General features: G+C 46.1%; 3 protein-coding genes and 1 long non-coding RNA gene across 5 annotated transcripts; all 4 read right to left on the bottom strand.

Moving 5' to 3' along the window:
- Positions 1–10644: 10644 nt before the first annotated feature.
- Positions 10645–18389, bottom strand: LOC124107819 (uncharacterized). The gene is made up of 4 exons (XM_046466013.2): positions 18078–18389; positions 12856–13002; positions 12511–12642; positions 10645–11204 (listed from the first exon to the last, which is right to left on the bottom strand). Exons 1-4 carry the CDS (start codon positions 18161–18163, stop codon positions 10871–10873), a joined length of 699 nt encoding a protein of 232 aa, XP_046321969.1. The 5' UTR covers positions 18164–18389; the 3' UTR covers positions 10645–10870.
- A 12806-nt stretch (positions 18390–31195) lies between these two features.
- LOC124107977 (sulfotransferase 2A1) lies at positions 31196–41996 on the bottom strand. Of its 2 annotated transcripts, none has more exons than XM_046466344.1 (6): positions 41794–41996; positions 40535–40743; positions 38896–39043; positions 35581–35675; positions 33721–33898; positions 31196–31827 (listed from the first exon to the last, which is right to left on the bottom strand). In XM_046466344.1, the coding sequence occupies exons 1-6, from the start codon at positions 41927–41929 to the stop codon at positions 31715–31717; spliced, it is 879 nt and encodes a 292-aa protein (XP_046322300.1). In that variant the 5' UTR covers positions 41930–41996; the 3' UTR covers positions 31196–31714. The 2 variants fall into 2 exon arrangements, with proteins under 2 accessions (XP_046322300.1, XP_046322301.1); XM_046466345.1 differs by having other exon boundaries at positions 38917–39043.
- A 4819-nt stretch (positions 41997–46815) lies between these two features.
- On the bottom strand, positions 46816–51646 carry LOC124107976 (uncharacterized). The gene is made up of 2 exons (XR_006856572.1): positions 50991–51646; positions 46816–47167 (listed from the first exon to the last, which is right to left on the bottom strand). It is a non-coding gene; the product is annotated as an uncharacterized LOC124107976 (long non-coding RNA).
- A 2858-nt stretch (positions 51647–54504) lies between these two features.
- LOC124107818 (binder of sperm protein homolog 1-like) lies at positions 54505–63665 on the bottom strand. The gene is made up of 3 exons (XM_046466012.2): positions 63587–63665; positions 55110–55241; positions 54505–54746 (listed from the first exon to the last, which is right to left on the bottom strand). Exons 1-3 carry the CDS (start codon positions 63663–63665, stop codon positions 54607–54609), a joined length of 351 nt encoding a protein of 116 aa, XP_046321968.1. The 3' UTR covers positions 54505–54606.
- Between the last annotated feature and the right edge of the window lie 7222 nt (positions 63666–70887).

Below are 70887 nucleotides of genomic sequence, written 5' to 3'. Positions count from 1 at the left end.
CTAATTGTTGTTTGACCAGGTCATGGGCTGCTTGTATCTTTTCTTTAGTCAGGGGCCACTGAGGAACCCATACTGGTCTTTCTGATTTCCAAGTAATTTTGATTGTCTCAGTGGCCCTTTCTTAAAATCCAACCCATGTCTGTCCATTCCTTGATCTATTTGTATTGGTGCTGCTATACCTTGTTCTTGTTTTTCTAATCTTTTTCCTTTCCTAAAACCTTGTCTAGTCATAATAGTGGGTGCATTTTGGTTGATGTTATTTGTTAATGTCAAACCTAATTGATCTAGGACATCTCTTCTCCATAAATTTACGGGAAGATGATCCAAAACATATGGCTGTATAGTTCCTTCACATCCTGCAGGATCCTTCCAATCTAATACCATCACACTTCTATGGGGATTAGTCGCCACTCCTAGGCCTCGAAGCGTTTGAGTGGCTTGTTGTAAAGGCCAATGCTCTGGCCATTCTTGACAAGAAATGATACTAAGATCTGCACCTGTGTCCAGTAGCCCATTGAAATCCTTGCCTTGAGTAGTTAATTTTAGCATGGGGCGAGAATCTAAATTTAAAGAAAGCATAGCCCAATCTATACCTGTGGAGCCACATCCTTTGGAACCTCTTTCTACAGAATGACTAGAAAATTTGTCATGTAAACTGGGTAGTATTTATAACTGTGCAATCCTATATCCTGGTGAAATTACTGAGATACCCCTTGGAGAACTAGCTATAATTTTTATCTCTCCTTCATAATCAGGATCAATTACCCCAGGACTTATCATAAGTCCTTTTAGAGTAGAAGAACTGTGTCCTAATAATAAACCCACTGTTCCTTTGGGAAGAGGTCCTTTTACCCCTGTGGGAATCACTTGAACTCCCATCTCTGGAGTTAGTACTGCTCTGGCAGAGGCGCAGCTGTCCAATCCTGTGCTCCCTCTGGTTTGTCTGATAATGGAGTTAACGGATAATGTGTCCTGGGCACTACCCTGATGGTGTTGCTGGGTTCCTTCAATGCCCCGTATATTTGTGGTTGTGGGCCCCAGGGCATTGGGCCCCCTTGTCCATTTTTTGGCAATGGAGTAGCCTCTGCAGTAGCCCGAGAACGGCATTCATTAGCCCAATGTTTTCCTCTACAACATCGTGGGCAAACACCTGGTATTCTTCTTTTTTGATCATACCCAGTTCTGTTACTTGTTTTAAACCCTCCTCCTATGGGCCAATTCCTTCTAAAATGTCCTGCTTGACCACAATTATAACATGTTTTTTTCCTGGCACCTAAAGCCTGTTGTACTGCAGCTGCCAAGACTTGCCCCTGCATCACTGGTTCATAAATATCTCTGCTTAACTTAATATATGCGTTTAAGTTTTTATATTTCCAAGGTCTAATAGCCTCCCTACACCATCTATTGGCTACTTCGTAGGCTAATTGTTTTATTAATGGCATTGCTTGTTCTACATCCCCAAAGACTCTGCTTGCTGTTTATATAAGCCTATCCACAGACTCAGTGTAAGGTTCATTAGCTCCTTGTATAACCTTAGAAAATTGACCTTGCAAATCTCCCTGTCCTTGTAAAGTCTTCCATGCCTTAACCGCAGCTGAAGCGATTTGTAAGTATATGGCAGGATCATATCCTGCTTGTTGCTGCTGACCCTCATAAGGTCCCTCTCCTAGCAACATTTCTAGATTTTTCTGAGGATAACTGGCTGCTGCATTTCGCCTGGCAGTCTCCACACAGATCTCCTGATTAGCAACCTTCCACAACAGATATTGTCCTCCACTTAGCACAGCTTTTCACACGCTAGCCCAATCTATTGGTGTTCAGTTTAAATTTGAAATGGATTCCACCATGCTTACAGTAAAAGGGGCTTGAGGACCCTAGGCTGCTACAGCTTCTTTCAACTCTTTTACAGTTTTGAAATCCAAAACCTGGTGGTATCGCTACCCTCTCTCATTCTCAAATACAGGGCATGCTAATCTGCAAGCATATTTCTGGGAATATCTGTGAGGTGTTTCTGGAAACCTTGGCATTTGAGCAGTTGGCTGAGTGGAGAAGACCTGTCCTTGATGTGGATGGGGACCAGCCGGTCAGCTGAGGCCACAGAGAACAACCCACAGAGGAAGATAACCCCTTGCTTTCTCCATCTCGTGGAGCTGGGCACCCTCCTTGAACTGCCCTGGGGCGTCAGAACTTCATGCTCTCCGCCTTTGGACTCAAGAACTTGCACCATCTCCTCCCAGGTGTCAGGACGCTGGCCTTGGACTGAGGGTTGCGCTGTGAGATTCAGTGGATCTGAGTCCTTTGGATTAGGACTGAGCCCGGCTGGCAGCTTGCAGAAGGCCCGTTGTGGGAATTCTCCATAGTTAGGTGAACAAATTCCTCTAGGGACCCCTCTCTCATATATCTATATGTGTGTGTGTGTGTGTGTGTGTGTGACTTTTCACTACTGGGACTAAAGGATCTGACTAGAACAATTGTCAGGGAGGAAAAGTTTATTTGAGGGCTCAGGTTTTCCGAGGTCTTAGTCCACAGAAGGCCGGCTCCCTCCCCAGGGCTCGAGCTGAGGCAGAACATCATGGCAGAGCAGGGGCAGAGGAACCAGCTCATGTGCAGATCAGGAAGCAGAGAGAGACTCCACTTGCCAGATACAGATGTACCCAAAGCCAAGCCCCAATTCCCTCCTCCTCCAGCCGCACCCGACGGCTTCAGTTACCTCTCAGTTGATCCCTATCAGGGGTTAGGTCACAGATTGGGCTAAGGCTCTTGTAGTCCAATCATTTCTTCCATGCACCTTCTTGCACATGAGCCTCTGGGGGACACCTCACATCCAAACCATCACTGCGTGTGTCTGTCCCATTGTTTCTGTCCTTCCGGAGAACCTTGTCTAACTTGTTACCAAGGGCATCTTGCTGATGTGGCTGCATCTGTCAATATTCACTGTATTTCAAGTTAAAACTCAGGACCAATTAAAGCCAGGATTGCCACAAGAACACATCAGCCCCCAAGGATGATATCATCACATGTCAAGTAGCACCAGGGACACTCCCCTCAGGCCCAGGAAAGAGCAAAAGTGAGAAGGACAAACAAGCCCTCGTGGGACTGTGACAACCGTGTAGACCTAATGGACCTCAGGGAAAAACATCCCTCCACGGACCCTGGACCCCACCTGGAAAACTCCCGACAGGGAGAACCATTATCAGGTGGTGGGACCTACCTCCCATCAAGGGTCCACTCTGAACACCTGCATTTCTACAAGGCCCAGCACTTCCTGTGGGGACCCTTCAAAGCCTTTGTGCCAGGACAGCAAGAGGGCGGAGTGGGAGAGGAGGCCCGTGCCCTTGCTCCGCTCTTTGGAATTAGAAAAACAGGATTAGGGGCTTCATAACGAAGCGTCTGGAGAAAAATTGAAAGCCAATAACTGTCAGAGATTCAGAGACGCCGAGAGATTGCGGCAACGTGAAGGGAGGATATAAAGAAATGCTCCTGAGGCCGGCAGTGGCAGAGGTGTCCTGTCACCACGGAGGGAAGGGACAACCCAGAGGGCAATGGAAACACTGGACATGTTGGGCCTGCAAGCTCCTGTGGGGGGAGATCTGCGCCCAGCTGATGTGCAGACGCTCAGTGAGCTGGGGATCCACGTGTGCCCCAGGGGAGGAACTGAGCAGGAGACCCCGTGGGAACCCGAGAGGCCCAGCAAGTACTGCTCTGGCCTCAGGGAGTGCTAACTGCGTGGCCTAAAGGGCCCCAGTCAGATCCCAGTCCCACAAGACACAGGGAACAGAGGACCCAGGAGGTTCATGACAGCGCCAAGAGGAGAATGCTACCTGCTGTCCCTTGGAGCCCCCTGGTGCAAGCCACCAGGGAAGAAGGGTCAGGGAAACAGATCAGGTGGTGTGGTGGCCTGGATGACAGGAGAGGGCACCCCATGTTCTTTTGAGATCTCTGGAGGGAACAACCAGCTGAAATCATATTGTCCTCAGGGAAGTTGATCCCATGGAGTGATTACATTCAGGAACGGAGACTGGGAAATTCATATTTGGTAGGGGAGCAGGGGTCGGGGAACCTGCCATGCAGCATGCACCCAGAGAGGTCTGTCACCATGCCCTGACCAGAGAGCCCCCAAGAAGCTAGAACCACAAATGCTAGCTGAGATTGGCACCTCCTCAGCCTGGTCTGCAGGATTGGATCACTCTGGAATAGATACACAAAACACAGGTCCAAAGTTCTGTTTTTGCTTGTCTCCAGCAGGTACAACTTCCCAAACAGATCTATGCACCACCACCAGCCAGGAAGAGCCAGCAATCTAAGACACCGGGACCAAACCCAATAGAAGGTTCTTCCAGTTCCATCACCCTGAGCTGGTGAGCAGGAAACTGGAGAGCCATTTCAACCAGCGACATTCCCGTCAGCTCCAGCTCACAGAGAGGTGCAAATTACAAAAGGAGTTGGGTTCAATATCCCCCAGCCCTAGGTGGACCTCAGAGGCACATAACCCAAGAAGCAAGGGACAGAGCACGACCTGGAAGGGTACAAATACTCTATTTAGCTCCCTCTGTGGAAAAATTCAAGCCTTTTAATTTAAGAATTTTCATTTCTCTTTCTCTTTCTTTTTGATGATTAATATTTTTGGACGATGCTCTGGCTACAGGTGCTGAGTGACTCAGGGTACACGTGCACACATTTCTGGGGTTTTCTTCATTTTCATCATTGATTTTCCTTATACATTTCATTGCATTCTTTTTAAGAGGTACTGGTTGGTTTCCTGAGTGTTTTTAAGGGTCTCTTTCTGTTTCATGTCGGGGGTGGTTCCTGGTGCTGTTTTCTCTGCTGGGTCTCCTCTCGCCCTCTAGTACAAAACAGCTTGTTCTCTTGCTGACACTCCCTCACCTCCTCCCTCTTAGCCCCTTCATGAGCTACCTTGCTTCCATTTTCTCTCCTCTCACCTCTTGAATAGTCCCACCTCACACCCCAACTTCTTTACTCTTAATGAACTACAGTTTTAAACATCCTTTCCATCCATGCAGATCGCCCCTTTGGTGGATGGAATGAGGTGGTTCAGGGAAACCACACCCTCATGGCAACTCCCCAAGGGTCACTCTGAAGAGCAATTGAGCACCTGCAAGAGATTCCGCAAAGCTGAGAACACTGAGGATGCTTTGCCTGAAACAGGTTGTTTGAGCCACAGGAAAAGGAGCCGAGGTGACACCAGGGGAGGGACAGAGAACTGAGACCAATTAAATCGTGACAAAATCTGGTGATCCCCGAGTCATCTCTTCCACGCCTAGTCAGGGCAGGAGAAGAGACTGGCGCTTTCCACTCTCCCCCAGGGCACAGGGTCTGTCGGTGAGTCAGAGCTGCCAGTCAGAGAGTCAGTGAGACCTGCAGTGGAACTCCGCATCCAGACTTCCCTAGGAGTCTAAGCATTTGGGGTCAGGGCCGAGAATAAACAGTAACTGAAACCCCCAGAAATCACTCTATTTAAAAAGCCTCAGCAAGATGGGGAGGGATATTGGGAAATCATATTGTTGTGCAGTGTGCACGTGCAAATAGGTCCCAGCCCATCCCTCCATATGTACGGTGAGGCCCCCATAAAAAGTGAGAAAAAACTCAGCAAGAAAAATGAATAAACTGGCTCCCAGAACATGGTGGAAGGGAAAGAATACGCCTCCTCCTCTCCATAGGCCAGAGTCATATCCGTGGGACAACAGCTGGCCAGAGCCCAGATATGGTAGAACAGGTGAGAGAGAAGAGGGGCAGAAGGAAGAGAGGAAAGGGGGGAGACAGAGGTGAAGTCCAGCTCCTTATGTGGATAATCATATCCAAAGGGACTCGAACACTATGGAAAATATAATGCTCTAATAAAAACAATTTGACATTTCTTCTTATGTAATTTCTGCACATGTTCAAGAAAATATCTTCCATTTACACCCAGATTGGTGGATTGCTGGAGACCATTGTTGATAAGCTTTCTTTTAAGAAGCAATTGGCATAAAGTGTTGTTCTGAAGTGACTACAAAAAATGAGGACTAGTGGCTCCCATTAATGTGGTGTTAGAACTGTGCACAGCAATGAGTTCAGATCACGTGAAATATTGACACCAGGACATTGCCCAACCCGAGACACACGGTAAAGAGAAAGGAGCTCACTAAAAAGTCCCTTATGTAATATTAGATGAGGTGATCATCCCAGAAGATGAGTAGAATAGTTACAGTATGAAAAAAAACCAAGGGGAAAAGCCACCCCAGATAGCTCACAACAGAACCGACCCCTTTACCACAACAGGGAAGGGAATGCCAAGGGATTCAAAAAGTTGATAATTAAAATTTTCCATGAACTACAAGAAGATCTAAGGAACTGACTCAGAAAGAATATCCAGGAAATCAAAGAACACTCAGATAAAGAAATAGAGGTTCTGGAAAAGAAGCAAACAGGAATCCTGGAAATGAAAGTCTCAATAAATTAAATTGAAAATTAAGTTGAAAGCATCACCCATAGATGAAACTACTTTGAAGATGGGTACTCAGGCCTTCAAGAGAAATTCTACAATCTCAAAAACAAAGCTGAGGATAAATAAAAGGTGTTAAGAGGTCATGACCAGAATATTCAAGAAATATGGGACAAAATTAAGATACCAAGTCTAAGAATCATTGGCATAGAAAAAGGCATTGAATTACAAACTAAAGGAATGCACAATGTTTTTAATGAAATAATAACAGAAAAATTTCTAAACCTTGAGAACAACATGGAAACTCAAACACAAAAGGCACATTTAAATAAACAAGATGCAAACGTTCCTCTGCAACACACACTATGATGAAAACGCCTGACACACAGAGCAAGGATGGAATGATAGTTGTGAGAGAAAAAGCTGGTTACATTTAGAAGTAAACTAATAGAGTTCTACTGATTTTTTAGTCCAGATACTGTAAGTTAGGAGACCTGTAATAATATACACAAATCCTAAATGATAACAGAGGCCAACCAAGATTTCTGTATGCAGCAAAGCAAGCCTTCAGAATTTAAGATGAAATAAAAACTTCTCATGGTAAGCAGAGACTAAAAACAACAAAAAAACAACAAAGACATGACCACTAAACCAGCACTACAGTGCACACTCAATGAAATAGTTCATGCAGAAGAAGTGAAAATAAACATGAGAGCCAGTGCAGGATGAATTTCACTGGATGAGTTGTCAACTACAGAAGAAGCAAGTCTGAATTAAGAATTAGAAACCAATTAAAACATCAGGAAATAAAAATCAGAGCCACTGGATCTGGCAAGGGGTCAACATGGGTTCCTTGTGCAGAGGAACTGATCACAGGGATTGGCCAAAGCAGAGACACTAGGTGTGACCTGCTCTCATCACCCAGGTCTGAAATTTTGTCAGCTTGGGCAAAAGTGCTCAAAAAACAAGTGGTCAGACTTAGTTCCAGTCCAGATGTTCTGATTTATAGCCAGGATCGCTGCTTGTGGATTCTGTGCAGGATGGTTTGGGAGAGAAGGGCAGTCAGGACACACTTTCCAGACAGGTAGAAGGGGAAATGCACATGGTGTCCAGGCAGGAGAAGGCCTCACCAATGACCCAGGGGTCACTCTGCTGTCTTGACAGAGCAGGGAGGAGGTCTCCATCTTAAGACCTCTCCCTAGATCTGATCTGTGTCTACTTCATGTTTTCCAGGCATCTCTGGGGACTGGAAGAATCACCTCACAGTGGCCCAAGCTGAAGCCTTTGATAAAGTTTACCAGGAGAAGATGGCGGGTTTCCCCAAAGAGCTGTTCCCATGGGAGTAACCTCTAACAGGTCCAGGATCTTCCATGGACACTGTGATGGTTTTCCTGTCCTGGGACATGCTCAGGATTGAGGGGTTCTTCACATAAAAATCATGTCTGTAGGAAAAGAGGGTGGGGAGGATAGGATAACATAAAGAACCAATGAAATATAAGAAAATTAAGGAGCAAAAAGAATTCTAGTTGGTTAGAGGAGGAGAATGGAGGGGGAGGGGCATGTGGGGAAGGGGGATCAGGAAGGGAAATAAACTTCCACACATGGGTGGGTTTCTCTGCATGAGCCCAACTCCTATGTGAACCTACAAAGCTCTGACAGAATATATAACCTGTTTCTTCATTCTGAGCCTGTATTTTGCTTCTCTCATCACTTGCTTGTAAAAATGACTGGAATTTCCCTATTCCCTTTGTCAAATCTTGGCATTTAAAAAAATCATGTATAATTTTATACAGACAGAAGTCCACCAATATAAGATGAATATCACCCAGAATTGCTTCTCATTCTTAAAACAAGAAATACAATGTAGCAGCACCTAGGGTTCCTTTTCTTTACGTGCATCTCCAGATTGTGTTGTGATGAGGACCTGGAGGAGTGTGATTTCCAGACTAGTTTATTCTCCTTCCTGGTGGTGTTTACATCATAAATAACAATTGCTCTGTCTGGGACTTTTAAAATTTACATTAATGGTGAAAGGAACAATATATTCTGTGCTCTCATTTCTACTCAGCATTTAACACATGGTTTTATCTGAGCTGAGGTGTAATGAGTGGTTAGGAATTGACTGAGACTTGGGACACAGTTTCCTGTTCTCCTATAAGTGACCTTGGATTTCTCCCTCACCAAATTCCCCATATTTAAAGCACTATTTGGCAAGCGTCACACAAAACAAAGGTACGAGTTTTCCTAGGATACATTTAGAACTGAACTGGACTGTTCACTCATTGGCCTCTGGTAGATATTATGAAATTTTTCTCTATAGTCTTGTAATTAAGATAAAGTCCAAATAAACTCTACCTCTGACTGCTTTTAGTTCACTGTACAGTTCACTAAATTTGGAGGTCATGCAATGGAGCTATGTAGTATTAGTCTCCTGCATTTACTCCTCAGCCTACACTCAAAGGACTTAAAATCAGCATAAGTTAGTGACAAGCCACATCAATGTTCAAGGTCACCATTACAGAGACCCAGGATTTCTATCAAACCAAATGCAATGTAAACACAATAAGTGTATTTTATTTATGTTTTTTTCATGAGCAATTTGTAAATCCCACCCTCCACCTGTGAACACAAAGCAGTGGTAAGGGTTATCTCACTGCCCACCAACAAGGCTTTTCACACTGTTATCAGTGCAGCAGAGCTGGGCAACTGGACATCTCAGGGATCATTTCCAGCAAGGCCTAAACTTGGCTCTCAAGTCTGCAGAACCAGAAGTTCAAATGGGAAGAACTAACTGGGGGAAAACACACAGTCATGAAGGTTAGCCATAGAAAAGACGTTGGAAATCATTCTCGCCTACTCTCTGGCAGGCATGAACATCAGACATTACTTATGAGGATCACAGAGCAGGTCACGGGCACTAGGCTCATGGGCAGCAACAGTCATTCTTCTTCACAGCTGCTCAGCTGCCCTGTTTGGGCCTGAAGGCTCTCTCCACATAGAGTCCCAAATTCCTCACACCAAATCTCTGAGGAAGGCCTGGCCTGTGAATTCATCCAATGGCGGTTGGTGATGTGCCCATTTTCAGGGAGTGTCTTGTTTGACTGGAGGTAGATGGTTAAAGCCAAGTCCCCCCATCCTAGAGTATGCAGTGCAGATGAGGAGAAAGATAATAACCCCACATTCACAGAAATGAATGTCAACGTAGATCAGGATCAAATGTAGAGTGTGGAGTCAGGCAGAGACGCCCACTGTGGAGTATCACGTCACGGTGAGGGGAGAGACAGAGTCGTCAGAGTCCCCATTTTAGATAGTGATAAGAAGGGCCCTCTGAGCCGGTGACAGGGCTTTCCTTGACATGAGGAATGGAGAGAGGGAGAGAGAAGGATCTGCCATCTTTCAGGAACAGTTGTGGCAGACAGAGCCCAAATGAAAGTGACCTGAAATGGAGACAAGTTCAGGCTGTTTGAGGAATGGCAGGAAGGCCACCTGGGTTGTATGAGGGTGGCTTCTCCTCAGCTCTGGAGGTAATTTGAGAGGGAGGCCCACTCAAAAATTCAAATACACGGAGTTTCAGGAATTCCTGTGTGTTATATGTTCAGTTGTTCAACCCTCAAAGTCAATAAGTACTCAGCCAGAGGTTGGGGTTCAGGCCTGGGTCCTAGCTACTATATGACTGAGGCAGGTGGATTGCCCCTATGACCTCACCTCCATTTTCTCACATCTGTAAAGACCCAATTTCCACAAAAGGTCACAGTCCAAGTACTGGAGGTTGTGACATCAGGACCTTCTGGCAGGACACAGTTCAACTCCTGAGCCCTACTTTAGGAAAGGCAGGGTGTGACAAACAATGGTAATGTCCCTCAACATTGGGTCCACGCCAGATGCTGCCTGGGGTCTTGAGACTCCTGTCACCCTCTCCAGGATTCAGGTGCCAGGTGTGATAAGGGGCACAGGCATGAAGGGCCCACCAGGGTCCTGGGCTTCATCACTGAGGGAGAGATGAGGAGGGGAGGGAGGAGGGAGGAGGCCAGAGGAGCAGAGGGGACAGCTGGGGACACAGTCCACCTGAAGAAGAGTGGGGGAAGGGATTTGCTGGTGGGTAAGTGGGACAGGGCCCAGGGCGGGGATGAAGGGAGCCCAGGTGGACAGGGAGGCTGTGCTGTGACAGCAGACCAGGAGCCACATGGTCACACAGCGTCACTCAGCAAGCTTTATTAGGCACCTGTGTCCTCATAGCTGAATTGGCCCCGAGGATCTAGCCCATGACAGGGGCCCATTCCTCCTTCCCTGGGGTCACCCGCCCACGGGGGCTGCAGCAGCCAGGTGAAATGACAAGGGAGAGTTAGGTGGCTTTGGTCTCCATCACCACATCCATTTTGGCCACATGAACATTGGACACGGTGGCTCTGATGCTCAGGGAGCCATCCTTCAGCTCCAGGGCCCCCTGAGGGTCTGCAGGATGCACTTCACCACCTTGGGATCCGGGGCCTCCTTCTCCAAGATGCCATCAAAGACCTGCTCCAGGCCGTCCTGGGCCAGCGGCCCCCTGAGCACGGCCAGGGCAAACTGGATGCGATGGAGGGTGTAGCTGAAGGGGACGGAGAACAGCAGGGCCAGGTGCTCGTCTGGGCCCTGGTAGGCCAGCAGGCCCGCCGTGCCCTGGAAGCTGGAGGCTGTCTTTGTGAAGGAGCAGTGGACAGTGGACTTCGGGGGAAGCACAGGTGGTGGTCTCACGTGGGCCTGGCCACTCCGACAGCAGAGCCTGGGAGAGGAGTTGGGGCCCCATGTGTCTGCAGGCAGTGTTGTGCACTGCACGAGAGGGACTCATGGCTTGGGAGAGACGCTCGTCCACTAGGTACCTGGATTGCCCCAGCCCCACCACCTACCGTGGAGCTCCTGTCGGCTACATTGATTTGTCCAACATTATGAACGCTAAGCACACGTGTGCAGAACTCGGCCTACAGCTAACTCTTCCCCTGCGTCACACGCCATGGCACCCGCCAGAGTGCACAGGATGGAGCTCTGTCCATGTCTCCAATCCCATGTCACTCAGGGCTTCTCCCACACCCTCCCTGACCCAGCCTTCATCCTGTTCCTTAAACAGAACAAAGTCACTCCTGCCAGGACCATGGCTACCTGCTCAGCATCCAGGCCCAGGCCACAGGCTCTCCCTCTGGGGCCTTCCCAGAGCACCACCCCCTTTCCTAGGACCCTCGTGTCACTCCCAACACACACTGAGCCCTGTGTCTTCACAGCTTGGACCTCTCTCCACACCCACCCTGCAGATCCTTGGCTCCCATGTGTGGGTCAAGTGTCCACCCCTGAAATGCTTGCTGCCGTACAGGTATGCAGTAGGCACCCAATAAATGTTTATGGAATGAGTGAATGGACACCGTGATGAGCAGGGCTGTGGGGCCTGACCCCCAGGGCTATAGGCCCAGTTACAAGGACAGAGGATCCACAAGCAAGAACAAGCCCTGAGCAGGACATGAGAGAACTCTGGGGTGGTGGGAAGGCCGGGGACAGCAGAGCGGGTGACAGGGAGACCTCTCAGGTTGGGGTGAGACCAGCTCCTGGCAGGACAGAGACTCGACCTGAGATGAAAGATGGACAGCCAGGAGGGACGGGAGCTGTGGCCTGTAAACAACCTGCCCGAAAGAGGGGAGGGCCACTGGGCGGCTGAGTCCAGCCACCGTCCTATGCTCTTCGTGAAGTCTGTGATTTATTGGTTTGTACCCACACACTAGAGCCATTGGGTGGGTCCTGTCGTGAACTGAATTGTGACCACCCCCCCGGCAGCCCCCAGATTCGCATGCTGAAGTCCAACCCTGGTGCCTCTGAACGGGACCTTATCTGTACAGAAGCTTTAAGACGTGACTCATCTAAAGTGAGGTCTGTAGGGTGGGGGTGCCCTGTGTCCTCAGAGGAAGAGATCAGCATGCACACAGAGGGGGACCACCCTGTGAGGACACAGAAGACGGCCACCTGCAAGCCAGAAGAGTCTTCAGGGGACACCAGCCCTGCAGACACCTGAATGACCTTCAGGGAGGAGACAGGAAGGGACTTACATGGGATCCTTGAACGTCACACCTGTCCTGTTGGTGATCTGGATGCCCACAGTACGGGAGCCTCGGACGTCTACCACTGTGTCCTCCAGAGAACACTCCTCTTCATCCCCAGCTGGGAGCTTTGGGTCCTCGCTGAGATCCAAGCAAGAAGCTGTGACTTTCCCCCACAGGGACCTCTGAAGCCTGGGCAGCTATTAGTGAGACACAGCAGGGAGGACCCCGATGCCCCCTGAGGTTCCCACCCAGAGCCGCTGCCTTCAAACACATTTCCCTCAGTGACAGATTCAGGAGCTGCTGAGCCTCCCAAGCTCTGCTGCAACCCCACCTCCAGCCCACACAACGTACCTGAACTTGAACTTGACTTCTTGGTAGAGCCCTCCTGGGCTGGAGATGGTGAGCTCCTCTACCTCTCCTGAGCAGAGCTCCTCAGGGTCCCTGGGGCTTGAGCAGGTCTCTGTGCCAAGGGCCGACCCAGGTGCCAAGGGCAGAGAACTGACAAGACAGGGCACAGTCCTGCACCGTGGCAGCTCTGGCCCTGCACCTGCACAGCCTGTCTTGTCCTGTGCGCACTCTGTACCCCCAGGGTCCAGGGAGCAGTGCAGGGCCCTGTCCCGTGTGCTGCCTCCTGAGTGCTGCAGCTTGAGCCCCAGAGAGGCTTCACCCAAATGGTGTCACCTGCCTCCATTTCTATCCCCAACTGAGCAAAGGAACCCAGAGGTGGTAACACTCAGTGCTGGCAGAGTGGACCCAAGGGACTCAAGGCATTCATCAGGGGCCACATCAGGGTTGTCCCATGTCTGGCTGAACTGTCAGACCATCAGGGAGATCTCAGGGAACTGGTTGCCCTCAGGTCCTCTAGCCACACACAGCCTCCTCAGTCCAGGGCTCTGACTCAGTTTCCCCAGACTCCTCCTTCCAGGAGGCCCCGTGACCACAGAGCCAGCACAGAATCCACCAGCAGGACATGGACACCTCACCAGCTCCCATCACGGGGGCTCATCTGCCTCCACCCCACACTCACAGCCACCAGGGCACACGCAGTAGCACTGCCACGTCTTAAGGACCAGAAAGTGGGTTCCCAAGCTCTGCAAGGACCAGAGTCATCAGCAACGCAGCTGAAGTCATTCCATCCAGGAAAAGTGTCCCCACTAACCCCCTGAGGGCATCCACTTGCTTACTTATGCCCAATTCTCCTGGAGTTTTCTGCATGTCCCTGTCCAGTGTCTAAGCCTCTGATCAGGCAGAGCCAGGCTCTCATGGAGTCAGCGCCCACAGCTGTAGGGACACTGTCCTGAAGGAACCTTCTGCACAGCACAACTCCTGAAGTAGCTGTGATTTGACATGTCCTAAATGCCATCCAAAGAGCATACCAGGCCCTCCTTAGAGCTGCAGAAAGCACATTAGGTCACTCAAGCCCCTGATAAGTCCTACAACAAAGAGCACTGTTTAAGTGTCATGTAGCATGTTCCAAACTTGACTACAATAGCTATGATTCTCAACCAGGGGTGACTGTTGCTCCTTTGATTGTCATAAGTAGGAGGAGCTCCTGCCTCTTAAGAGCAGAGGCCAAGGGTTGAAAATCATCCTGCAGTTTCCTGTGGCCCCACAGTAGGGCATCATCCAGCCCACACGCCAGCTGTGCTGACGGGGTGGGGGTGGGGGGTCCTGGGCCACCTGAGAACCAGTGTGTGGGGAGCCCTGCACCTTGTGGATGGGGCTGGGTGTCTGGTGATCCCCAGTGGGACAACCAGAGCCTTTCCAGCCAGCTGGAGTAGGGACTCCATCGTGCAGGAGAGATGGAGAGGTGGAGGCCTGGGAGTGCTGGGCCACTACCTTCCAGTAGGTGCCTGCTGAGGGCCATTGCTAAGTAAGAATGACACATGGCAATTTATTTGTCAGCCTACCCAATGTTGCTTAGAGGAATGACTCTCCATATTGACCCAGGTCATTTGCAGTGTCATTGCATGTAAGGTGACCTTGCTCAAGGATCAGGGCAGATTGGGGTTTAGGGCGTTCCTGGTTTAGGACAATCCGGGTTTAGGGCGGTTCCAGGTTTAAGGTGTACCCTGCTGGGAATAGGGCGTATCCTGCTGCCTCAGGCACGCCTGCTCGTTGAGTTCCCATTGAGTTCTTGTGGGATTCAGAGAGTATTTTGGGATTTTGCCCAGAACATGATTGGGGCCCAGAACATGAATTCCCCCAGAACGTGTATTCCCCCAGAACGTGTTTGTAGAGTGCCGGTGTGAGTTGGGGAATAAAGAATTGCTGTTTGAATCTACAAGGCTGTGAGTGGCTCGTGATTGTGTGCCCAGCCAGACTGCAGCATTTTACAACTTTTTACTTTACCACACAGAGATTATCTCATCTAGAAACATTTCTTTCTTTTTTTTTAACCTTTATATTAAAATATATTTTCACATCTTGAATCTTTTTCTATCTCTTTTTTAACCATTAACCCTTTTTATAAATTCACATTTTGAAACAACTCTTATAAAATTTCTGATTTAGACAAATTACTCCACTTTAATAAGATGAAAGACTTTCATGTTTTTTATGATACTATAATACTATAATTGAAACCCAACTGAAACTTCTTATACTCTTTGTATATAAATTACACATGATAGAATCTTAACACTTAGTAACCTTGTTTCAGCAAAGACACAGACCAAAGCAATATTAAACCTTTTTTCCATTCACCAATTTATGAAAACACACATAATGTCAAGTAAAGAGTACTTGATTTTATATTTAGTGGTTGATATTTTAAAACTTTAGCTTTGTAAATTAATCAGATGTCTGTAAAAACCAAGATCTTAGACAAATGTAGTAAACAGAACTAGCCATCTCTTTCTTGTTGAAGAAAAATCCTTCTACAGGATACCATGATGGTCTCATTGATATACTTAATAACTCGTCTTTAAAAAGCCATGGGCTACATTTTTGTATTGTATCAACATATGTCCTAACTGTTCTTGGTCTTACTGGGGTGCCTCCTTCCTCTAATAATTTCTCTTCCTTGGGGGCAAACAACTTCAGTCCTTGAGTCAACCATTTTCCCCAGTTTGCCTGAGAAAGTTCTAGGAACAGGCAGCTGGGAATAAAAACAAAATAAGTCAAAACAAGAACACATTGTTTTTTGAATTGGTCACCCATTCTTTCGCTCTTCCTCAGGGGCGAGCAATTTCACTTACCTCCAAGCTTTAGACGTTCCCCGCACGGACCACCAAAATGCCGCAGTCTGGCTGGGCACACAATCACGAGCCACTCACAGCCTTGTAGATTCAAACAGCAATTCTTTATTCCCCAACTCACACCAACACTCTACACACGTTCTGGGGGAATTCACATTCTGGGCCCCAATCACGTTCTGGGCAAAATCCCAAAATACTCTCTGAATCCCGCAAGAACTCAATGGGAACTCAACGAGCAGGCGTGCCTGAGGCAGCAGGATATGCTCGATTCCCAGCAGGGTACACCTTAAACCTGGAACCACCCTAAACCCGGATTGTCCTAAACCGGGAACGCCCTAAAACCCGATCTGCCCTGATCCTTGAGCAAGATCACCTTACATGCAATGACACTGCAAATGACCTGGGTCAATATGGAGAGTCATTCCTCTAAGCAACATTAGGTAGGCTGACAAATAAATTGCCATGTGTCATTCTTACTTAGCAATGGCCCTCAGCAGGTGCCCACCACAGAGAGGCCACAGCTGCAGAAGACAGGAGGTGCCAGTGAGGGGCAGGGACACTGCTGGATATGCTGTGCCATCTGCATTCCCAGATCCCCAGAGCAGGCTTGCATTGCCCTGGGGCCTGGGGCTCCTGATTCTGTGAGATGCACCCACACTTTCCAATCAGCTCCCTTGTCTCTTCAATGGTCTGAGATCAGCTTTTTTGAACCAGGTAAAGAGCTCAGCCTTTCTAATGCTCTGAACGTCTCTGAATGACTCAAAGGAGTCACCATCATGGAATTTTGAGGAAAATGCTTGAGAATTAACTGAGAATGATTAAGGACGCCGGCCGTTAACTGATACTTCTGTGTGTCCCTCAGGCTTTACCTACTGACCCTGGAGAGGGGCAGAGCCACTTCCCTACCTTCTCCAGACGGGAGAACTGAGGCCAGAGAGGAACCTGAGGACCTGGAGCTTCCCACCTTGCCTCCCTACGGAGGGACGGAAAGACAGTCTCCTGGGCTCTGTGTGTCCTCTGCTCATCCAGCCTCAGGCCACACAGGAGCCAGGGTGGTCCTCTGAAGACTCCTTGCTCACAACTGGGGCTTCCTGGTACCTTGAGAAGAAAATTCCAACTCCTCCCTGGGTTTCCTCCTCTGGGCCCTGCCTACTTCTCTGTGGCTGCATAGAGACTCCCACAGATGTCCACGTCTGAATCTCTGGAGTGTGAGTATGTCACCTTCATGGCAAAGGACCTTTTCAGGTGTGGTCAAGTTAAGACTCCTCAGGTGGGTAGATGGCCCTGGTCCTGGATTATCAGGGTGGGCCTAATGCCACCACACAGGTCCTTCTTAAAAGGGACAAGAGGAGAAGGTGGAAGCAAGAGGTCAAGGCAGAGGCCACAAGCCAAGGAATGCAGACACTGAATGTCCCAGAAACTGAAAAGGCAATGAGGGAACCTCTCCCAGACCCCTCAGAAGGAATCAGCCTGGCCAACACTTTGGATTTAGCCCCCAAGACTCACTTCAGATTTCTGACTTCCAGAACTGCGAGATGACAAAGCTGAGGTTTTAAAGTTACTAAGCTGGTGGTCACTTGTTACAGCAGCAAGAGGACACTGATACTGATGCCTCATCTCCTCCACCTCTCTCTCTCAGACTCTTCTCCCGCCTCCCTCCACCTCAACTCTACATATGCAGCACCCTTGCTCCAGGGATCTCCACCTCCCCCTCCCCAAGGAGAAAGTGTGAAAGTTGATCCTTCACTTCATTCAGAAACCTTCTCTGATATGACCCTTCAAGTAGCTCGACCTGGTTCTCTCAGTGAACCCCGAGTTGTCTGTCAAATTGTGTCCCCCCAAGTTCCTGTGCTGAGGTCCGACCCCAGCACATCACACTGTGCCCTTCTTTGAGATTCATGTTTAGAGCGGCAGAGTGGAGTGACCTTGCGAGTGAGCTCTAACCCACACAACTAGTTTCGTTACGAAAAGGGGAAATTGTCCCAGAAGACCCAGAGAAGGAAGAGCATGTCAAAGGACACAGGGGGAAGACAGCCATCCCTTCCCAGCCCAGGAGGGAGACCTGGACAACCTCCCCACGCCCCCAGGAGGAGCCAGCCCCGCCCACCGCTGGGCTTGGATTTCTGGCCTCTGGACAGACAGACAGTAAATTCCTGTGTTTAAGCTCCCCAGGAAGCCAGCCACTCTTCATCCCTCCCCCTAGCCCATTCTCTCCTTGACGGTGCTCACGGTCTCTCTCCATCACAGAGGCAAGTCCCGAGGGACACGGGCCTCTCTTAACCACTGCAGTCCTCACGCCAGACACAGAGAAAGTCTCCAGCACGTGTTCACCGAGCAAAAGCCAAGGGGAGGGCAGGGTGGCCTGACCCCTACCTGGCCACGTTCTTCACCTCGCTGAGGATCTTCGTCTTGTTCATGCCAACGTTCTTCTTGGACACCTCCAGGAGCTGCGTCACCATGTCCCTGCTGTAGCTGTCGGCCCCCTGGAATGTGCCGTACCTGTCTCTCCATGACGGGATGTCATCTGAAGGAAATCACCCAGGTAGGAACAATGAACTCTGGAATTGTGTCCCCTGACTCCAGGTTTGGCTAATGTCCATGGTGGCCAAATCCAGCCGGCTCCCTACTTGACTTTACAAACAAAGACGGGTTGGCACTTGATGTTATGAAACTTCTCTATATTTTAGTATCTGGGTCCCCTGCCTGCAGAAGCTCCACATGAGGACAGATTTGTGTTCTTTTCTGTTCATCCACGTCACCTTGAAGAGCAGCTGACACTGCCTGGGTGACGAGCCAATATTTGCTAAGTGAAGAAGGCAGGATGCCCCTTACCTGCGAGTGAGCCTCTCACTGGAGGGCAGAGTGGAGAGGCCCAGAGGCCACTAGAGCCCGGCGTGGGAAGTGGCACCCCGGCCCTGCAGGACTCCCACCCTGCATGCCCCCTGCTCACCTGAGCCTGGATGATGTGTAGGGTGCCCAGGAGGCAGAGGGTGCACAGGAAGCAGGTCAGAAATGCCCCCAAGAGAGGAGGCAGCATGCAAACCACCCAAGGCTGAGACAGAGAGTAGGGCACCCTCCAGAAGCCCTGGGGGTGGGCAAGATGCAGGAATGACCAACAGTCAGCGCATGGGTATTCGTCTGGCTGAAGGCAGAGAGGAACTGAATCAGGCATTTTTGCTGGGGCACGTGTGCTCTGGACAGACAGAACACTGGGCCCATCAAGACCAAAGAGCTACCTTTTATAAAAGGGGAAACTGTTTTCTGAGTTTTGTTTCATTACTAGTATTGCCAAGAAATTCTAGAGAGTTTTGGCAATCACGTGACCCTGTGAGTGCTCAGTAGTTATGGAGTGGTGACATGTGTCTAAAGCACTGTGAACACTTATTATGTGTCGCAAGTTACATCATCCACCAGTCCCATGAGTTGAATGAGGGAGTGTGGACACCACCCAGGTGACAGAGTAAAATGGTGAGCTTTCTGATGGTTTAATGGTGCACTGTGGTGACACGTAATAGTTGGCTTCATTTTGACACAGTCATACCCGCATGGGATGACATTTGCTCCACTTCCGTCCCCAGTGGCTGTGATGTTCCTCCCCCACTTTTCCCTCCTCTATCCACTAGTATTTATGTACTTACGCTTTATAGGGATGCGTTAAGGTGGAGCCCACTGTGCTGTATTTATAATGCACACTGCATGGTTTTGTCCACTCCACTCTCCATTTTCTCACCTCCTTATTCTACATTCATCTTCCCTCTCTCTAACTTTATGATATCAGAGCCCCCCCCCAGTTTTCCCTCTTACATTGCTCCAGCTTTCACATATGAATGAAGATATTTAATCCTTCATTTTCTGAGCTGTCTTATTTCACTCAGCATGATGTTCTCCAGTTCCATCCATTTATCAAAGAATACTATAAGTACATTCTTCATTATGACTTAGTAATATTCCACTGTGCATATATATACACCACATTTTCTTAATCCACTCATCTGGGTTATTTCCCCAAACTTGGTTTATGTGAGTTATGCTGTTATATACACTGAGGCAGCTGTGACACTACAGTATTCTGACTTGGCATAAATGCAAAGGAGTGGGACTGCTGGGTCATATGGGATTCCATTTCTAGTCTTTGGGGTAATCTCCATAGTCCTTTCCTGAGTGATTGTACTAATTTGCAGTTCTACCCACCATGTGTGAGTGTGCCTTTTCCCCTACAACCTCCCAAGCATTTATTCTTTGTGTTCTTGATGGTTGACATTCTGAGTGGAGTGAGATGACATTTCAACGTAGTTTTGATTTCCATTTCTGTGATTGCTAGGGACTTTGAATATATATATATATATATATATATATATATATATATATATATATATATATATCTGTTGTCCACTTATATTTGCTACTCTCAGAAGTGTCTGTTCATGTCTTTTGGTAAAATGGTTACTTTTTGGGAGTGGGCCCAGGTGTCAGGAATGGTGACATTTACACATTGTACCTCTGAAGCAGTGGACCAAAGACCTAGAGTAAGACCAGAAACTTTATAACTGCTACGAAAATCAGAGTGTTAAGTCTCCAACATAGAGTCACAGGCTTCCTCCTAAGGCTCCTAAAATGTATGAAATAAAACAAATAAATAACAAATGGAAAGACATCAAATTGAAAGAGTTCTGCACAGCCAAAGAAGCCAGTATGTGAAGAAAGATGCTAAAGAATGGGAGAGAATCTTCGCCAGCTACCCTTCTGACAGAATATAGAAATAACTCAAGGAAACTAATCTCCAAAAACCCAAATACATCAGGCAATAAGTGGGCAAATGAACTAAACAGACATCTTCCAAAAGAAGAAATGCAGATGGTTAACAAATGTATCAAACCATGTTCAATCCTAGGAAATCAGGGAAATGTAAATCAAAACTGCAAATAGATTTCATCTAACTCTAATTAGAATGTCAAGAATGAAGACTGATAATAAATTCGATGAGGGTCCGGGAGAAAGGAGCACCTTTGCGCTGTTGATGGAATTATAAATCAGCACAACCACTATAGAGCTAGGAATGGAGATTCTTCAATGTTAGGAATGGAGCCACCACGTGCCCCAGCTCTGTCACAGCTTGATATTTACTCAAAAGAATTCCAGTCAGCATAGTAAACAGCAGTACATGCACCCCCTGGTTATGCCAGTGACACAATAACCAAGTTAAGGGAAACAACGTGTCAAATGATGAGAGGATACAAAATGTTGTATATATACACCAGGAAGCTTTATTCAGCAATAAAGAATTACAAAATTATGTCATTTGCAGGAAAATGAATTCAAATGGAGAACAGCTTGTTATGTGAGATAAGTAAGACTCAGAAGGTAAATGGTTGTACATTTTATCTCATATGCAGAAGCTGGAAAGGAAAAAGGAAATAGATGAGACAGTGGAGTCTTAAAAATGAACCAGGGGAGGGATGAAGGAGGGAAGGGGAAGGGGGAGGGGGTGTCCAGCAGTGAAACAGACCTGATTATGCTGTGTGCATGGTGTGTGCCACCTAGAACCCATCTCTTCCTGTGATCATCATGCACCAATAACATAGTAATGTAAAAAGGAAATGGAATCTTACTGAAGGTCATCACCCCACCAAGTGGCAGAGCTGCACTTGGTTCCCGTCTTCCATAGGAAACAACGAATCACAGCTCAGTGAAAATTGCCATTGATTCTCCCAGAGATGGAGGGAGCAGTGGGTCAGTTTTTATCTATTACAGAAGTGAAGATGTTGTTCCCAGTTTGCATTGAGAACATGGTGCAGTGAATCTGTCAATCCAGTGGAGGCATGTGAGCGTCATCCTCAGGTAGCAGGGTGGTTTGTCAATGTTAACCACAAGTGCTGAGCATGTGGTTTCATTGATGTCTTGCTAGAGCGGAGCACCCCATCCTTATGGGTATTCCTGTCAGGCCTGAAAGAATGTGGATCCCTCAGGCACTCAAGCTGCTCAGAGCTGCTAGTTACAACTGAAGGCAATTCCAACATTTCCTCCACTTTTATTAACTTTGTTGCCAAAGGAGAACCCTGATGAGAGAACAAAGGAAAAGGAAAAGCTTAGGAAAAAAAATACGAAGGACCAAGAAGGAGAAAGGCATCCAGACATGGCCCATTCCAAGGTGCCAATCTTGCAGATCCTTCTGTGCTAGCGGGCACCTTAGTTAAATGTCCCCTTTTTATCTGTGACAGGGGTTGTTTGATACCTGTGTTTCATAGATGCACAGCACAGAAGGAACGTAGGTATTCAACCTTGATGGGTGTGTGTTGATTTTTATTGTAATGTTCATGGGGACTGATTCAGGGCATCATGTGAGGCAGGCAAGAGCTCTACCCCTGTGTTACATCCCAAGCACTGAGCATTCCATATTTTGAGATGGAGTCTTACAAACTGCCCAGAGTGACCTCTAAAATGCAAACCACCTGCCTCAGTCATATAGTAGCTAGGACCCAGGCCTGAACCCCACCCTGTTGAGGGCCACAACCAAGTTAAGATGGCGCCTGGCAGTTTGCCAGGAGGAGTGGTTTGGGAGGCAACACCACTGAGCCATTAAGGTGGTAGAGATTCCTTATTGGCTGACTGCTGTATCTAGATGATACTAATTGAGTCAAGCTGTGTGTAATCAGTTAGGTATATATACCTCTGCTGTCTCGCAATAAAGCAGCTCTCTCTACCTTGAGTGCCTGCTCAGTTCCCACTGAGTTTCCCTGCAATAAAGCAGTTCCTACTTCAACCTTCAAGTTGCTTGTCACCTCCCGGTTATTTGGCTCAGCCGGACTGGGGCATTTGGTTGCCCATACGGGGAACTATAGGACGCTTCAGAGTAAGTGACAAGGTAAATAGCTCGCCCCTGAGAGGATGGGTGACCATTTCAAGAAACAGTGTGTTCTTGTTTCATTTTGTTTCATTTCATTTTTAAGCTGCCTGTCCCTAGAAATAAATAGGATGGGAGAAAAGGTGTTTGCCCCTGAGGAAGGCGTGCATGTGGTCGCGCCCGGGGGGATGGGTGCCCTGGCGGCGAGCCACGGGATGCCGTGGTATCATCCACTGTTGCACATGCCCCGTCGGAGTGGGGCTTGCACCGCAGAAGAACAGATAGTGCGAGAGGACAGATGGACATTTCAAGAAAATAGAAAAATTGATACAATGTATTTTTGTTCCATTTTTGTTTTGTTTTGTTTTGTGTTATCTTAGTGGGTTGTGTTATCTTTGATACAGAAATATGGGATCAGAAGTTAGTAAGAACCAAACCGAAAGGGTGTTAAGTAAAGAAGATGTCTTAGATATAGTAAAAAAGGAAATCTCTCGAGCTAGTCAGAGGGGAAGAAAGTTTAGAGGAGGCTGCTACTAACACCGAAAGTTTAGAGGAGGAAAGACTATCAGGGTAGAAGTTACAACAGGAGGCTGCTACTAACCCATTTCTATCACTAAAGGGTGCAAGTATTCAACCAACAGCTCCACCTATGGAGACAGCATATGCTGGGTGGCCCCAACCCCCATAGTTGATAGATGGGATCCTGAGACAGGACCTCAAAGATTAGCATGCCCTGTATTTGAGAATGAGAGAGGGCAGCGATACCACCAGGTTTTGGATTTCAAAACTGTAGAAGAGTTGAAAGAAGCTGTAGCAGCCTAGGGTCCTCAAGCCCCTTTAACTGTAAGCATGGTGGAATCCATTTCAAATTTAAACTGAACACCAATAGATTGGGCTAGCATGTGAAAAGCTGTGCTAGGTGGAGGACAATATCTGTTGTGGAAGGTTGCTAATCAGGAGATCTGTGTGGAGACTGCCAGGTGAAATGCAGCAGCCAGTTATCCTCAGAAAAATCTAGAAATGTTGCTAGGAGAGGGACCTTATGAGGGTCAGCAGCAACAAGCAGGATATGATCCTGCCATATACTTACAAATCGCTTCAGCTGCGGTTAAGGCATGGAAGACTTTACAAGGACAGGGAGATTTGCAAGGTCAATTTTCTAAGGTTATACAAGGAGCTAATGAACCTTACACTGAGTCTGTGGATAGGCTTATATAAACAGCAAGCAGAGTCTTTGGGGATGTAGAACAAGCAATGCCATTAATAAAACAATTAGCCTACGAACTAGCCAATAGATGGTGTAGGGAGGCTATTGGACCTTGGATATATAAAAACTTAAACGCATATATTAAGTTAAGCAGAGATATTTATGAACCAGTGATGCAGGGGCAAGTCTTGGCAGCTGCAGTACAACAGGCTTTAGGTGCCAGGAAAAAAACATGTTATAATTGTGGTCAAGCAGGACATTTTAGAAGGAATTGGCCCATAGGAGGAGGGTTTAAAACAAGTAACAGAACTGGGTATGATCAAAAAAGAAGAATACCAGGTGTTTGCCCACGATGTTGTAGAGGAAAACATTGGGCTAATGAATGCCGTTCTCGGGCTACTGCAGAGGCTACTCCATTGCCAAAAAATGGACAAGGGGGCCCAATGCCCTGGGGCCCACAACCACAAATATACGGGGCATTGAAGGAACCCAGCAACACCATCAGGGTAGTGCCCAGGACACATTATCCGTTAACTCCATTATCAGACAAACCAGAGGGAGCACAGGATTGGACAGCTGCGCCTCTGCCAGAGCAGTACTAACTCCAGAGATGTGAGTTCAAGTCATTCCCACAGGGGTAAAAGGACCTCTTCCCAAAGGAACAGTGGGTTTATTATTAGGACACAGTTCTTCTACTCTAAAAGGACTTATGATAAGTCCTGGGGTAATTGATCCTGATTATGAAGGAGAGATAAAAATTATAGCTAGTTCTCCAAGGGGTATCTCAGTAGTTTCACCAGGATATAGGATTGCACAGTTATAAATACTACCCAGTTTACATGACAAATTTTCTAGTCATTCTGTAGAAAGAGGTTCCAAAGGATGTGGCTCCACAGGTATAGATTGGGCTATGCTTTCTTTAAATTTAGATTCTCGCCCCATGCTAAAATTAACTACTCAAGGCAAGGATTTCAATGGGCTACTGGACACAGGTGCAGATCTTAGTATCATTTCTTGTCAAGAATGGCCAGAGCATTGGCCTTTACAACAAGCCACTCAAACGCTTCGAGGCCTAGGAGTGGCGACTAATCCCCATAGAAGTGTGATGGTATTAGATTGGAAGGATCCTGAAGGATGTGAAGGAACTATACAGCCATATGTTTTGGATCATCTTCCCGTAAATTCATGGAGAAGAGATGTCCTAGATCAATTAGGTTTGACATTAACAAATAACATCAACCAAAATGCACCCACTATTATGACTAGACAAGGTTTTAGGAAAGGAAAAAGATTAGAAAAACAAGAACAAGGTCTAGCAGCACCAATACAAATAGATCAAGGAATGGACAGACATGGGTTGGATTTTAAGAAAGGGCCACTGAGACAATCAAAATTACTTGGAAATCAGAAAGACCAGTATGGGTTCCTCAGTGGCCCCTGACTAAAGAAAAGATACAAGCAGCCCATGACCTGGTCAAACAACAATTAGTGGAGGGACATATACAACCTTCCGTATATCCCCATAATACTCCCATTTTTATTATTAAAAGGAAATCTGGCAAATGGAGATTATTGCAAGATTTAAGAGCTATTAATAACGAGATGGTTATTATGGGACCTGCTCAATCGGGGATTCCTCAACTGTCTGCTTTGCCAAAAACCTGGTATGTTTTAGATACAGATATTAAAGATTGCTTTTTTTTTCAATTCCAATTCATCCTGAGGATAGTCCACATTTTGCATTTACTATCCCTGCACTGAATCATGAAGGTCCTGATCAGAGATATGAATGGAAAGTACTCCCTCGAGGGATGGCTAACAGCCCTACTATGTGTCAAATTTATGTTAACAAAGCAATCCAGCCACTTAGAAATCAAAATCCTGAACTACAAGTATTTCATTATATGGACGATGTATTATTAGCACACAAAGATAAAAATACATTGTTAGAATGTTATGCCACACTTACAAACTTATTAAAAAATTATAACCTAGAGATAAATAGATAAAGTGCAGTTAAATTTTCCAATTAATTATTTAGGAATTCTATTATCCTCGACCATGATCTGCCCACCAAAAATTCAAATATGAGTAGATCGACTTAGAACACTTAACGACTTTCAAAAATTGTTAGGAGACATAAATTGGATAAGGTCTTATCTAGGCATACCAACAGGAGAGTTGGGACCTTTATTTGATATCCTAAAAGGTCCATCAGATCCAAATTCACCCCGCATGTTAATGCCTGAAGCAAGAGAGACATTAAAACTCATTGAAACATATATGGAAAATATGCATCTGGACAGAATTGATATAAGTTTGCCTCTGCTATTTATTGTATTACCAACTAAAAATATTCCTATGGGAGTATTTTGGCAAGAAGTTCCATTATTATGGATACATTTATCTTATTCTCCTAACACTATTCTTACTAGGTATCCTGAGGCTGTAGGACAATTAATACTCAAAGGAATAAAAGCAGCAAAGAGAGTTTTTGGAATTTCTCCTAATAAAATTATTACTCCATATACTATGGATCAGATTAATGAGTTAGCTAATGAGTTAAATACTTGGGCAATAATCATGTGCAAATCGACTTGTTCATTTGATAATCACCTACCATCCAATCCTTTGTTGTCTTTTTGGTCCTCACATCCTGTAGTTTTTCCAAAAATGACAAGAAAAACACCTATCATGAATGCTCCAATAATATTTATAGATGGGTCAAATAATGGTACAGCAGCAGTAGTTACCCCTGATCAAGCTTTTACATTTTTAGTACCCAAACAATCATCTCAAAAAGTAGAGCTTAATGCAATATTACAAGCTTTTGTGATGTTTAAAGATTCTGTATTTAATTTATTTTCTGACAGTCAATATATAGTTAATGCTATAATATCCCTTGAAGATGCTGGTAGAATTTCCCCTTCCTCTACTGTTTTCTCTTTGTTTTCCACTATACAAAGTCTAATCTGGAACAGAAAAGATCCATTCTTCATAGGACATATCAGGGCACATACAGGATTGCCTGGGGCCCTTAGTTTGGGCAATGATTTATCAGATAAAACTACACATGACATACACGTTTTTTCAATACTAGAAGAAGCTACAAATTTTCACAAAGCCTACCATGTTAATGCTAATACATTACAAAAGCATTTTAAAATAACTAAGGAACAAGCTAGACATATAATAAAGCAATGACAAAATTGTGTGACCTTTTGACCACAAGTTAATCTTGGAATCAATCCTAGAGGACTGATACCTAATCATGTATGGCAAATGGACGTCACACATTTGCCAGAATTTCAAAAATAAAAATATTTGCATGTTACAGTTGACACTTCTTCTGGATACTTGATGGGCTCCCTTCATACCAGAGAAAAAAACTAAAGATATTATATCTCATTGCTTACAAAATTTTGCCACTGTGGGCATTCCAAAACAGTTAAAAACAGATAATGGCCCTGGCTATACTTCTGCTTCTTTCAAGCAATTTTGCTCATCATTTGGCATTACTCATATAACAGGTATCCTGTATAATCCACAGGGACAAGGCATAGTTGAAAGAGCTCATCAAACTATTAAAATGTACTTACTAAAACAAAAAGAAGGAATTGGGAAGGGATATAAATCCCCGAAAGATAAACTTAACATAACCCTTTTTACTCTAAACTTTTTAAATTTGGATTCATCAAGGCTTAGTGCTGCGGAAAGGCACATGCGTCCAAAAAATGTACATAAGCCCAAGGTACTTTGGAAGGATATTCTAACTGGACAATGGAAAGGTCCTGACTCAGTGATTGTCTAGAGTCGGGGGTCTGTTTGTATGTTTCCACAGGGAAAACAGCAGCTGATTTGGATTTCAGAGAGACTAACTAAAGCGATTTCTACAGACCAAAAAGAAGACGATTTGGCTCAAATCCATAACAGCTGATACTCAGAACTCCAGTTTAGCTATCCTTACATCTGCGACTATGGTTCTTCCACACCTGGAGGCCATGAATAATGAGCACCATTAAGGCCCATTTCAAATGTAAAAAACCTTGAGGCTTACTTGTGGGAATACCTTCAAACTCATATGCAAGTTACAAGAAGAAGGATGAGATATGAAAAGAAGAGTCAAACCCAGGTGGTAGAAAGGATGCTTTTCTCAATTTTATTTTTTGAGCTCATACAGACCTAGGTTAATGTTTTTCTGATCAGTTTTATTTTTTGATCAACTGTGGAGTTTTTAAACATTACAATGGAGATTTCACCTGTGAAAAGCTACAAAGCCTCTACTATTGTGATATGTGTGCACATTTGTGTTATGTGTTGTTTGTTATGTGTGCACACTTGTGTTATGTATTGTATGTCTGTATGTGCATATGTCCATATATCATTTATGAGAAGCGCTCATGAAAATTTAAGCAATGGATCCAAATATCTTTTATTCATGTGATTTAAACAGTTTAATTTAAATTGGGTAAACAGTTGAAAGTAAAGATATCTTTAAAATTAAGCTTACAAGTTTTTCTAGGTGTTCAAAATGTTAATGTCTATGAAGTAGTCTACCTAAATTCAGAAATTTACAAGGATTGTTTTAAAATATGAAGATTAACAGATCTGTTTGTTTACTTTCACCTTTCCTTTTCATTATATCTAGTAATTCTGTTCAGGATTATGTACTAGATTGTTCAGAGGATTGTTTTCTTAGTACCTGCCGGAATGCTACACGGTTCTTTAGCCATCATTGCCAGAATTCCTGCCTTCATCCCAGTTCCAGTGAAGACAAAAATAGAAGAATTTCTAGTACTTCAGAATTACAGCTACCATCATCACAGCTGTTGCTGTTTCTGCTGCTGCTACTACAGCTTCTGCGATAGCTATCACAACAAACTGTACAAACTGCTGCATCAATAAGTACTCAACAAGTAGCACAAGAAGCTGCTTACAGAACGTACCTGGACTGTGTATCACTTATATGCATTATGAGCTAATCTATAGATAATTGTAATAGTACAAGGGTATCTTTGCTGACAGTGTCATCGGTGGTAAAATTTTTCCAAAGGAGCCGTATATGGCTTGGTATCATGGCATTTTGTATCCTCCTCCTTCTGCTTGTAGCAAGTTATTTATGGTGCTTGTGTAAAAACCACTATGGTCGTTATCCACAAGTATGGCTATATATGTTGGGCTGGTAGTCAAAGACGGGTAAGATCCAATTACAATGGTACCAACCTAAGCCAGGAAGCTGATGATTTGAGGTCAGACCATCCAATGACGGGTAAGGACCATATGTAGTATCGGACAACCTAAAACAGGCACGGTCCCTAAACCACATACTTGTTGTTTAATTAAACAAAAGGGGGGAGATGTTGAGAGCCACAACCAAGTTAAGATGGCGCCTGGCAGTTTGCCAGGAGGACTGCTTGTGAGGCAACGCCACCGAGCCATTAAGATGGTGGAGATTCCTTATTGGCTGATTGCTGTATCTGGATGGTACTAATTGAATCAAGCTGTGTGTAATCAGTTAGGTATATATACCTCTGCTGTCTCGCAATAAAGCGGTTCTGGCTACCGTGAGTGCCCGCTCAGTTTCCACTGAGTTTCCCTGCAATAAAGCACTTCCTGCTTCAACCTTCAAGTTGCTTGTCACCTCCCGGTTATTTGGCCCAGCCGGACTGCAGCACCACCCTCTGGCTGAGTACTTATTGACTTTGAGGGTTGAACATCTGAACATATAACACACAGGAATTCCTGAAACTCCATGTATTTGAATTTTTGAGTGGGCCTCCCTCTCAAATTACCTCCAGAGCTGAGGAGAAGCCACCCTCATACAACCCAGGTGGCCTTCCTGCCATTCCTCAAACAGCCTGAACTTGTCTCCATTTCAGGTCACTTTCATTTGGGCTCTGTCTGCCACAACTGTTCCTGAAAGATGGCAGATCCTTCTCTCTCCCTCTCTCCATTCCTCATGTCAAGGAAAGCCCTGTCACCGGCTCAGAGGGCCCTTCTTATCACTATCTAAAATGGGGACTCTGACGACTCTGTCTCTCCCCTCACCGTGACGTGATACTCCACAGTGGGTGTCTCTGCCTGACTCCACACTCTACATTTGATCCTGATCTACGTTGACATTCATTTCTGTGAATGTGGGGTTATTATCTTTCTCCTCATCTGCACTGCATACTCTAGGACGGGGGGACTTGGCTTTAACCATCTACCTCCAGTCAAACAAGACACTCCCTGAAAATGGGCACATCACCAACCGCCATTGGATGAATTCACAGGCCAGGCCTTCCTCAGAGATTTGGTGTGAGGAATTTGGGACTCTATGTGGAGAGAGCCTTCAGGCCCAAACAGGGCAGCTGAGGAGCTGTGAAGAAGAATGACTGTTGCTGCCCATGAGCCTAGTGCCCGTGACCTGCTCTGTGATCCTCATAAGTAATGTCTGATGTTCACGCCTGCCAGAGAGTAGGCGAGAATGATTTCCAACATCTTTTCTGTGGGTAACCTTCATGACTGTGTGTTTTCCCCCAGTTAGTTCTTCCCATTAGAACTTCTGGATCTGAAGACTTGAGAGCCAAGTTTAGGCCTTGCTGGAAATGATGCCCAAGATGTCCAGTTGCCCATCTCTGCTGCACTGATAACAGTGTGAAAAGCCTTGTTGGTGGGCGGTGGGATAACCATTACCAATGCCTTTGTGTTCACTGGTGGGGGGTGGGATTTACAAATTGCTCTGAAAAAACATAATAAAATACAATTATTGTGCTTAGATTATGTTTGGTTTGATAGAAAATCCAGGGACTCTGTCATGGTGACCTTGAACATTGATGTGGTTTGTCACTATCTTATGTAGATTTCAAGACCTTTGAGTATAGACTGAGGAGTAAGGTGCAGGAGACTAATACTACATAGCTCTGCTGCATGACCTCCAAATTTAGTGAATTGTACAGTGAACTAAAAGCAGTCCAGAGGTAGAGTTTATTTGGACTTTACCTTCATTACAAGATTATGGAGAAAAATTTCCTAACACCTACCAGGGGCCAATGAGTGAACAGTCCAGTTCAGTTCTAAATGTATCCTAGAAAACTCGTACCTTTGGTTGTGTCATGCTTGCCAAATAGTGCTTTAAATATGGGGAAATTGGTGAGGGGAAAACCCAGGGTCACTTATAGGAGAACAGGAAACTGTGTCCCAAGTCTCAGTCAATTCCTAACCACTCATTACACCTCAGCTCAGATAAAACCATGTGGTAAATGCTGAGTAGAAATGAGAACTCAGAATATATCATTTCTCTCACCATTGATGTATGTTTGAAAAGTCCCAAACAGAGAAATTGTTATTTATGATGTAAACACCACCAGGAAGGAGAATAAACTAGTCTGAAAATCACACTCCTCCAGATCCTCATCACAACACAATCTGGAGATGCACGTAAAGAAAAGGAACCCTAGGTGCTGCTACATTGTATTTCTTGTTTTAAGAATGAGAGACAATTGTGGGTGATATTCATCATACATTGGTAGGCTTCTGTTTAAAATTATACATGATTTTTTTAAATGCCAGGATGTGACAAAGTGAATAGGGAAATTCCAGTCATTTTTACAAGCAAGTGATGAGAGAAGCAAAATACAGGCTCAGAATGAAGAAACAGGTTTTAAATTCTGTCAGAGCTTTGTGGGTTCACATAGGAGTTGGGCTCATGCAGAGAAACCCACCCATGTGTGGAAGTCTATTTCCCTTCCTGATCCCCCTTCCCCACATGCCCCTCCCCCTCCATTCTCCTACTCTAACCAACTAGAATTCCTTTTGCTTCTCAATTATCTTATATTTCATTGGTTCTTTATGTTATCCTATCCTCCCGCCCCCTTTTCCTGAAAAGTGGTTTTTACGTGAAGAACCCCTCAGTCCTGAGCATGTCCCAGGACAGGAAAACCACACAGTGTCCATGGAAGATCCTGGACCTGTTAGAGGTTACTCCCATGGGAACAGCTCTTTGGGGAAACCCGCCATCTTCTCCTGGTAAACTTTATCAAAGGCTTCAGCTTGGGCCACTGTGAGGTGATTCTTCCAGTCCCCAGAGATGCCTGGAAAACATGAAGTAGACACAGATCAGATCTAGGGAGAGGTCTTAAGATGGAGACCTCCTCCCTGCTCTGTCAAGACAGCAGAGTGACCCCTGGGTCATTGGTGAGGCCTTCTCCTGCCTGGACACCATGTGCATTTCCCCTTCTACCTGTCTGGAAAGTGTGTCCTGACTGCCCTTCTCTCCCAAACCATCCTGCACAGAATCCACAAGCAGCGATCCTGGCTATAAATCAGAACATCTGGACTGGAACTAAGTCTGACCACTTGTTTTTTGAGCACTTTTGCCCAAGCTGACAAAATTTCTGACCTGGGTGATGAGAGCAGGTCACACCTAGTGTCTCTGCTTTGGCCAATCCCTGTGATCATACCTATTGCACAAGGAACCCATGTTGACCCCTTGCCAGATCCAGTGGCTCCAGTCCCTGGGGGCTCAGAGTCTCCCAGGACGTCCACTCTCCTTCAGCCAAGTTCCCTGGTGCTTTGAGGCTCTAGGTGTAGGGTCCTTGTTGGTTGGGACTCCATCCCTGGGACTGCCCATTTGCTCTCTCGGCTCCATGACACAGTCTTCTGATTCAGCTTCAGACTTGCCAGGCTGCCTCCTCCTCAGGGTGTTTACCTTTCCTGCTCCTGACCCCAGAGTGCTGTCCTAGCAGACACCTTCACCTCTGTCCACTGGCCTCACTCAAATGTTTACTCCAGTGCAGTGACTCAGGGGGCTCTCAGCTCAGAACCGTACATCTCCATCCTCGTTCATAGCAATCATCAAACCTGAGATGTTCTGTGTACTTCCTCTTTGAATGTGCATAAGGTATGCACTTCTAACATATTAGGGTATGAAATCATTTTCACAAATTGCCTAAGAATTACTGCTTAAAGGAATTATACCGTATATGCTCAATAAATATTTTTTGAAAGGATTGATAAAAAATGAGGAATAGACTAGCTTTACAGACAAGGGTTTTAAAAACTCCCTGGAGGGGATACCCAGTGACAGAGTGGTGGTGGTGACATGGGTGCTAAAGATATGGACATGATTCTTACCCTTTACTTATGTGATTACAGCATTATGCATCATATACATTAATTTTCACATAGCAGACTGATCTAATAAATTAATAAAAATATAACAATAGGTAACCCAATGTAAGATGTGCATGTAAACAATACACTCAGATGAATATAAAGTAGCAGCTTATGTCATATGTCATGACTGTCCTAATACCACACACGACTCCCATTTTCATAGTTATCTTCATTAGTAGAACAATCTTTACTGATTTCTTCTGCTGGGCCTGGGCTCCTCCCCAAGTCCCATCCCCATCTCTGTTTTATGGCTCTGGGTTCCAGGCTCACTGGGTGGCAGAAATCCTGACCTCCTGAATATCCCTTGAAGTACTTAGTATATTGATTCCATGGGTCACTCTTTCAGATCCATGTGAACTGGAGGAATATGGCAAAACAGGTCCTGCCACTACTTGGAGTAGACATTTTCAATAGGCCTGAACCCAAGCGTGGGGTCATGATTCGTCTTTCCTCACAGGAAGGAGGCCTTACAATGTCTCATAGCAAATGCCCTCCTCTCCACTCTCTCCAGTCGTGTCTTTCTTTGTGTATCTCTCTCTTTAGGGCAGTGCTCTGTGGTAAGTCACCGGTGGAGTGGCCCAGACACCACCATCTCCAGAACCGCTCTCCTCCCCAAGAAGTGGTCAACCTTCTCCAGGTACCTGCAGCCCATCCCAGTCCCATGAACACAGTTTTCCTGAAGGGCACGAGAGGCTTTCTGGGCCATGAAGGATTCAAGTTGAAATGTCCCAACACCTGCATTCTCAGTGCCAGGGGTAAACACAGGAATGCCCACGTAGTCTAACCCATTCTGAAACCAGGGCATTTACCTTTTCTTGTAATTAAGAAAGGCTTAGTAAATAAAGCTTCAGGCAATATTTCATAGTTGGACATCTTGTTTTGTTTCATGACTTGGAAGGAGCTGTTCTTGAGGACGGAGTCCAGTTCTTCTGGACTCAACTTCTTTCCCAGGAACTGACAGATCCTCTCTATGGTGCTTCTTGGGTCCTACGTGTGAACATGAAGAGGGAAGCTGTGAACGGCAGGACAGCAGGACTCGGAGGATGGGAAGGGGTGTTAGGAGGGCTGTGGGAGGAAGAGGAGGGGAATGACATCAGGATGGGAGAAGCCAGCTGGGGACGCCAGAGGAGGGAGGCAGAGACAGGGCCAGCAGAGGGCGTGAGGTGTGTGGTGATGTGGACATCACAGGGGCTTCCCAGGAGGCTGAGTCAGGACACCCCAAAGGCAGGGGCTGGGGTTTCTAAGGAGATGCCTGAGATTTCAAGATAAGGCACCGAGACAAAGTCCCCAAAGGCTAATCCTCTCCCCAAGTGATCCTGCGTCCCTTGACTGACACTTAAAAACACACGGGGCTTTACAATGTCTCCTTAACTTGACCCCATGATTACGGATGGGTTTTCCTGGGAGATCACAGCAAGGGAACAGGTCATTATGAGAAGAAGGGATTTCCTTGGAGACCTAGAGCTCCTGTCAGCACCATAGTCCTTTATTATAGTCATGTTTTCAGGAGCCCCAGTCACTGAGTGACAAGAAGACCCAACTGTGGCAATAATGGAAGAACATGCTGTTGGTTGGAGAGGAGAATCCCAGGCAGTGTGCAGCTTGCTGCTGAGGTGGCTGATGTGGCACCAAGGCTCCTCCCTGAGGACCGGCCTCATGCTGAGGACACAGCAGAACAGGAAGCAGCTGCAGGAAGGTGACCAGGGTCCCTTCTCCAGGGGAAACAGATGCCTGAGCCTGTGGCACCTTCTCTGTCCCCAAGACACACCCACAGGACAGGGTTTTCTAAGGTCTGCTCACTCCTTTACTTTTTGTTCATTTTTGACCACTTCTGAAAAAGCTTCTAAATATTTTAAAGCTTCCCATTCTGTGTGGACCTGTGAGCCTCCCACAGAGCCCCGTGCGTCTCTGTGCCGTTCATGGGCAGTTTTTTCTGCACCAGCAGAAAAATAACATTAGGCTAAGTACCTCCTCAAAGTGTGACGATCCAGTCAGTGTAAGTGGCACATCTGCAAACTCAGATGAGAGTATTTATTTAGTTGGGAACATTCAACATCCTCTCCATTTGCTATTTTGAAATATATACTTAGTTACTCTTCTCCACAGTCCCACCCTGTGCCTCAGGTCACTGGAAGTCATTGCTGTTCCCAGCTGTACCCTGCACCCACCCACCAGGGCTGAGCTCATCCACAGGCCCTGCCTGTTACTCCAGCCCCTGACCCCTCACAATAGTCACCCAAAGTGGCACCTCACTTTCATGTCACTTTGTCAGTCAAGGGGGAAGCCAGAAAGGTGGACCGAACTCTGGGATTAGTGCTTTCTGCCCCACCCCTTCTGATGGCTAGGTTTCTGGGAACAGAGGAGGTCCTGCAGGCAGAGAACTCAGCAGGCCCGGGGGTGGCATAAGCCGTGGCACTCTTCTGGGTTTGTGACAAGGCCCTTTAGATGATGCCAGACTCAATAGTTTGGAAGATATGAAGAAAGATCTTGGAACTTAGGGAGGGTCTCACAGAAGCTGGAAAATGGAGGCCAAAGTTCATCTCCTCTCAGTGACCTTCACAGCCTATGCTTTGACAGGAAACGTGAAGGGGATACCCTGAGGACCAGGGACATCGGGGAGAGAGAGGATGTTGGGATGCTATAGGTGCCGACTATGAGAGGGGGCTCACCTTCTGCAGCTCTTCATAACTCAGCAGCAGGACGTTCTCCCTGTCTCTCATGGACATCCAGCCCCGAATGTGCTCGAACCATGATCCATAGGGCACTGTGGGGCAGGCACAGGGGTGCAGGTTACACACTGTCAAAACAGGACTGAGCCATCTGTGTCACTCTACACATATTGACAGCTTGATTCACGTATAATTGATAAATGCTGCTGAAAATAAGTAATGCAATAGAGAAGGGGACCTTTTCTGAATTCATTCTATGGAACTAGTAGCATACTGATACCCAACTGGGAAACACAGATTAAGTAAGAAAACAACAGACCAATATTCCTGCTGAACATAGATACAGAACAGCTTATTAAAATTTCAGCAAATCCTATTCAGCATTAAGATTATACTCAGGACATGTTGTGTTCACACTTTAGGATTGTACATCAAGAGATGTTGATTTCCATCCAGGGATGTAAGGTTGGGTCAACACAGGGAAATCCATAAATGTATTTCACCACATCAATAGAATTTGCCTTGACAGAGGAACTTGGCTGAGCATCATGAGGGCTGTGTGTGACAAACCCCAAGCCAACATCATGCTAAATGGGGAAAATCTGGAAGCATCTCTCCTAATATCAGGAACAAGACAAGGATGTCCACTTTCACCACTGCCATTCAACAGAGCTCTAGAGACTCGAGCCAGAGGTGTTGGCAGAGAAGGGAATCAAAACCTCACCAGTGGGAAAGAAAGAAGCCGCGTTATCACTGTTCGCAGGTGACAGGAGGCTCTGCTGTGAACACCCAAGAACCTTTCCCAAAAAACTCCTAGAACTGATGAATCGAGGAAAATAGCAAGACAAAAAAATCAACATTAATAAACAAGCACTTTTCTTCATCACGAGAATGAATCTGCTGAGGAAGAATTCAAGAATGCAATTCCTTTCACAAAGGTTTCAACAAATACCCAGGTAGCGGAATGTGATGGTGCATGCCTATATCCCAGATACTCAGGAGGCTGAGGCAGGAGGATCGAGAGTTCAAAGCCAGCCTCAGCAACTTAGGGAAGCCCTCTCTCTAGATAAAGTATGAAAAGGGGCTGGGGATGTGGCTCAGTCATAGAGCACTTGACTAGCACCTGCAGAGCCCTGGGTCTAATCCCCAGTGCCATAGAATAATAATAATAATAATGCTGAAGTTATCATGTTTTAAAGTCTAACCAGTCTCAAGTCATACTGAAGAGGTATAGTAACAAAAAAGTTTGCTAATATCAAAACATTCACTGAGATCAGTAGATTAGAAGACTCAGAGACAGACCCACACAGATGGAGTCAAATGATCCTCAAGAAAGACATGAAAAGCAAATTTTGGAGAAAACAAACCCTATTTAATAAATGGTGCTTGGAAAACTGAACATCTACAGGTAGAAGAATGAAGCTAAATCCTGCAGAAAAATCAACTCCAAGTGGATCAAAAAACAGGAATTAGACCATAAACACCGAAACTACTAGTGGAAATCATAGTGCCTATCCTCCGACCTGTAGGTGCAAGCGTTACTTCTGTAAGACTCCGAGTGTTCAGGAAAGGCCAGGAGTTGATAAATGGAGAGGCTCAAGTTGAAAAGCTTGTGCACATTGAGGAGATGAGACAGAGAGAGAGGGCTCACAGAAGGGAGCAAAACCTTTTCCAGTCAATTTTTCTTACAGAAGATTAACATGCAGAACATAAAAAGAACTCAAAAATAAGTTTGTTATTATTATTTCTTTCTTCTAATTAGTTACACATACAGTAGAATGCATTTTGATTCATTGTACACAAACGGAACACAACTTTTCATTTCTCTGGTTGTGCAGGAAGTAGAGTCCCACCACGTCTGCACTCACACATGGACTTAGGGTAATGATGTCCATCTCATTCCACTGTCTTTCCTGCCCTCATGTCTCCTCCCCTGCTTTTCCCAATCAAAGTTCCTCTATTCTTTCGTTGACCACCGCCCTTGTCCCTTTTGGTTCAGGATCCACTTATCACAGAGAACATTGGGCCTTTGTTTTTTTAGGATTGGCTTACTTTACATACCATGATATTCTAAACCTCCATCCATTTACCTGCAGATGCTCTGATTTTATTCTCTATTAATGTGGAGTAATAGTCCATTGTGTATAAGTGCCACAGCTTCTTTATCCATTCATCTGTTGAAGGGCATCTATGTTGCTTCCAAGTTTACCTATCGTGAATTGAGCTGGTATAAATACTGATGTGGCTGTGTCACTATAGTCTGCTGATTTTAAGTCCTCTAGGTAAAGACCAAGGAGTGGAATAACTGGGTCAAATATGGTTCCATTCCAAGTTTTCTAAGGAATCTCTATACTGCTTTCCAGAGTAGTTGCACCAATTTGCAGTGCCACCAGCAATGTATGAGTGTGCCTTTTCCCCTTACCACCTCCTACCACACTTCTTCTTGCTTGTATTTTTGAAAATTGACATTATGACTGGAGTGAGATGAAATCTTAGAGTAGTTTTGATTTGCATTTCTCAACTTGCTGAACATTTTTTCATGTATTTGTTGATTGATTGTATATCTTCTGAGAAGTGCCTGTTTGGTTCCTTAGCCCATTTATTGATTGGGATAAGACCAAAAAACTTAACACCAAAAACCAAATAACCAAATCAACACATGGGAAATCACAATCATTTCTCAAAAGAAGAAATACAATGGCCTACAATTGTATGAAGAAAATTTCAACTTCTTTAACAACAAGAGAAAAGCAAATAGAAACTACATGGAGATCGTGTCTCTCTCCAGTTACAATGGCAATCACAAAGAACACAAATAGGAGTAAACACTGGGAGGGACTGAGTGAAAAGGAGCACGTACACACTATCGGGATTGGAGATTAGAACAACACCATGGATATCAGTCTGAAGTTTCCTCAAAAGACTAGGAATGGAGCCAGCATGTGCCCTAATCATAGAACTCCTTGGGATCCATCAAAACAAAGATAGCACACTATAGCAACACATGCCCCCCAGGTGCATAGCAGTTCAACTCCCAGCAGCTGAGCTATGGGACCAGCCTTGGTGTCCACTGATGAATGGATACAGAGAATGTGGTTCATACACAATGGATTTTACTCATCATAAAGAAGGACTAAATTATGTCACTTTGAGGAAAATGGATGGAACTGGAGACCAGCATGCTGATTGAAACAAGCCAGACTCACAGAGTCAAGGGTTGTCTGCTTTCTCTCATATGTGGAAAATACGCAGAAGAAGAATAAAATAGATATACCAAAAAACAAGAGAAAGCCCAGTAGAATAGCGGACACAGACATGTATGTGAAGAACACTCACTGTTTCCTTGGATGAACCATTGAAAATACTGTTCCAGTGACTCTGGTTGCTTACATAGTTTCATCATAGACCGATGATAATAACCTGACACAAGAACATCTTTGGGATTTCTCATGATATATATCACCTTAAATTAGGGAAAATGAGAAAATGAAAAATCAGTCTCAGTCATTTCCCCACCTTGATCTTGATCTTTCCCTGGGCAGTTCTTCCTTAATCTTTATTAAACATGATGGATTCCTTTAATAAAATATTATAGCGTTCATTCACCAAATACACATCTTAACGTTCCTATTACATGGTCATGTGCCAGGAGTAGAGGGGGAAGACCTTGTCTCTTCTTTCTGGGATGCTTGCCTCCTCTTCCTGGGAAGCTGCTGGAAAGTTTTAAATGGTAAGTGGTGAGGGGTGTGTGTGCTTTCCCACAATGATCACTAACAGCACACTGGATTAATAAATTATGGAATATTCCGATTCATAGCACATACAGCATTCTCACACTCAAGACCATTGATGAGTCTCACATGTATGACATCCAGACAGTATGCAAGCATTTATAGAAAATTCAGGAATAAGCAAAAGTAATCTGTGGCTGTAAGCCTAGGGAGTTTGCCCTCAGGTGGTGGGCACTCATGGTAGACGGAGACTTTCTGGATTATAGAAATGTTGTACATCTGGTCTGCATGATAGTTGACCTACTGTGGGCATTTGTTCGTATGAAGAGGCTCTTGTTTACGATTAGTGAACACACACACACACACACACACACACATACCACCTGGTACTTAATCATTAGAAACTAACTTTGTATTTGGGCCAACTTTCTTGGAGTTGTTATTGGAGGACTTATGTCACTACAGGCCTCAGTTTTCTCAGGCAGAAGCTAAAGGAATCCAACAGGAGACATGCAAATGGGTCTATTGGAGCAGCCTCACTGTTAGGCACTTTGTGACATTTCCAAGACACTTGGTTATCATTCTATGATCTTGGCATCATTTAAACTTAAAACATGAAAAAAATCAGAAGTCAACCTTAAGAAAGGATCTTCCTAAATATAGTCTTTGGCATGTAAGATCTTGGATAACCACTGTCTGTGCTGATCATCCATCAGCCATGGGGAGGCTGGAGAGGCTGCTGATCTCAGAGCACAGTGACGTGGTAATGACGCAAGCCCTGACTCCTAGCAGTCCCCTGGATGTGAGCATTCATCAGTGTATGCAGACTCTGCTCCCCACATATGGGCAACACTGACTTGGGTGCTTCCTCGAACCTGGCAGGAGGCTGTTATTGAGTGAGATTGGCGGACATGTGTAAGAGCTGTATGCAGGAACACTCTAGTGTAGATGCAGTTATAATTCTGGTTACACATGGAATGTGGTTTTCTAAGATTCTGACTTGAGCCAGTCGTATTACCCCTGAATTCAGGTGAGGCTAATCTGCAGAATGGTCCAACATCCTTGCACTCAAGAGTGGTCTGGTTGTGGCCACATGAACCTAAATAATATCTGGGAATGGCTGTCTCACCCAATCTACCCAGTGAACACACACCCCAGCAAGATCTGCAGGGTGACCTAGGCACATGGAAGGGGAAAGCATGGGCTGAACATTAGGCACTGACCTTGGCCTTGGAAGTGAATAGAGACTTGGGGAAGAGATGGAAGGGGAGGTGAGAGGACATGAGCCGTGGACCTTCTCTCTCATTTAACGGTTTGTAACCCACATCTGTCTCTATCCACGGTGAGCGTTCCCAGGGGGGCACAGATCGAATCCACTTGGTATCACCATGGGAGTGAATCAGGCAGAGAATTTCAATCATCCAGTGGGTTCCTAGAGAAGGAAGGAAAAGTGATGGTCGCTCACTTCAACCTGGCTTGTGAACAAAACTTATGATAAAATACATGACATGCACTTTACCATCTGCCCATTTTAAGCATGCCATGGGGTGGTGCTGAGCAGTGTTCAGCATGTTCCTGCTGTTGCTCAGCAGATGTCCAGAAGCTTTTTGTCTGAAAAACTGAAACTCTCTGCTCCTTAACAACATTTCCCTACTAATTCCATCTTTCAGGCCCTGGAACCCACCATGGGGCTCTCTGTTTCTGTGAACTTGACTACACTTTGCCCCAGGGATTCCTATACTATTTGTCCTTTTGTGCCCATCAGACTGCACTTAGCATGAGTCCCAGAATTGACCTATATTGTAGAAGGAGTCAGCCTGTGTCCTGGTTAAGGCTGAATCTTACTCCATTGTATCAACTCCCCACATTTTGTTTACCCGTTAAACTACCAGTGGATATTTGGATGCTTGCAACCCTTGGCTCTTGGCTGAGATCCTTCTAATATGTCCCAACTTCCCTTGACTTTCCAACCTCGTGTCCCTTCAAAGGTCATTGGCCCCAATCCTCGCCCAGTTTGCTGTGATCCTGCTCCATGCCCTTCTCCTGTAGGTGCATGACACATGTCCTTTCAGTCCCTTGAATTTTCCAGGCTCTTTCTGATTTCAAGTCCACGCTGACCCTCCTGCTCTACAGTACCCCTCCACCACATGACCTCCATTCCAACTTTTCCTTCCTGTTGAGCTGGTATTTCACCAGTAGGTCTTCACAGGTCACCCTATTCCACACCCTTCTCCGTGCCACCACACAAATGCCCAAATCTGCTTAGGATTCACTCCTGTATCTCACTCTAATACCTCAGACGACCCCTGCTGAGCACTTATGTCGCTCTGTCCTAGTCTGGATGCAAGTGGCCTGGGGCACTGCCTCTTCTTCCCCAAAGCAGGGCTCACTGGCATGGAGAGGTCAGGCCATCCATCTGCTGTGTAAGCGAGAAACGCAGCCATCGCCTTTCCCATTGATGGTCCCTGTCCTGTTTCCTTACCTGATTTGGGGTAGGTCACCAATACTGTGTCTTCATCCTTTATCACAAACTGAGCACATGCTTCTTTCAAAACTTCATAGCTAAAACCAAGCACAGGGAAAGGTAACCCTTCAAACCACAAGTAGCCATCTGTCATGGTGATGAGCTCTCTGTGCGAGGTGCAGGGGTTCAAGCTGTATCCACCATTGGATGTTGGGGGAGGTACTGGGAGGCTGGACTTTGAAGTAAAGTCAAAAGAATCATTAACTTTTCTTGTTGTCAAATTAACTGGGTGATTAAACAAAATTGTGACTGGTGATCAAAGTTTCTTTTTATTGAGCAATTTAGGAATCATTCAGGGAACGACAGGATCAGGATGTGAGCATGAGTGCATAGACAGGACCCCATGGCAAGTGCTGCAAAATAACCCCACTGAGGAATGTGTGGGGCCTGAAGAAAGCCATTTTTTTGTTTATATGTGTTTTGAAGAGTTTTCATAATAGAAATTTTACATGAAATCAATAGACACAGTGTAAGAATAATAGCCTGGAAGGACTTTGTGGAACTGTGGATGGAAGACTCTTGACTCTAAAGGACAAGAACCTGCTTCAGAGTCAGCAGACAGAGGGGTGGACTGTCACTGACTCCAGGGTCCACTCCTCCCTTTCCTCTGATTCACATGTGGGAGTGGGCTGCATGCTGTCAGGATTTAGGGACTGAGATGAGGGAATCTTCATATCTATCACATCAAAGATCCATCGAAGCTCTGTTTCTTCCTTGGTTGAGCACTCTCAGTGCCCAGGGGACTCAGGGACCAACAGCTCCACATGTTCAAGCAACACGCCCATCCAGGGGGCCCATAATAGTGACCTACTGGTTCCAGGAATGCTGAAAGATGCACCTACATTTGTGTCGGTTCCCATGGGCTTCTGTCAGCTACAAGGAAAACCAGCTGATCAATGACGTAAACCCCACATTGAAGGCAACGGGGTTTCCTGTAGATGTTGATGATCAGGAACAAGAACACTTTCCACTCTTCCTGCTGATTCCTGGGAGAATCAATAGACTGAGCACTTGTGTGTTGAACTAGGAGATGTGGACACTGAATCTAGATCTATGTGGCCACAGACTGCTGTGTGCATCCTGGGGAGAATGACCAACAGTCGGGGCACGGGTATTCGTCTGGCTGAAGGCAGAGAGGAACTGAGTCAGTCAAAGATGCAGGGGCACATGTGCTCTGGACAGACAGAACACTGGGCCCATCAAGACCAAAGAGCTACCTTTTATAAAAGGGGAAGCTGGTTCATGAGTTTTGTTTCTTTACTAGTATTGCCAAGTAATTCTAGAGAGTTATGGCAATCACGTGACCCTGTGAGTGCTCAGTAGTTATGGAGTGGTGACATGTGTCTAAAGCACTGAGCACACTTAATATGTGTCACCAGTTACACCGTCCACCAGTCCCATGAGTTGAATGAGGAAATGTGGACACCACCAGGCGACAGAGTAAAATGGTGAGCTTTCTGGTGGTTTAGTGGTGCACTGTGGTGACACGTAATAGTTGGCTTCATTTTGACACAATCATACCCGCATGGGATGTCATTTTCTCCACTTCTGTCCCCAGTGGCTGTGATGTTCCTCCCCCACTTTTCCCTCCTCTATCCACTAGTATTTATGTACTTACGCTTTATAGAGATGCATTAAGGTGGAGCCCACTGTGCTGTATTTATAATGCACACTGCATGGTTTTGTCCACTCCACTCTCCATTTTCTCACCTCCGGTCCCTCCTACCCCCTCAGTCTTTTTCTTCTTCTCCACTGATATTCCCTCTATCTTCATGATACCAGAGCACCTGCCACACACACACACACACACACACACACACACACACACTCCTCACCTTTATTTTGACCTTCGTTCCTCATATGAGCCAAGTCATCTCACCCTTTCCTTTCTGAGTTGGCTTATTTCACTCAGCATGACGTCTTCCAGTTCCATCTATTTATTGGAAATGCCATGATTTCATCCTTTGTTATGACTTAATAATACTCCTCTGTGTGTATACACCACATTTCCTTAATCCGTTCTCCTGTTGATGGGTACCTGGGCTAGTTCCAAAACTGGGTTCTTGTGAGTTCTACTGGTGTATACGTTGAGGTGGCTGCATCACTACAGTGTTCTAACTTTAGAGATGGATAAATGCCAAGAAGTGGGATTGCTGGATCCCATGGGGTTCCATTCCTGGTCTTTGGGGGAATCTCCATAGTTCTTTCCTGAGAGGTTGTACTAAGTTGCAGTTCCATCCACAATGTGTGAGAGTGCCCTTTCCCCACGTCCTCCTCAGCATTTATTATTTGTGTTCATGAAGATTGTCTTTCTCAGCAGAGTGAGATGAAATCTCAATGTCGTTTTGATTGCATTTCTGTGATTGCTAGGAATGTTGAACATTTTTTTTAAAGAGAGAGAGAGAGAGAATTTCTTTAATATTTATTTTTTATTTTTTGGCGGACACAACATCTTTGTTTGTATGTGGTGCTGAGGATCGAACCCGGGCTGCACACATGCCAGGCGAGCGCGCTACTGCTTGAGCCACATCCCCAGCCCAAACATTTTTTCATGTATTTGTTGGTCATTTGTATTTCTTCTTCTGAGAAGTGTCTATTGAGTTCTTTTAATAAAATGGTTCCTTTATTGGAATGAGTCCCGGTGTCAGGAGTGTGGTGACACTTACATTTAGTTCCTCTGAAGCACCCTCTGCCTATAGTTGTCACCAGGTGTGACCCAGTCATGCTCTCTGCTGGATCCCACAGGCCCATGCTCAGTTCTGAACTTCAGTCCATGCCCTGTCCTGGAGCAGTGCTATGACTGAGGGACAGCAGAGTCCAGCACCCACTGGCCTACTGTGATCTCTGTGCTGCAGCACCCTTGTTCCTGGTGATAAGCAAGTTCATGTTCTATAAATGGAGAACGCTGGCCTGAGTCAGTGCTGTCCTGGCCACAGTTATCCTAGTGCCCTCGATTGCCCGCTGTGTATGGTCTGCAGTTATCCCTGGTGGCACCGGAGGCTCTGACTGTACGGTTACAATCTGTCCTTCCTGTCTAGTCCCTCTGCTGGGACTCTCCAAACTTGTCACCCAGGAGTTTCCACAATATAGTGCTACAAACCACCATGAAATGACTGTTAGGATTCCAAAGAGGAATCCCTCAGCACCAGCTTGATCAATAGCAGCATTTATTTGGGAACTCAAGTGTGGGCTGAAGGGTCTCTTGAGTGACAGATAGAGAAAAATATTCCATCCAGGCAGGTGAGGGGTGGTGCCCCTCCTCTGGGAACACACTTGGGGCAGCAGACCATGGTGGTGAGCCTGCCGACTCCCCAGGGTTTGTTCTGCTCTCTGTCTTCTAGTTTCTCCAGCATTTTTAAGCTGTATTTTATCAAAGGCTTTTTCTGCTTGTGGGATGATGGTGTAATTCTTGTCCTTAATTCTGCTCTGTGAGGAATTACACTTACTGATTTATGTATGTTGAAGCGACTCTGCATCCCTGGGGGAATCCCACTTGACCATGGTGCCCCACCTTCTTGATCTGTTTTGAAAGCACTTTGTTAACAGTTCATTAGTTATTTTTGGTGTCTATGTTTAGAGAGAAATGGGTCTGTGGTTTTCTTTCCTTTTTCTATGTCTGGTTTGTGTATAAGAAGGATATCACTTCCCAGAACAAATTTGGGTGGGTTCCCCCCCTTTCTATTCCATGGAATGATTTGAGGAAGAAGAATATAAGATTTTATTTCAACAATAGGTAGAATTTGGCTGAGAATTTGGCTGGTTTGGGGTTTCCCTTTTTAGAAAGCTTTTAATTTCTGCTTCAATCCCATAGTTTGATATTGGCTGTTTAGGTTTTCAATATCCCCATGTCTCGATTTGGGCAGGTCATATTGTCTAGAAATGTGTCAGTATCTTCTGGATTTTCCAGTTTGTTGGAGCATAACTTTTCCAGATAGTTTCTACTGATCCTCTCAATTTCAGATGTGTCTGTGCTGGTATCTTCTTCTTAGTCCGTAAATTAGTGGATTGGGTTCTTCTCTCTCTTTCTCTTGCTTGGTTTGGGTAGGGTTTATCAATCTTCTTGATCCTTTCACAGAACCAACTCTGTTGTATTGGTTCTTTGAATGTTGTTTATTCTTAATTTCATTAATTTTGACTCTGATTTTAATTATTTTCCATTTCTAATTATTTTGAAATTATTTTTTTCTTCCTTTTCTAGTATCTTAAGGTCTAGTGTCTTGATCCCTAACATTAGAATATTAGGGATCTTTATATTTTTTTTTTAGATGGAGGCCCTTAATGCTATAAACTTTCCTCTTAGAACTGCTTTCATAACATCCCAGAGATTTTATGTTGGTCTCAGTTGTCTGTCCCTCCCCTGGTGTCACCTCGGCTCCTTTTCCTGTGGCTCAAACAACCTGTTTCAGGCAAAGCATCCTCAGTCTTCTCAGCTTTGCGGAATCTCTTGCAGGTGCTCAATTGCTCTTCAGAGTGACCCTTGGGGAGTTGCCATGAGGGTGTGGTTTTCCCTGAACCACCTCATTCCATCCACCAAAGGGGCGATCTGCATGGATGGAAAGGATGTTTAAAACTGTAGTTCATTAAGAGTAAAGAAGTTGGGGTGTGAGGTGGGACTATTCAAGAGGTGAGAGGAGAGAAAATGGAAGCAAGGTAGCTCATGAAGGGGCTAAGAGGGAGGAGGTGAGGGAGTGTCAGCAAGAGAACAAGCTGTTTTGTACTAGAGGGCGAGAGGAGACCCAGCAGAGAAAACAGCACCAGGAACCACCCCCGACATGAAACAGAAAGAGACCCTTAAAAACACTCAGGAAACCAACCACTACCTCTTAAAAAGAATGCAATGAAATGTATAAGGAAAATCAATGATGAAAATGAAGAAAACCCCAGAAACGTGTGCACGTGTACCCTGAGTCACTCAGCACCTGTAGCCAGAGCTGAACCTGCATCACCGAGCGGCTATTAATCATCAAAAAGAAAGAGAAGGAGAAATGAAAATTCTTTAATTAAAAGGCTTGAATTTTTCCACAGAGGGAGCTAAATAGAGTATTTGTACCCTTCCAGGTCATGTTCTGTCCCTTGCTTCTTGGGTTATGTGCCTCTGAGGTCCAGCTAGGGCTGGGGGATATTGAACCCAACTCCTTTTGTAATTTGCACCTCTCTGTGAGCTGGAGCTGACGGGAATGTCGCTGGTTGAAATGGCTCTCCACTTTCCTGCTCACCAGCTCAGGGCGATGGAAATGGAAGAACCTTCTATCGGGTTTGGTCCCGGTGTCTTAGATTGCTGGCTCTTCCTGGCTGGTGGTGGTGCATAGATCTGTTTGAGAAGTTGTACCTGCTGGAGACAAGCAAAAACAGAACTTTGGACCTGTGTTTTGTGTATCTATTCCAGAGTGATCCAATCCTGCAGACCAGGCTGAGGAGGTGCCAATCTCAGCTAGGCATTTGGGGTTCTAGCTTCTTTGGGGCTCTCTGGTCAGGGCATGGTGACAGACCTCTCTGGGTGCATGCTGCATGGCAGGTTCCCCGACCCCTGCTCCCCTACCAAATATGAATTTCCCAGTCTCCATTCCTGAATGTAATCACTCCATGGGATCAACTTCCCTGAGGACAATATGATTTCAGCTGGTTGTTCCCTCCAGAGATCTCAAAAGAACATGGGGTGCCCTCTCCTGTCATCCAGGCCACCACACCACCTGATCTGTTTCCCTGACCCTTCTTCCCTGGTGGCTTGCACCAGGGGGCTCCAAGGGACAGCAGGTAGCATTCTCCTCTTGGCGCTGTCATGAACCTCCTGGGTCCTCTGTTCCCTGTGTCTTGTGGGGCTGGGATGTGACTGGGGCCCTTTAGACCACGCAGTTAGCACTCCCTGAGGCCAGAGCAGTACTTGCTGGGCCTCTCGGGTTCCCACGGGGTCTCCTGCTCAGTTCCTCCCCTGGGGCACACGTGGATCCCCAGCTCACTGAGCGTCTGCACATCAGCTGGGCGCAGACCTCCCCCCACAGGAGCTTGCAGGCCCAACATGTCCAGTGTTTCCATTGCCCTCTGGGTTGTCCCTTCCCTCCGTGGTGACAGGACACCTCTGCCACTGCCGGCCTCAGGAGCATTTCTTTATATCCTCCCTTCACGTTGCCGCAATCTCTCGGCGTCTCTGAATCTCTGACAGTTATTGACTTTCAACTTTTCTCCAGACGCTTCGTTATGAAGCCATAATCCTGTTGTTCTAATTCCAAACAGCGGAGCAAGGGCACGGGCCTCCTCTCCCACTCGCCCTCTTGCTGTCCTGGCACAAAGGCTTTGAAGGGTCCCCACAGGAAGTGCTGGGCCTTGTAGAAATGCAGGTGTTCAGAGTGGACCCTTGATGGGAGGTAGGTCCCACCACCTGATAATGGTTCTCCCTGTCGGGAGTTTTCCAGGTGGGGTCCAGGGTCCGTGGAGGGATGTTTTTCCCTGAGGTCCATTAGGTCTACACGGTTGTCACAGTCCCACGAGGGCTTGTTTGTCCTTCTCACTTTTGCTCTTTCCTGGGCCTGAGGGGAGTGTCCCTGGTGCTACTTGACATGTGATGATATCATCCTTGGGGGCTGATAAGATGTGTTCTTGTGGCAATCCTGGCTTTAATTGGTTCTGAGTTTTAACTTGAAATACAGTGAATATTGACAGATGCAGCCACATCAGCAAGATGCCCTTGGTAACAAGTTAGACAAGGTTCTCCGGAAGGACAGAAACAGTGGGACACACACAGGCAGTGATGGTTTGGATGTGAGGGGTCCCCCAAAAGCTCATGTGCAAGAAGGTCCAGAGAAGAAATGATTGGGCTACAAGAGCCTTAGCCCAATCTGTGACCTAACCCCTGATAGGGATCAACTGAGAGGTAACTGAAGCCGTCGGGTGCGGCTGGAGGAGGAGGGAATTGGGGCTTGGCTTTGGGTACATCTGTATCTGGCAAGTGGAGTCTCTCTCTGCTTCCTGATCTGCACATGAGCTGGTTCCTCTGCCCCTGCTCTGCCATGATGTTCTGCCTCAGCTCGAGCCCTGGGGAGGGAGCCGGCCTTCTGTGGACTAAGACCTCGGAAAACCTGAGCCCTCAAATAAACTTTTCCTCCCTGACAATTGTTCTAGTCAGAGCAGTGAAAAATCTGATACACACACACACACACACACACACACATATAGATATATGAGAGAGGGGTCCCTATAGGACTTGGTTCACCTAACTGTGGAGAATTCCCACAACAGGCCTTCTGCAAGCTGCCAGCCGGGCTCAGTCCTAATCCAAAGGACTCAGATCCACTGAATCTCACAGCGCAACCCTCAGTCCAAGGCCAGCGTCCTGAGACCTGGGAGGAGATGGTGCAAGTTCTTGAGTCCAAAGACAGAGAGCATGAAGTTCTGACGTCCCAGGGCAGTTCAAGAGGGTGCCCAGCTCCATGAGTTGGAGTTAGCAAGGGGTTATCTTCCTCTGTGGGTTTTTCTCTGTGGCCTCAGCTGACCGGCTGGTCCCCATCCACATCAAGGACAGGTCTTCTCCACTCAGCCAACTGCTCAAATGCCAAGGTTTCCAGAAACGCCTCACAGATATTCCCAGAAATATACTTGCAGCTACCTGTGTCCCTTAGCCAAGCCAAGTTGACACCTAACATCAGCCACCACAGCCTCGCTAAGTTGCTGAGGCTGGCTTCAAACCTGTGATCCTCTTGTCTCAGCCGCCTGAGCTGCTGGGCTTACAGGCAAGTGCCACCAGCCATAGCTATACACTTGTTTTTGATATAGTTTTGATGATGTTCATAGCAATAAATCATCAGGATCAGAAGTTAATGTGAAGGAAGTGCCTTAACAGACTGCTAGGTGATGTTTCAGTAAAAATTGGTCACATTGCTTGAAGACCTCCAAAAACATACTAGGTTTTATAGAAGAGAAGAATACCACTATAATTAATTTTAATCAGAGAAAGCAAAATATACAAAACAAGTTTGCGTAACTTTATTGATGAAAACGGCCAATGAGTGGCCAGAATTTCAAAATACAGTTCCTTAGAAATCCATGTCATTCCCAGTATGTCACCATTGCCAAAGGTTACCAAGTTGTTGGGACCAAGAAAGTAGATAGAATAAAATCAAATTTCATATCCATTACTTCTGCCTCAGGTTTTTAATGGGTTTTTAGTTTGTAGGTTAAAGAATTCACAAGCCCCTCCCTCCAGTCTTAGGAGAAGCCTGTGGAATGAAAAAGGAAATAAAACCACTAACTTAGGTTAAGAATTCCTTGCTTTTCCATTTGATCTGCTGAACTTGAAATAGCTTCATCTGGAAAGATTCTAACACATAGAAAATATATTGAATCCTGGTATTTATAAGCAGCATATTTCTGAAGCATGCTATTTGGGATTGATTTCCACATTTCTCCCCAGCATAAACTTTAAATTTGCTGCCATGATATAATCTAATTTTGCCAGTGAAAATATTTCTAATGTTATTGACCTACATGAAATTTAGCAGGTTTTTTTCCCTTGAAAAGAGAAAGGAAAACAAAGGCAACTGAGATAAGAAGAGAGGAAAAAAATCTTGACTAAAACCAAGGGTCTTCCTACTAAGTGCATCAGAGTTCCTGCATAGTTTATGATTAGTAGAGAAGTTTACACGACCTGCCATGGATTTGAGCATCTCTCTCCACTATCACAACAGGAAATAGTAGGAAAACTGGATTTGGTGTGTCCATCTGCACACAGTGGAGTGCTGCTGTTGTGGTTTGGACGTGACGTGTCCTCTGAAAGCTCCTGTGTTCATGCAGGAATGTTCCCAGGTGGGATGCCTGGATTATGACACTGTGACCCAATCCGTCCATCCTGGTTGAAGGGACTGACTGGGGGCCACTGTAGACAGGTGGGGCCCGGATGGAGGAGGGTCCCTGGGGCCACGCCCTGGAAGGGTTCATCATCCCTACAGCTGGACACAATTTTTCTCTCTGCTTCCTGGATGCAATGAGCAGAACTGGGTTCTCCCACCCTCCTCCCCTTGGGCCCAGAGCAATGGAGTCAGCACCAGCCGTAGATGGAGCCTCTGAAATCATGAGGCCAAATGGAACTTCCTCCTCTAAGTTGTTCTTGACAGTATTTTGGTCACCGCAATGAACACAGTCGTGAAAAACTGCAAGATACTCACACTCACTGCCACGTGGGCGAATCCCAAAACCATTAGAGGGAGAGAAAAATCCAGGCACATTGTAAGATTCCTTTCAGAGGAAACATCCCAAGTCTGCAAAGCCGGTCTGTGGTCACCGAGGATGGAGGGAGGGGAGGTGGGGAGAGACAGCCAACGGGGTGCAGGGTCTCCCTGGGTGGTGAAAAGGTCCTGGTAGGAGTCGGAGGTGATGGAGGACAACATCATGATTCTATGACATGGCACTGAAGTTCTCACCTCAAAATGGTCCCATGCCAAGTAAAGTCCACCAGCGGTTTGGAAATGTCTATTCTATTTCAACTGGAAAAGCTTTTTTTAATTCTGAGAAGGGAGCGTGGAGCTCTGCGGGAATCTAGTTAACTGGACAAGACTGCACTTTAGCAGCTCTTCAGCATCTTCATTTGAATGCAAGCTGCTCCCCACAGGCAGCCCGGCTGGGTCCCCACCCACAGCAGCATGTTTGTCACCACTGACCTTTGGCTGGACTTCCCCTCCCAAAGACAACAAGTCATCTACATGGAAAAGCAATCGATCTTGATTGATCAGAAATGGTCAGGACTGGAAAGGAAGCAGCTGATGAATATGTAACTTCTGTCTCTGTGAAAACACCAAGAATTATCTAGAAGCTGTGCAGAAACAAAGAAGCGAGTCAGGACACAGCCCAACTCACCCTGCACAGACCCAAAACCCATCAGTTCCCCTCCATGGTGAGTCCTCCCTTTGCCTCCCTAATGGGAGGTCTGCTCTACCCCAAGAGTTAACTCACGAGTTACCAGAGCAGGAGAACCACAGGCGCCTCGGAGCTGGGCAGCATAAGAAGGTGTGTTTTCCTCTCATGGTCATTGAATACATCATTGTGGATTACGTTAATGACCACATAAGTTCTGCATTCCATTATTTAAGCACAACATGTCACATTGATCATTTTCAGGGTTTTTTTTTTTTGGTTTTGGTTTTGGGGATTGAACTCAGGGGCACTCAACCACTGAGCCACATCCCAGCCCCATTTTGTATTTTTATTTAGAGACAGGGTCTCACTGCATTGTTAGTGCCTCGCTAAATTGCTGAGGCTGACTTTGAACTCGTGATCCTCCTGTCTCTGCCTTCCCAGTCGCTGGGATCACAGGCGTGTGCCAACACACCAGGTTCCTAACACTGATAGAGGATAATTTGCAATAATTGAAAACTTCACACACACACCCAGCATATACCATGTGTCCTAGAGATGGTACTCAGCTATTCCAGTGAAAACCACACAACTCACACCCTCCCTCAAAGATCAGCATAGGGTGGCATGCACTGTTCACAGCAAAACATTTAGTACTACTGTGATACTTTGAGGGGGAATGCCTTCTCCAAATTATGACATTTGGTGGAAGCAGGGTGAGAGGTGAGGTGGACTTATGCATTTACAAAGAAAATCCCCATAGTATCTATCTAAATGAAGATCAGGTCAGAGGACAAGGGATCAGGTCATGTTTAAAAAGACCTTCAAAACGCTGGCGTCTGGGTCAAGGCGTGGACCAGCCCTGCAAGCACACACCCTGAAGTGTGGGCTGCGTGTCCCTCTGTGGGGACAGTAGGAAGGAAGAGGAGCAGGAGAAGGAAGACCCCCCTCACTCCCTCTGGTCCCTGTGGCTCAGGTCTAAAGAGCAAGTGCTCCTGGGCTCACTGTGCAGATCGGAACAGATACTAAAAATAAAGACCAGGCTGCTCGCGGTCCCCCATTCTAGTGCACTAAGGTCTCTACGAATGAGAAACTTGGCAACGACTCAGCGCATGCGCGGCCATGATGGACAGCCCCTGACCTACGTCTGCTCACAGCTTTCCCCAGACCCGGGGTGCGTTGGTGCTCCGAGGTTCTGGTGTTCTCAAAGTCGTCTGTCTTACATAACGTGTGACATGGACACTTCTCATGTCACTGAGCAGGCCCTGGGCCCCTTTCTAGGACTCCTTTCATTTTACCTTTCACCCAACTCGACCTCCTCACGCACCTTTTGTGCGGATGACCGACCTTCTCCCTCTGCAGAGTGGAAACGACGAGTGGAAGCCTCTGAGTGGGGCCACCGCAGTTTCCTGATGAGAGTCAGGTCTGGATGTTAAATGTCCCCCAGGGGCTCACTCAGGTCTTGTTCTGCAGCCTGGGCGGGTGCTGTGGGAGCTGGTGGGACCTTAGGGGAGGGCCTGGTGGAGGGTCAGCTGGGCACATGCCCTTGGCAGGGTGGTTTAGGGCCTGGCCTGGTGTCACTCTACTTACGGGCTGCCTGAGGTGCCAGCTTTGCCCCACCCGGGCTCCCTGCCATGGAGTTCTCCCTGTCACAGGCCCTTAAGCAAGGGACCCCATGGACCGTGGACCAAGCCAGGGGGCCATAATAAAGTTTTCCTCCTTCGAGGTGACTTCCCTCAGGTATTTTGTCATAGCAACAGAAACCTGAGCTCCCAGGCCCCGTGGGTGACTGTCCACCTGCAGCAGGATGAGCCACGGCTCTGCTTTCTCCTTGACTTTCCTTTTAGGAGCTGAACGGGAGTCTCTGCCTGCTGGGGAGAACAGCCAACTGGCTTGTCTGGCTGGACATGAAGATTGCCATTTGGCTTCCAAAGGAGGGGCCTGGAATCTGGGGCTTGCCACCTGTCAACCCTCCAGCCCGGCCTGTCTCCTTGCTGGCACTCCCGGCCGGGCTCCTGCAGCTCCCCTGTTACCCTGGGGACCCGGCCCATGGAGGTCCAGGTTCACCCTGGGCTCTGAGTGAAGCAGGAGACAGGTAGAGTGCCGCCACCCACAGGCCTCCAGGAACAGCTTCCCTGTCCAGGGGCCTCTTCACCCGAGATCCACTGCTGACTCCCCTGAGCTGTTTCTCATTTTCAACGTGGAGTGACATCTGCCAGACGGTAGAGCCTCTCATGGCTGTCCAGGGAGGCTCTCGTGGTCCCAGCCCCACCTCTCCCTCTGTGGCTTGGGGTGGGGGGGGTCTGCTGATACTCCCTCAGGTGGACAGCTGTGTCCACAGGCCCTGGTTTCCTCCTCAGGCACAAATGGCGCTGGGAGGGGAAGGGCCAGAGAGATGCTGACTTGGGCTGAATGTAAGGTAAAGCAGACCAGGAGCAGCCGCAGGGGCCAGGGGGGTTCCTAGAACTTGACCTCACTTTGTGTTTTTAATAGACCCTATTTTTAAGAGCTGTTTTAAGTCCCCAGAAAAATAGAGTGCAAGTTACAGAGGTTCCCTCTGTCCCCCTGTCCCCCGCACAAGCATTACCTCCCATGATCATCGGCCCCTCGAGGGGCCTGTAGGGCAACGGGGGAACCCACAGGACCCATCATCACCACCCGGAATCCAGGCACTTATTATTTTTTTTAAGGGCCTAATTTTACTCAGCAAGCCAAAGTGCTGAAGATAGAACACAGATCTCCCTATGAAAACCCCATAATTCATAATTAAAACACGGAGTAACTTATAATCAGATCACCTACAATTCACATCCCAGGAAAAAAGAATCTTTTAAAGAGGATCCCACATCCCCCTCTCCCAGTCAATCTGTAAGTTATTTCCAATGAGAAAGATTGAGCTCCAGCCTCCTCTTCCGGTGAATCTCACCAGGGTCAGCAGTATTTCCAGGCCTGGTCCTTGTTGTAATTCTTGGTCAGCGAACACCATTTTCTCCCAAAGTCATCGCCATCATCGGTGCACTCCCAGTAGATCAAACGCTCGTACCAGAAGGGAAACACGCAGGGCGCGAAGTCTGCGGAGAGAGAGGTGTCCGAGGAGGAAACACACGCGCACACACTCTCAGACTCTGACACACTCACACACGTACACACCATCATACACTCACACACACACACACTCACTTCCACTCTGCCCCATTGCACGGACTGCATAGGAGGAAAGACCTGGGGGGTTGCACCCCACAGTTTTGAGGTTCCAGCTTCTTTCCACGAGCGTATGGTTGGAGGAATCCTGACACGTCTCTACTGCCACGAGATTTTCACACTGTCAGGAACTGCGCTCCCTTTATTTTCACAGCTGAATGGGGCTGGGCTCTGTTCCAGAACATTCCTGGGCCCTCCCTGAAGCCCTGACACGGGTGGAGGCACCTGCTCACCTGTCTCGGAGCAGTACTTCCAGTGGCCCTCGAAGGTCTTGTTCAGGGAGCACCACTTGTGCCTCATACCGTACTTGATGCAGTCGTAGAATAGTTTATTTTTATACCAAAATGGAAAGACACATTCGCCATCTAGAGAAAACAAAGTGCCTCATCTCTCTGGGAGCGTTAATGGGGGTTAGGAAGTGAAGTGACATCCTCCTGGGGTCAGGGCCACGGCCACAGCTCTGCGGAAGGTGATTGGGCCATGCAATGGTGAGACTCATAGAATAACTTAATTATTCCCCAGAGGATGTCTGTAAACACAGTCTTTTTTTTTTTTTTTTTTTTTTGGTACCAGGGATTGAACCCAGGGGCATTTAACCACTAAGTCATATCCCCAACTCTTTTTATATTTTTAATTTAGAGACAGGGTCTCACTGAGTTGCTTACAGCCTCGATAAATTGCTGAGGCTACATTTGAACTTGCACCTCTTGCCTCAGCCTCCTGCCTCAGCCTCCCGGGTCACTGGGATTACACGCTTGCCCAGGGCACCTGGCTGTAAATTCAGTCTTGCTTAGCATTGGCTCTAGACCCCGAAGCCTGCCCTAAGGTAGAAACATAAATGCAGGCATTTACCTACCAAGCAGGTCTCCACACACTGGGTATCTTTTTTCTTCAGCTTCTTCTGTTCCTTCCCTGCCACATCCCTGGGATCCACACATGTGGATAAACTAGGCCCAGGTCCAAAATTTTCAGGAAAACAAAAATTGTGTCTGTACTGCACATGCACAGACTTTCCTTGTCATTATTCCTTAAAAACACAGTGTAACAATGATATAACATGGCATTTGGTATTTTAAATATTCTGGAGATGATTTAACTCATATGGGGAGATTGCAAAAGCTTTATGGTTATATGTAAATACCGAACCATTTTATGTAAGGGCTTTGACATTTTCAGATTCTGGCATCTGTGGGAATGCTGAAACAACCCCCCCCCCCCCGACACTGAAGGAGGTAAATAATTGATGGGGAGGAGGGGAGAGGAGATATTTGGAAATGAAATTGACCAAACTACGCTATGTGCATGTATGAATATATCACGAATCCCACTTTTTCATATAATTATAATGCACTAATAAAAACTGCATTACCTATAAACCCACACAGCACGTGTGTGTGTGTGTGTGTGTGTGTGTAAAACCATATAACATATATATACAATGCAATACACAGAAATGGATTTTTACTATCCTTACACCCATAACTTAAGTTTCCAACAACACATTGTAGGAATCTGTCTTTCTCTACACCCTTCGGTAGCATGATGAACAACTTCTTTTATTGGTGCACTACAGTCATACATAATATCGGGGTTCATTTTGCCATAGTCATACAAGCATGGAGAGTCATTTGCTCCATTTTGGTCCCCAGTACTTCCTCCTCCCTCCCTCCCCTCAGCCCTCCCCTCTACTTGACTGGTCTCCTTCTACTTATTTATAGTTCTTTAAAATTCATTTTGCATGGATGTGCAAAGGTGGACTTCACTGTGGTCTCTTCATGCCGGGACACAGGGCAGTTTGGTCAGATTCATGTGTATAGCTCTAACTCATCCTCTCTGCTGCTGCTTCCTGCTCTGCGATGAGGAGGTTTTCACCACAGTGCACTCAGTATTCCCCAGGAGCAGACTCTCTCTCCACCGTAAATACTGCAGGAAACATTCTACATACCTAAATCCCTAGGCACCAAAGCCCTTCCCCCTGTATAATAAAAGTCCACTCAGCAAGGCCATTAGAAGAGCATCTCTGAAGTCCAACAGCGATGGGTATGGTTTCCTCCAGGGACAATAGCCTCTCCTCTTTCCCACCCACGTGCCCTTTCTCTGGCCTTTCAACAGCGTGCAGAGTGAAGGCACCTCAGCCATGTCTGTCTGTGCGACACATGAGCTGTCTCTCCTTAAAAGCCATCCCAGTCCTTGGGTCATACCTATGTTTTCCTACATTTTCTTCTAAAAAAAAAAAAAAAGATTTTGTTTCTTTTACATTTGAAGTTTGATTAATGAAGAATTTAGTTTTGTATAGGATTCAAAAGGTGAATGCAACCTTTTTTTTTTTTCTCCAAGCAGATATTTAATCACGACAGATGGAGGATGAAATAAACCTTCTGTATGTTTAAACATGTACGTTTAAATCCTAACATATCCTGGGATGCAGGCTACAGGTTATGGGAGGCGAGTAGAACAGCGTGGTGGGGAAATAGGTGCTTTCTGGAGCCGGCAAGCATCATAGAACACCACTGCCCACGACTGATACCATTATTTGACTCCTTGCAGGCGGGAGCTATGCTTTTTATAATGCAGTATTTACATTATGCTCAATACCTAGTGGGAAAAAATGTTTCTCTACGCCAGTGTTATTTCTGCTCATAGTATTCTCATTATTGGATTTCTTTCTATATAAATTTTAAAATCTGATATTCTCTATCAGGCAGAAATGAAAGAGAATAAACATTTAGTGCTGGCCCAAGTTCAGGGTGACATGTATTTATAAAAGGAGAGGAACGGACTTTTTCCCCAGAAGAACATCATGGATTCCCCCAATTTTTGAAAAATGAAAAGAAAAAATTCTGATAATGAAAGGTTTTTTTATTGACTTACCCTCTACTTCTGCAAATTGAATTGTAGCATCTGAGAAATAAAATTTAAAGTGAAATTTATTTTACTTTTTATAGACTTTAAAGAGGCTGTCATATAAAATGGAATCAAATAAAAATGCTCATTTGAGGTGATGTTATTACTGGATTATGTCTTCCGTACAAGAATATGACATAATTTTCTATTTCTTAGAACTAGTTTTATGTGTTTTGATGACTTTATCATTTGCTATATATGAATCCTAACCCTTTCTTGACTTAATTCTACAATATTTTCATTATTAATATAAAATATATTTTCTACTTTTTTCATTAATATTTCATTCTTATCAGTATAGAGAAAAACTATTGATTGTTGCATGTTTATTTATAACCAGCCATAGAGCCAGAATCTCTTAATAAAACTAATAAATTCTCTTAATAATTCTCCTAATAATTTTCTTAATAAAACTAGTGTTTCTAGGGTTATTATAAAATAACTTTGCCTATTTTTTATGCAGGCTTATAGATCATTTCTTTCTTAACTATCACATATATTATAGCCCCACCCCAATAATGCTAATGAGAATTGACAATAGCTAGCCCTGTGCTTTCCTGGTTCAGAAAGCTTATTTTCATGGCTAATGTTAGCTCAAAAATAGGGATCAACTTAAAAAATCTATCACTTAGATAATTTTAAGTAAATGAGCTTTATGATGTTCTGGCCTCAACAAAGATGAACACATAAGCAGTAGACATGGAAATATTTGTACCTTATTTTTCAGTGAGAAAGGGCTGTCTCTATTTCATGATGTCCCATAAAACCCAATTTTTACAAAAAAGAAAATCACATTTTGAAGTTGTATGTAATGAACTATTTACTCACTCAAAAGTATTGGTAATAAAATTATGGTTTCCTCTCTTCTTTTTCCTCAAATATTTTTAAAATGAAACATACTTTCACTTATGTATGAGGAAATGAAAATTAGTTTTCTTGAAAAATATGATTTCTTTCCAGGAAAATAAATATTCCATGACTTCACATTTTATTGCAAAATTTAAAAAGAAACATTAAAACTATGATCAACTTACCTTCAGGTGGTGGAGAGTCATCTGAAAGACACAATTTTGGAAAACAAATAGCTATTTTACTAAAGCTATCATTTAAAATGAAAGAAACAAAAATTTTTCACCAATATTCAGTCCAGAAAAAAAAAGATAATACTTTTGAAGGTGTTCACCAAAATTCAACAGTGCTTATTTTTAGTGGTATGGTTGTAGGGGTTTCTAATTTCCTTTTCCTAGAATTATATTTTACAAAAATATGAATGAATTGGCTCAGATTCAGTAGTAAGTCTCTTAAAAATTCAGATTCAATAGATGTGGAACAGAGCCTAATTTACATCCCACCCATCCGAGGCAGGTGGACGCAGAGATCCGTCGGATGAAGCACCGAGATTTGTATACCTTTATTGGATTCTAATTGTAACGGGGTTCTCAGGAGCTTTTTGAGGAGTCAGCGGTGATCTAATTCATGCTGTTTAAATGCGGCCTGGCTGTTGTGGAGGTAGGACTGGGATGGGGTGGGGTGGACCCTGGGAGCCCAGAGGTGGACGCAGGGAGGGGTCCAGGGGAGTTGTAGATCTCGGTCCTGAACATCTGCTGGAGTGGCCAGCTCCTTCACCAACAGGGGAGTCTAGGGAAGGAAGGGGAAATCTGCGACCCGAGATGGTCCCGCGGGTGGCGCCAGGACGCCGCGTCCCCTAGAAGAACGCCACCTGTCTTCGCGGGCTGTCTTCCCTGGGTGTGCCTCTGCGGCCTCTGCGTTCTGTTCTTGTAAGGACACTGGTCACTGGGTTGGGGACAACCCTTATCCATCGTGACTCCGTTCTAACTAACAACATCTGCAAAGACCCTGATTCTAAACACGGTCACATTCGCAGGTTTGGACAGAGGTGACTTTGGGTGGTGGGGGACACCACTCCATCCTGGGCCTCCTGGAGGTGAGGATTCGGGTCACAGGTACAATGGGGTGCCTAGTACTGCCGCAGTGGGGCTCTGGAGTGTCCCACAGAGGCCCCTGTATTAAAAGCTTGGTCCCCAGCTTGCTGCCATTGGGAGGCCCAGTAAGAGATCATGGGCATGTGTCCTCCCAGGGGACAGTGGGACTCCAGCCCCTGCCTTTTTCTCTTTCTCACTTTCTGGCCACCAGGCGACTGGCTGAGTTCCACCCTTGGTTCTCATCCCGCTGCCTCGCCGCAGGCCCAAAGAAAGGGGCCACGGCACACAGACCCAAGCCTCCCTGTGAGCCCCAAGGAACCTTTTCTCTTTATAAGCAGATTTCCTCAGGTATTTGCTATCTTAATGGAAAGCTGACCGACACAATCCACTGCTCCCAAGAGACCCGCACCACCCATCCCCAGGCCCATCACAACAACCAGCCCAAATAATGTGTTCCTGTTTATAGAAGCTCCCTTCAGCCAACTTCAAGCACAAGCTGTAGAAATTGCAGATGACCTTATCTCACACCCCAGGACAAGAGTTTTCAAGAGTTCATTCTCAAGCTGAGGCTCAAAAGTGGGAGGCAACCAGAAATACTCCACCCAACTTTCCAAAGTCACCTGGGTCAGGACTGGTGACTGCTTAAGGCAAGGGTGGATTCCCGAGGAAGGTAAATAGCACAAGGACTTTTCAAAAACACAAACGTTTTAATTTTTTTTTAAAAGGAAAACAACAAAGACATGGACCTAATCATAATAGCCAAGTGTCCCCATGCCCTCACGTGCCCTCACGGCGTGGTAATGTAAACGATGCAGCCATGTTGAAAAATAGTTTGGAGGCTCCTCAAAAATTAAAACTAGGCCATTGGATGGTTCAGAAATCCCACACTGGAAATATATCCCAAGGAATAGAAGGTAGAACCTTGACATGGTATCTGCACTCCCACGTGGTGGTACTCACAATAGTCTAGATATTGAATAAACCTGGGTTTCATCAGTGGATGAAAGATTTTTTTCAAATGTGGAATATGTGTAAAAGGGGATTTTAGAATAGGAATAGGAAGTCCTGCCATTTAGCTGTCAAATTCAGGAGGACATTACGCCAAGTGAAAGAGGCCAGCCACAGAAGGCAAGTACTGCATGATGTCCTGTATATAAGAAATCTAAAGTAGACAGACTCACTCTGTGAAGATTAACCACAGGTTGAGCGTGCCTAGTCTGAAAATCCAAGATCTGAAATAATCCAAAATTCAAAACTTTTGAATATCTACATGATGCTGCAAATGGAAAATCCCACACCATTCAACTTTTGTGTGTGTGTGTGTGTGTGTGTGTGAAAAATCATCAAAAATGTGGAGGAAAATAACCTTTAGGCTATTGGGTAAAGTGTATATGAAACATAAGTGAAATTCATGTTTGCACTTGGTTCCCACCCCAAAAATATCTCATTATGCATATGCAAATATTCCAAAATATGAAAAGTGAAACATCCCACACCCCAAGCATTCTGGGTAAGGGATTTCAACCTATACTAAATCTCAATACATATCCCGCCTTTTAAATAGTAATAGTAGCTGTCACACAGTAATAGCGATAGTAGCAACACATTAGTGGCAGAAACTAATTTCCCAGTAGCTCTGGAAGGCAGCAAGAGCCATTGTCCTCCTACATCAGAAGTGAGAGATAAGAGCCCTCTGAGGCTCAAGACCTTGCCTGAAGTCACATGAGAAGCTCAGTTGGAACCAGGAGAGGCCAGAGGGGAAGCAGCCTCCTAAGAGTTGGTCTGGAGCCGAGCAGGGTGGAATCCAGGTAAGAGAAGCCCTCAGCTCTCGGAAGATGGGGACACAGGACAGCTCTGAGCTATCATCCATCTTCATCTCCATAAAATAATACAGGCTCTTGTAATGTAAGGCTCACTTTTTAGCACAAACCTTTGCTGAAATTAAATGATTGGCGGGCGAGCGGTCCTACCACACAGGAGCCTGAAATGATGACAATCCCAGAATTTGGGGTGCATAGAGCAGGTCCGGGTCTGCCCAGTGGGTCCCTTGCAGAGACCCCACTCTTGTAGTCCCTCAGACAACCTAACACCTTGGAACAGTAGAGAAATTACATTTTAAACACATCAGATTTTCATCTCTGGAACAAGATCACTCAACCGAGCCCTCTGTGAGACCTTGCCAGTTCAATCACTTCTCTTCTCTGGGCCAGGAATGTAGATGATTTTGCCCCTAGCCTACAGGGACTCTTTCCTCTGTCTTCCTGCTAGCCGCAGCAATGGAGTGAAAATATTATGACTTTTAATCTCTTGTGCACCTAGCAGATCCCAAACCTACCAAGTTATTGCTGCTAAGGGGCTAAAATACAATGCTTCTCATGGTCTGTAGTCTCCAAAATCAGAATGCCCCTTACTCCAGGTAGCATCTACTTATCTTAGGAGGGTTGCTGTGGGGACATGGTCATTATGTCCTGCACTGACTACAACCAGCAACAAAACTTGCAGTGTGCACTTCAGTGGCTCAAAAGACAACATGCCTAAGCCAGGCATAGTGGAGCACTTGAAACCCCAGCGGCTCGGGAGGCTGAGGGCAGGAGGATTGCAAGTTCAAAGCCAGCCTCAGCAACTTAGTGAGACCCTACGCAACTTAGCAAGACCCCTACTCAAAATATAAAATGAAAAGGACTGAGGATGTAATTCAGTGGAAAAGTGCCCCTGGCTTCAGTGCCCTGTGCAAGAAAAAAAAAAAAAAAAAAAGCAACAAGGCTCTGGTAACATGAGGAAGCAGATGGCCATGAGAGACCAGAGGAAGGCTCTGGACAAGCAGCAGTCCTGCAGGTCAAAAGCAGACGGGCTCTGCCATCATCTAGAATACAGGCCAAGGCGCCCAAGACCAACGGGCGTTTATTCTCTTACACGTTGTTTTGAGAAATGCTTTACCACTAGGGGTCTGGACAGCACCGAGATGAGATTTTGGGGAAAAATAAGACATCCACAATTCAGGAGGACAGACAGTGGAAGTGGAGAAGTTTTAGGAACCCCTGAACCAGCTTTTATCACTTACACATTCTCTTTCTTACACAGGTCTGAAAGGGATTTCTGACTTTAAAAAGATGAAACCTGTGGCCAAGTCAAAAAGTGTTAATTTTCAATTGGTGTAAAGTAGAAACTCCAGCTGCCGGGCGTGCAATAACCACCTGAGGTTGAGAGCATCTTTTCAATCTCTCTCTCCCTTTTTCCCTCCCTCCCTTCCTATTTTCCTTCCTTTTTCTTATTTTGTTTTTTAAAACATTTATGAGCACTGTTTCACTTATTTTTAAATGCAAAGATGTCCTAAAGAGTAGATAAAAAATACGTATAATATTCTTCATTTGGCCATTCCATTAAAAAAAAAAAAAGGTTTCACAAATAAGCATCATCCTAATCAAATGGTAAGAGGCAAACCCCAAGTTAATTCCCTTGTCCCATTATCCCCTTAGATTTAGGAAAAGCAACATGACTTTGATAAAGCAATAAAAAAGACTTCACCAAAACTGGTTTCCTTTCACCTTCACATGAGGCCTTTGGAATCTACCAGGGTGAAGGGGGCCACGATTTATCAAGTTACTCAACTGCTGCCAACAGATGTTTCCCTTGGCATTTCCATTTTTCATCTGTTGAACATTCCTATTTTAGAGTCTACTGGTGGATCATGTTTCCTAGGTACAAATGCCTGAAAGACAGACAAAGCTCCTTTTCTTTCTCGGGGTGCGTGAAGTCGGGGTGACTCGCACTCTCCTGGCATCTCCCATTTGGTCACGTGGCGCAGCACGTGTGCAAGACTCGAGTTTGGGAAGGTCCCACCCAGCGCTGTCGTGGCTTCTCACCTTCATAGGGAACACTGTCCAGGGGGTGAGGCGGGCAGACACTCAGCAGCACCAGCAGGAGCCCCAGGCGCTGGGCCATGCTCCTCCTCTAAGGAATGATGGGCACCAGCTCACCGCTGAGTTTTACATCCCTTAGAACCAGCACAACCACTGTCTGCACTTTGTCCCCTCCTCTCTCTTCCCAGTCTCCTCCTTGTCCCCGCCCACGTCTACTTCCAACGCCCCCCTATTCCTCAAGCCCCTCCTCCCTCCCCTTGGGCTCCCTCGTCCATTTCTTCCTCCTCCTCCTTCCCTCATCCGTCTTATCACTTACTTCTGACTCCATCTCCCTCTTCTCCACCGTCTCTGCCTCTTCCTACTTCTCCCCCCTCCACTGTCTTCCCTCCTCCTCTTCCACCTCTCCTCCTCCTCCCTTCTCCTTTTCTGCCTCTTTCCTCTTTTTCTGCCCTGAAACTTAACCATCAGCCAGAAAAGTAAGAAATACATAAAAAGAAATACTCGACTGGCGTTCAACAGAGACAAGCCAGAGCCACGGTCATGAGACTCAAGTGGTTCCCCCGCAGCTAGTCATCAGGGATCAGCGAGCACTCACGATGTATCTCTCTGGGACCTTGGTAAGGTCCCAAGGCTCCTATTGGGGATCCAGGGTAACGTGGCAAATCCTGAAAGAAACCAAGAAGGGGGCCTATGGAATTCTCTTACTAATTCCCGGATAGTAGAATATTATTTTAAAATTAGGACTAATTGGATAATATAGTTCAGAGACCTAGTTTCAGGTCTCTCAGGTTTGCCTTCTCAATAGAAAATTCTAGGACTTTTAGTCTTTCATTAATCAGCTGAAACTTCTCCAGTCCTCGCCTCTGTTCATTAATATATACATGACTGAATTTTATGTCCTCACGGACATGCACAAGTTCATCTCGGGGCATTGTTAATTAACCTCAGGGTGATCTCATCCAAACTGCCTTCTGGTAATAGCCACTTGGAGAGCACCCTCCTCAGGAAGCCACTGTCTTGTCCTACAGACAGGCTGGGGCCAAAGCCATTTGACCAATCCCCACATACTCTGGAGATCTTGGAGCAGAACCTTAAAGAGGATTTGTGAAGAGAGAGTGAGAGATTGATCTAGGGCCAAGAAGGACTCTCTTGAAGGTACAGAAACACGGGAGGGTGTGAAAAGTGGGCTCTGAGGGTCTCCACAATGGGGAAGGAAGTCTACTAAAATGAAACTTGAGCCACGTATATGATTTTAAGTTTTAGAGTAGTCATATCTTTAAAAAGCAAGGAGGAACAAGTGCTATTTATTTTAATATATTTTGTGGAATCCATGATATCTTAACTATTACCATCTTAGCACATAGGAAAAAAATACTGAGATAATTTACATTCTTTCTACTTCACCTTCACCTTCAGAATCCACTTACAACGCAGGACAATTTGGAGCCCATATTTCAAGAGCTCAAGAGCCACATGTATTTAGTGGCCGCCATATTGGATCTGGGAGAGAAAACCTAGAGAAAGTGGGAAAGGGGGCCTTAGGGAAGATTCCTTTTTTAGTTAAGAAACTTGAGGAGTGAGTTAGGGTAGATTATATGAATTATGTAAGGCCAATGGAGCCTTCCTGTGTCCTGAATTTTTGCAAAGAGAAGAAAAGGGAACTGGAGTGGATGAACTTCCAATTGAGTTCTCTACCCTTTATCAGCCTCAGATGAGCAGGAAGTTCACCTTCCCGGTTAACTGAGAGTGTCACATACCAGTGTTTATCTAAGGAGTCGATAAGTATTTCCATGGTTCCAAAATAGACACAGATATTTATACATACAAACAGTGTCACGATATACTCTCTTTTTTGTATCTTTCATTTAATATTCTCTTTATTTCATACAGAACACACAGGGTGAACTCATTTTATTTGAAGGCATCATGCTGTTGGTCAACCTAGGTGAAAGAAAAACTTATCTGACCAATTTTCCAATGGTTACCATTGTGTTTATCTCTGGTTATTCCTATTGTAAGTAACCTTGTTCAGCTACATTTGAATCTCAGGGTCTCCTGCAATTGGCATGTCTTTAGAGTTCCTGAGAATTAAATAATAATTAAACAAACTCAAATTATTAAGGAAACACAATCAACTCACACAGCCATGCTCAATGAACATGAGCTACTGTTATGTATTGAACACACTCCCCACCCCACATACCGAGAGCTCTGTCTATACAGGATCATCTAGCTCCTGGAGCGATCCTATGGGATGGATTTCAGTAGTCTGATATATAGAAAAATAAATTGATAACAGAACATTTTCTGCTTCATGCTCAAGGTCACGTGTATGGGCTGGAGATCATATCTAGGCAACTCTCAGCCAAGGTGTACCAGTCAGAGAAATGGAGACTCTGAGCCATGAACCCTGTTGCTCAGAGCCACACGACCTGCCTAGGACCTGGGGTCTGTGTTTCTGGACACCTTCAGGATGACTGACTCAAACAGGAGCAGTGACGGTGAAAACAGTAATGACTGGTGTCTACTAAGCACATTCCAGGTGCCAGGCAGTGTTCGGAGACCCTTCTGTGTGCATCTGTGTCCTGCACCCGCCAAAGCACACGGAGACACACTTACCTGACGTAACTCACCCTTCTCCTGCAGTTCTCTAGGTCAACAGTCTCCCTGGCTAAGATCAAGGTACCCGCAGGACTGTGTTGCTTCGGCAGACCCTGGGGGATCACTCCCCATCTCCAGGTCCTGAGTCTCTTCCTGCAAAGTCCTTTCTACCTGGGAACCAGCCACGTGCACAGGTCCCAGGGATTAGGATGGATGTCCAGGGTGGGGGCTGGGCTCCACTCTACCTCCTGAAACACCTTTGGCTCCCTCCTGTTAACATCCTCAGGCACCAGCCCTGGTCACCATCATTAGCTCCTTTTTACAGATGAGGGACTGAGACCTGGAACATGGAGTAACTTTGTTCAGGTTAAAAGGGAGTGAAAGGCAAAGCCTTAAAACCGAGCTGTCCCACTCCGGGGCCGGCGGTTCTGAAGAGTACAGTGTTCTGCCTGTCTGGATCTCAGGACCTAAGCAGAAAGTTGTTCGTTGAATTTGAATCTTGAGAGGAAAGGCAGAAACAGCGTTTGAGGTTAGTGAATGAACTAAGGTGAGGATATGAGGGCTTGGGATGAGGCAGGAGCATAAGCATGAAGCTGTAGGTGGTAAAGGGTCTAAAGGAGGGGTGACATTTGTCTCTCTGCCACCTCCGTAGGTGGTAGTCAACCCCAGGTCTGCAGGCTCCCCTTTGCCACTGACAAAGTGCTGTCCAGGACCTGCTGCCTGTATCATATGATCTTGACGAGGAGTTTACTCTGTGTCACTTGGTAACTGGGAAAGCTGCACCCGTGTCTGAGTGGTTTTCTCCAAACCCATCAGGACACCTGCGATGGCGGTGGCAGGGTGCCAGTACTACGTACCCATGGCTTGGGACGAAGAGTCCTCCAGGTGTTTGAATGTGTCAGTGCTCAAAGAACAACTTGGTCCTCACCTGAATGTCCCAGACACGGTGTCTGGCTCCCTGAGTGGCCTTCCAGCTTAATGATCACCTTGAACCACTCCAAGACATTTTCTGTTGCTGTCCCTGACTTGGTCCAGGTCGTCTCCTGAACATTCCTGCCTGTCCGTCAGTATCAATTCCTGGTCTCTCACAAGATCCTTTGTGGCATGAAGCTTCAAGCCTTGCACATGTGTAGGGAGAAAGCATCCAGGTGGAGAGGACAGCAAGAGCAAGAGTCCCGTGGGGTAGGCGAGCTGGACTCACGCAGCGGGCAGTAAAGGGCCAGTGAGTGGGGGCTGGTCAAGGAGGGCAGCGGACGAACGTGGAGCCTCCAGGCGAAGGCCACGGGTGGATCGTCCAACGGTGCATGGATTGTGCTCTAAAGGCGGGGGAGTTGGAATTAATACGCGCCTTCTCTCCCCGGGGACTCCCTCCAGTAGCTTCCCCTTGCATTTAGAGTGCGGGAAGCTCGGCAGCCCCAGCCCCGCCCTGCCCAGCTCCCCTCGGGCTCCTCAGGCCACTGCTCCCACTTCCCCCAGACACGTCGCATCCACCTCAGGCCCTTTGCACATGGGTTTCTTCTGCCTGCAGAGCCCCCAACCCCACTTCCCTCATGCCCACTTCCTCTTCCTCCTCTTCCTCCTGCTTGGTTGCTATGTGGGTCCTCACAGGAGCCCCCCCTGACCCGACCAGCAGTCAGCCTGCCCTAGTTCCTCCCTGTCTCAGCCTCTGCTCTCCCTTTGGTGGCCAGGATCACAGCAGAGTTAAGGCTTGTTCCTGGGCACTCACCTCCTGTGTGTCTCCTGGGGGACTCAGCCCGGGAGCAGGGGCCACACTCCCACACACTGCTGTGCCTTCCTCACCCCGAGCCCCTTCCTTCTGAAGGAATCCACAGGAGCCTGCGTCAGGAGGGACCCACTGCAGGTGGAAGTGGAGGACGTCCTGCGAGGCGAAGTAGGCAGAAAATCACGGGTTGAATGTGTTCTGTGCTCTGCAGAAGATAACAAGAAACATAAAAAGAACCCAAAAGGAGGATTTCACAAAATGGAAGGGAGGTCCGTTGAGTAGAAGGAGGGGGAAGGCGGGAGGAAGGAAGGGAAGGAACTGGGATGAACTGAGCAAGTTACTCCAGGTATGATCGTAAGCCACCAAAATCAATTCCAATGTTACATGTGACTCTCCTGTGTCAACTAAGATGGATTGATAAACAGAAGGAATCCAACAGAGCAGAAGAATGGGATCCAGCGGAGGGAGGGGGAAAGAAAGGAGTAGTAGAGGGGATTGAAACGGAGAACTCTGTTGTGCGCATTTATCGATATGCCAGGATGAACCTCGCCATTACTTATAATTATGATGCTCTAAAAATACATTTGTGAGACCCTGATTGTGTTATTTGGTTTTTTGATGTTAAGTTTTTTGAGTTCTTTATATATCCGCATAAATGGGCCAAGGAGCTGAACAGACACTTCTCAGAAAAGGATCAACAAATATGTGAACCGTGTAGTTGACACTGATACTCTGACTCCAGAACCCGTAAGTCGCTTTCATAAAAGCAGCTTAACGATTTACAATTGAAAACCATTTTCATATCAGGGTCTAGCTGGACCCTCCTGGCCACCCTGAGAGGCAGGACTGGTCCCCCCACTCTCCGTGGATGAGGGAATAAAGGCCCATCCCGAGGAAGACTCTGGCACTGTTACGGACAGGCGGGCACGAGCTCAGAGTGTCACTGACCGCGTGTGGTCTCTGGGTAAGTTACCGAACCTCCCCAGCCTCAGTTTTCCTCTGAGGTCCAGTGGAGATGGCCACGGCTGCTCCTTGGGTTGTCAGGAGTTAGACATGTGGTGTGCAGTGGGCACTCAACAGCGGGGATCCAGGATTGGAAGCAGTAGCTCAGCCCCAAGGTAACTCCAGACCACCATTCCAAACTCTGGTTCTTGTTGCTGCAGAGAATGGCATGCTCCTGGGTCACTGGGGGGAAATGTCAGGAAGGAAAATAGAGCTGGTGGCAATTATAGTTGATGGGGATCGAAAATGCTATTATCAAGGGACTTCGCTATCCAGAGGTGTTGATCCAATTGGAGAATGGAAGGCTTTTGAGATTCCAGTGATGGATATGGTCTTGGAGCCATCTATGGGGGTTTAGAATCCAGGCCATCCCTCTTGGGGTAACCACTTCTCTCTGACCATTGATTTTCTCATCTGCAAAATGGATATTTGAAATAAATTCTATCTCTGGATTTATGAGAACCAAGTGGCCTAAAGTATCTTGAACATCTACCCTGGAATCTCACAACTGTTCAACAGATGGTAATTTCTTCTTTCTATCACATACTCCTCTCATAATGACAGTATTCTTTTTTCCTCCAAAAATAAATTATATGTTAGTTACTATTTGGTGATGGAAAGAAAAATGGCGTACATGACATCAAAACTCAAAGTCAGTTGTAAGAGAATGGAGACCTGTGGGAGCAAATATTTTCTGTCTTCCTTCAAGAGGTCAGCCATGATGAATTAATGGCCAGTTACCTGTTTGGATGCTTAACCTTCCTCCTCTATTCCTATGAGACACGTGGACGTGAAATCACTGGGGAATGGTGGAGAGGATTTAGAACTGGGAAATATTGGATGGGCCAAAGTCGGGATTCCTGGGACTACATAGGGAGGGAATGGCTTAATGGAAATCTCAGACGGACCCTGGGTTGAGACCCAAGATCTTCTACTTTTCCTCTGTGACCTTGGCCAAGCAGTGCCACCTTTTTGAAGTCACTTTTCACCCTGTGAAGTATAAATAACAGCATTTATCTCTCGGAGTTGTATTGAAGACTAAATAAAATTACGGACACAAGAGTCTCTCACAATGCTCAGCATATGGCATGGACATCGTGAATATGTTGATTTAAAAAAGAGGTTGTGCTATTGCAATGAACTCAGCCCTCAGACCCCAACCTGGACACCCTAATTATACTCAGTACATCTTTAGGGCTCTAAATTAGTCACCAAAATATTATAGAGTAGGCATGGAAACGGAGCAAAGAGAGACCTGGTTCTGACTGTCCACTCAGTTGAAGGTTCTCCACGGTGAGACCTTCCTCTGCCTGCACGTCCTTCTCCCCTGGACAAGGCTCAGGAAGCACCGCCTGTTCATGCTCTTTGATTATTTAAGGGTCACATTTTTATTCCAGAGATGCCTAACCTAGGGGTCTCTGGATGAGTGTTTTTGAATGTGTGTATTTATCAGGATAGTGAGGATAGTTATTGTAACACAAAAATTCAAAATTATCACCTTGACACCAAGCATTTTTTTCTGGCTCCCTGTTATAGTTTGGACCTTAGGTTCCATTTCTCAAAGGCTTGGACTCCAGCCTGGGGTGCGACTGGGAGGCAGTGGAGCCTCTGAGAGGTGGAGCCCAGTGGGCGGTCCTCAGGTCAGGGCTGGGGCATGGTGGGTGTGCCCATAAGGGTTATTCCAGGACCTCAGCCCTTCCCTGTCTCTTGCTTCCTGGCCTAAGGTAAGTGGCTCTGCTCTGCCTTGTGCTCCTGCCAGGATGGGCTGCCTCACAACAGGCCCAATGGTAGTGGAACCTCTGAAACTGGGAGCCAAACTTTTTCTCTTAGTAAGCTGATTATCTCAGCTATTTGTTATAGCAACAAAAAACCTACTAAGATTCTTGTGAAGTCCAATGAGGGTGCCCCTGGTCAGCAGGCAATGTTCCACACGGTTACTCAGGGGTCCAAGTTCCTCCCAATGGGGGGCTTTTGGGTT

Source organism: Marmota monax, unplaced genomic scaffold (assembly GCF_021218885.2).
Source record: "Marmota monax isolate L192 unplaced genomic scaffold, Marmota_monax_Labrador192_F-V1.1 WCK01_AAM20220418_F8-fsc00160, whole genome shotgun sequence".
Lineage (NCBI taxonomy): Eukaryota > Metazoa > Chordata > Mammalia > Rodentia > Sciuridae > Marmota > Marmota monax.
This window is presented reverse-complemented; position numbering and strand designations above follow the sequence as displayed.

Coding starts and splice junctions, on each gene's coding strand:
- LOC124107819 (XM_046466013.2), bottom strand. CDS start 18,163: ATGGTGACGCAGCTCCTGGAGGTGTCCAAGAAGAACGTTGGCATGAAC. Junction 12,643..12,855: donor GAAGTCAAGTTCAAGTTCAG/GTACGTTGTGTG, acceptor CTTGGATCTCAG/CGAGGACCCAAAGCTCCCAG. Junction 11,205..12,510: donor GTGACGTTCAAGGATCCCAT/GTAAGTCCCTTC, acceptor CTCCTCTCCCAG/GCTCTGCTGTCGGAGTGGCC.
- LOC124107977 (XM_046466344.1), bottom strand. CDS start 41,929: ATGACAGATGGCTACTTGTGGTTTGAAGGGTTACCTTTCCCTGTGCTT. Junction 33,899..35,580: donor GTTATGAAGAGCTGCAGAAG/GTGAGCCCCCTC, acceptor GTTCACACGTAG/GACCCAAGAAGCACCATAGA. Junction 31,828..33,720: donor TTTCTTAATTACAAGAAAAG/GTAAATGCCCTG, acceptor CATGTTTTCCAG/GCATCTCTGGGGACTGGAAG.
- LOC124107818 (XM_046466012.2), bottom strand. CDS start 63,665: ATGGCCCAGCGCCTGGGGCTCCTGCTGGTGCTGCTGAGTGTCTGCCCG. Junction 55,242..63,586: donor GGACAGTGTTCCCTATGAAG/GTGAGAAGCCAC, acceptor TGTTTTCTCTAG/ATGGCGAATGTGTCTTTCCA. Junction 54,747..55,109: donor GAAGTACTGCTCCGAGACAG/GTGAGCAGGTGC, acceptor CTCTCTCCGCAG/ACTTCGCGCCCTGCGTGTTT.